The sequence below is a fragment of the Nuphar pumila genome, chromosome 17 (assembly GCF_984573655.1).
Source record: "Nuphar pumila chromosome 17, dmNupPumi1.hap1.1, whole genome shotgun sequence".
In the NCBI taxonomy this organism is placed as follows: Eukaryota; Viridiplantae; Streptophyta; class Magnoliopsida; order Nymphaeales; family Nymphaeaceae; genus Nuphar; species Nuphar pumila.
This window is the reverse complement of record NC_143265.1, coordinates 51,420,436-51,492,524: the sequence shown is the minus strand read 5'-3', so window position 1 is coordinate 51,492,524 and position 72,089 is coordinate 51,420,436. Positions and strand designations below refer to the sequence as shown.

The 72,089-nt window shown below is 36.2% G+C and overlaps 1 protein-coding gene across 1 annotated transcript; it reads left to right on the top strand.

The window, feature by feature from the left end:
- Positions 1 to 22,356: 22,356 nt before the first annotated feature.
- LOC149811953 (NAP1-related protein 2-like) lies at positions 22,357 to 46,821 on the top strand. Its single transcript, XM_089993724.1, has 10 exons — positions 22,357 to 22,662; positions 31,562 to 31,684; positions 31,832 to 31,882; positions 32,046 to 32,117; positions 32,333 to 32,446; positions 32,586 to 32,647; positions 37,245 to 37,308; positions 37,571 to 37,627; positions 37,711 to 37,764; positions 46,384 to 46,821. The coding sequence occupies exons 1-10, from the start codon at positions 22,534 to 22,536 to the stop codon at positions 46,444 to 46,446; spliced, it is 789 nt and encodes a 262-aa protein (XP_089849850.1). The 5' UTR covers positions 22,357 to 22,533; the 3' UTR covers positions 46,447 to 46,821.
- The last annotated feature ends 25,268 nt before the right edge of the window (positions 46,822 to 72,089 follow it).

The window sequence follows — 72,089 nt, the reverse complement described above, 5'->3', positions numbered from 1 at the left end:
GGTACCCCGGATAAACATCCACACATGTTCTTGTAATAAGATACTTATAGGGTCATTAACCTATAATATAAACAACATGTATACACATCCCTTCTTGTTTCCTTGATATTACCAGTTTGAAAATGACCATAACTAGAATCTGTAGGATTTCACATCCCAATGCATCACATAATATAAAATATACATCAATGCACAAAATGGGTTCCTATTGGACCACCCATATGAAATTCCACTAGAGGGGGGGTGAATAGTGAAATACGATGCAGATCGATAAAATAAAATAATCAGACAATAAGGCACAACACATAAAACACAGAAGTTATACTGGTTCGGTCAAAACCCAGACCTACATCCAGTCCCCAAGCAAACCACTTGAGCTTTCCACTATAACATCCGAGTCACCGGATAAATAGTACAACACCCTCTTCCTCAGAGGTCTTCTTCTCTCAACAGAGAAGGAGCACACCCTCTTCCACAGAGGTCTTCTTCTCTCAACAGAGAAGGACAACACCCTCTTTCACAGAGGTCTTCTTCTCTCAACAGAGAAGGGCAACACCCTCTTTCACAGAGGTCTACTTCTTTCAACAAAGAAGGAAAATAGTGAATAACAGAGTTACAATACTTCTTATAGAACTTTCAGAATGATATGAATGCACGAATGAAGGATTCTTCGAATGTTCTGTTTGTCACTCAGAGGATACTCTTTGTCAAAGAGTTGGACTTGACTTTTTCTCTTTTCTTTCTTTTCTTTTTCTCTTTTTTTTTCAAGGCTCTCTTTTCAAATATCGAATAGGAATTTTTCTCGTTGTAAGCTCACATGTCCATTCCATGTTGAATAGTTTATTTGAGTGTGTTTATATAGCTTTTAAAAAAGTAGTCGTTACTTTTTGAAATCGTAGCTTTTTGAGATGTGAAATGTTATGTTATTTCAAAAACATCTTTAGAGAAATTCGAGAAAGTCTTATTTCCATAAAAGTAAAATGTAGGGTACACTAGTCGTTGTAATATTTGAAGTAATACATATTTTATGTAAAAAGTCTATTTCTTACAATAGTACATTGAACGTTGGATTGTAGGCTATTATGTAGTTTTGTCTTTATTCTAATTAATGATTTGAGGTACATAAGTACTTCTTTACTTTAAATGAGTGTAAGTACAATGAGTGCTTTGAGATATTTATTTGTACATAGTCATGTCAAGTGTTTTCTTTATGTTGTGTTTTTCAAAGTCTTCAGAGAGAATGAAGACTACAAGAAAGTCGACATTCTTGAGAAGGATATTTAACAAGGATTTCTTACAGGAGGTATTTAATGCTATACAAAGAGAATGATGACTTCAAGTAAGTCGACATTCTATGGGTTTGTAAAAAGGTAACTAGAGTCTTTTCAAAACCTTTATTATATTTGTTTTCTTTGTGTAGCCGATTTTCATGTTGTCTTTTTCCTATATTTGAAATCATTTCTTTAAAGAAGGTAACTAGAGTCTTTTCAAAATATATTATATTTGTTTTTCTTTGTGTAGCCGATTTCATGTTTTTGTCTTTTTCCTATATTTAAAAACATTACTTTTCAAGTTGTCTTGTATATGATATAAGGTACAATTATTACATTTTGAAATCATGTCAAAATACCTTTTTCATAAATGGTTGTAAGAAGGTACAATTATTAGTTTTCAAAAAGGAGCTTTTTGAAACTATCGTATACTTTTATGATATAGCTTTTATGAATGAGTATGTAATATGCAATATGCATGTTCCTGAAGGTTCTGTTACATATGACTCTAAAGAAGAAAAAAAAATCTTCATCTTGAGGTAGCCGATCTCTTCAGTTGATCTTTAGGAATGCATGGCTCATCAAGCTTTTTCTTCAAGGAGTATGATTGCACCATAGTTGTACTTGAACAGGAAGTCTCCATCCTTTTTGGGTGAGATATCCTTGCATCAAATACTCGTTAGATTTATGGCAAAACATATTCAGTCATAATATAACATTTTTCAAGAGAACATATTATCATATCATATAAAATCAAATCCGACAGTGTATCATATTATGTGACATCAAAACAGAGTTTCTCAACATTCTCTCCCTTTTTTATGATGACAAAATATGCTCCCTTTTTCAAAAAGACATTATGCATAGAAATAATAATTTTATAAAATATTGAGAAATGTTTAAAGAGAGTATTTCTCCAATAATGGAGACAGGTTTTCTCCCCTTTTGTCATAGACAAAAATGAAGGGATCAGAGTAAGAGAGTTATTACAGACCAATAATAAATATTACAGTAAAAAAAATAAGTTTATTCCGAAGGTGGAGTAGGTTGATGTGTTCGGTTGACTTGATCCGGCTGGAGGGTCTGTAGAGCTTGCTACAACGAGGCTTGACAACGAAGAATACGATCCTGAGAACGCTGGACATCCATCAGTGCAGAGAAGTAATCAAAGTTGGATGTTGGATCTTCTTCATCAGAGTTGGGAAGGTGCAGGGACCTTAGATTGAAGGAAGTAGCATCGAGGACCTGAGAGGGATGGAGGATAACTTCGTTTTGAAGGGGTACTTTGAAGTATTTTAGAATGGGAGTTATAAAACACCCGAAAAGAAGAGGCTGGAATTTTTGATAACGAATAAAAAGGTCGAAAAGAATGTTGGACCAGTTTATCGGAGTAGAAGAAAAAATTGCGTAGAGAAGGAGAGAGATTTTTCTTGGTACTAATCCCTTGCGTGGAGGCTTGGGATAGATATTGTGGAGAAGAATCTGGGCAAACAGTTGAGCATGAGGTTGGAGATTCCTCATGTGCCAGGGAAGTTGTAAGCAGTTGGTGCAGAGAAGATTTTTTCGAAGTACCGACCGTTCGAGTGGTACTATGTTGTTGAGGTTTGTGCCGGTGGAAGGAAGGTTTAGAATTCTACCTAGGTCGGAAGCATCGAAGAACATCAGGCGTCCGCGTACTTTGGTGGTGATGGTAGTTTGTTCATGATCAGAAGAAAAATTTGTGTAGAATAGTCGAACGAGTTCAGGATAGTAGGCAGCTTGGGATGAAGATCCTAGTAGGTGTTTGAGTTCGGGGAGAGATCTGTCTAGGTCAAATAACATGAAGTCTTCGTAGTTAACCAATCTACCTTCATGAATTGGTCGAGAGCAAAGGGAGTTGTAGAAGTGAAATAGATCGGGATACCTTAGGTCGGCGGTAGTGATAGCAGTGTTGGAGGAGGAAGCCATGGCAAGAGCTTAGAAAGAACAAGGAAGAGAAAAAGACTTGGAAAGAGTAAGGGTTTGTAAGAGAATAGAGAAAATCGTGGGAATGAGATATGAATCAATCTAATAAATAGAAGAAGAAAAATAATGGTGATAAGAAATGAATGACAATGGAAGTGAATGATTTTTGGATTGTAGTTTGAATAAGGAAATTCGTGAGTTGTAAGTTAAGGGGCTTGTGAATGACAAATCAAATCAATGGTGGAAGATAGTGTATTATATTGGTATGTATGTTAAGAAGGACATAGTTTTGAACAAATATACTATGGGAGAGTTTATCGAGTAGTGAGAGGTGTCATGAATTGAGTATGGAGTGCCATATCGAAGAGAGTGAAATAAAATAATGGCCTAATAAAACAAACAACTTTTTCTACAAGATATTACTTTATGTGGAAGCATTCCAAATTCGTGAAGAGTGATTTTGGAATAAGACAAACAAAGATAAGTGAGTGAGAGGCAATAATTTGTTATTTAAGAAGTATATATTTTGATATGCGTGGAAGAAGAATGAATAGACATAAAGAAGGGTGATACGGATATGTAGTTTGAAAGATATGACATTTTTGAAAGAAAAGAATGACTTAAAAAAAAGTATCATGATTAATGTGTCTTCACATTTGTAATTTTTATGAGTATACGTAAAGATGAGAATGACATACTTTGACTATGAATAGTGGTAAGAGAGATGATGAGACAAAAAGAGAAAGAGTAAAATATATATATATATATATTTTAAAAAAAAAATAAGAATTGATAAATGATAGATTTAAAGAATGAGAATAGACATGGAGGAGTCGGATTCAAAAACCAAAAAAAATGTAATCGAGAGATGAAATGAGGAGACAAAAGATATTCATGAGTGAAAAGTAATAATTGCTTATATAAGAATTATTTTTGTGGATATGCGTGGGAGGAGTGAGAGTAGTCATAGAAAGAAGTGAGATGACATATATGGATTTTCGAGTAGGATAGGAATAATAAAAAATTCATGATTGATATGAGACAAAAGACATAAAATAAAGTTATGATTGACATGAATTAATGTTTATTTGATAAACATATTTTTAAAGAAACTCGATTGGAGGAAGTTCATAGTTTTTAGAGAATAAAGTTAAGTTTTAAACTAGTAAAGGAGTCAAAAACACGGATTGACAAGAATGGAGGCTCAATTCGTATGAGAGAGAGAAAGTACTAAAGGTACTAATGAGAATAAAAAAATGAAGGACAAGGTTTTAATGAGTCTCGATTGGAGAGAGATATAAAATATATGAGAGAGTCATGGTCACGGATGAAAAAGAACTTCGTATAATGTAGAGAGAGAGAGAGAGAGATAAAAAGGTGATACAAAACGTACCAATGAGTGGAGTACAAGTGTTTTGAAAAGAGAATTTTACAATACTTTTTGTAAAAGATGTAATGCATGAAGAGATGATAATAGATTGTTCTTAGGCTATGATATAAAAGATGATATAGTAAAAATTTACGTGAGATATAATAGAGTGTACGTAATATATGATATATCAAATGATATAGTAAAAATTTACGTGAGAACATAGCAACTAGATCTTTAGAAGAAGGTAAAAGAACCAAAAAAAAATAATCATTCGATTTTGACTAACAATTTGAAAAGCAAGATTTCTCATAAACTAATATGTTATCATGTTGAAGGTGAATCAACTTTATCGTAAGAGAAGTTTTCACAAAAGGACAAAAACAATAAAGGAGTTATGAGATGAGTGATGTGAACAATGTCATGATAGCTTTTAATATAATTAGTTTTTATGGATATGAGTGAAAGGAGATAGGACAAGGAGTCATAATGGATGTGTACTTGAAAGACATAAAGAATGTGTCTTATAAGAGTTTAGAGTATACGTGAATATGGAAACCTAGTTTGACTAACAAAAATCGATAAGAGGAAAAAACTTTTAAAATAAGATTTTAACAAAACTTATAAGAAGTATTATAATAAGTGTGATTAATTTATAAGTCACTTAGTTTTCATATTCCTAGTTCTCTTCTAATTCGTGTAAAGTCTTCATGTTTCAATGGTTTAGTGAATGTCTGCTAACTGTTGATTAGTGGGTATGAATTCGAGTTTAATTATGTTGTTTAAGACTTGTTCTCTTAAGAAGTGGTGTCTTATTTGAATGTGCTTAGTTCGTGAGTGTAAAATAGGATTCTTAGATAAGTTTATAGCACTAGTATTATCACAGAAAATAGTTGTATTTTCAAAATTTAAACCAAAATCTTTTAAGGTTTGTTTCATCCAGATAACTTGTGTGCAAGCTAGGCTAGCAGCAATGTATTCAGCTTCAGTAGTTGATAAGGATACACAGTTTTGTTTCTTACTGAACCATGATACTAGTGAGTGCCCTAGCATATGACATGTTCCACTTGTGCTTTTTCTGTCAGACTTACTTCCAGCAAAGTTAGCATCGCTGTATGAGATTAAATCAAATGTAGAGGATTTTGAATAGAATAATCCAAAATCAACTGTGTCTTTTAAATATCTCATTATTCTTTTTACAGCCTTAAGATGTTATTCTTTTGGATTTGACTGAAATCTAGCACACAAGCAAACACTGAACATAATATCTAGACGGCTAGCAGTTAAATAGAGAAGTGATCCTATCATACCTCGGTATACCTTTGTATCAACAGACTTACCATCTTCATCTTTGTCCAAAACAGTAGTAGTGCTCATAGGAGTAGATTTTGAAGCAGTTGAGTTCATGTTGAACCTCTTCAGAAGTTCACGAGCATACTTAGACTGATTAATGAAAACTCCATCCTTGGTTTGCTTAATATGCAGTCCAAGAAAGTAGGTGAGTTCTCCCATCATACTCATTTCAAATTCTTTCTGCATAGACTTAGAAAATTCTTCACAAAGAGTGTTGTTAGAAGATCCAAAGATGATATCGTCCACATATATTTGAACAATTAGGGTATGATTATTCACTATTTTCACAAATAAAGTAGAGTCTGCTTTGCCTACAGAAAAACCAGTTTTTAATAAAAAGGTTTTAAGTTTATCATACCAAGCACGAGGTGCTTGTTTTAATCCATACAAAGCACGTTTGAGTTTGAAAACATGATCTGGATATTGTTCATTTTCAAATCCTGGAGGTTGTTTTACATAAACTTCTTCATTTATAAAACCATTTAAAAATGCACTTTTAACATCCATTTGATATAATTTGAAATCCATATAGCTTGCATATGCTAAAAACATTCTAATAGATTCAAGTCTAGCAACAGGAGCAAATGTTTCAGCAAAATCAATACCTTTCTCTTGGTTGTATCCTTGAGCTACTAGTCTTGCTTTGTTTCTTATAACATTACCTGTTTCATCTAACTTGTTTCTGAAGATCCATCTTGTCCCAATGATCTGATGATCCTTTGGTCTTGGTACAAGATCCCAAACTTCATTCCTTTGGAATTGATTCAGTTCTTCAGTCATGGCTAGCATCCAGAACTCATCAATGATGGCTTCATCAATCTTCTTTGGTTCAAGTTGAGAAATGAAAGTCATGTTTGCAATCCGTTCTAGTTGAGCTCTAGTTTGAACCCCCTTTGTCAGTTCTCCCAAAATCTGCTTTTGAGGATGATCTTTGATATCGACAAATGTTCTTTGATGATCATCTTCATTAGACTTAGCTGTGTTATCTAAAAATAAATCTGTACTTTCAACATCATCATCGTTAGTTTGCTTATGAACAGATTGATCAATAGATTCACAGAAACTAACATGCATAGATTCTTCAATAGACTTAGAACACTTATTGAAAACCCTGTATGCTTTACTATGACTTGAATATCCTAAAAATATGCCTTCAATAGATTTAGCATCAAATTTATCTAGGCTATCTTTTGTGTTTAGGATAAAGCATTTACAACCAAAGACTTTGAAATAGTCTATTCTTGGAGTTCTGTCATAGAATAGTTCATAGGGAGTTTTATTTAATAAGGGTCTAATGAGAACTCTATTTGTTATGTAGCATGCAGTATTAATAGCTTCTGCCCAAAAAGATTTAGCAAGATTATTGTGTTGGAGCATAGTTCTAGCAGATTCCTGAAGGGTTCTATTCTTTCTTTCTACTACACCATTTTGAGGTGCAGCTCTAAGAAAGGCAAAGTTATGAGAAATATCATGCAAGTTACAAAAATTTTCAAAAAGTTCATTTTCAAATTCTCCTCCATGGTCACTACGGATTTTAACAATAGAACAAGATTTTTCATTTTGTAATTTTTTACATAAAATTTCAAATTGACAGAACGTATCACTTTTGTTTTTCAAAAATATCACCCAAGTAAATATTGAGTAGTCATCTACAATGACAAAAATGTATTTATTGTGATTATGACTAGCTACCCTAGAAGGACAAAAAAGATTCAGGTGGAGAAGCTCTAAAGGTCTTTTGCTTGAAATGATATTTTTTGATTTGAAAGATGATTTTGACAGTTTTCCTAATTGACATGCATCACAAAAATAATCCTTTCTAAAAGATATTTTGGGTAACCCACGTACTAACTTATCTTTAGCTAATTTAGACATGTATTTAGAATTGACATGACCCATTCTCATGTGCCATAGATGTTGAGAGTCATTATTAGCTATGAGGCAATGTTCTGTGATGTTTTCTAGGTATAGTTCATATATATTATTTTTTCTTATACCTTTTAAGATAATATTTTCGTTGGTGTCTGCTATAAGACAAGCATTATGATTAAAGCTAACATTATAACATGTATCACACATTTGACTAATACTTAGAAGGTTATGTTTTAAGCCTTTAACCAGGAGAACGCCTTTGATAAGAGGTTTATCTATATTTCCAATATTACCAATACCTATTATCAAACCTTTGTTGTTATCTCCAAAGGTGACGGTTCCTCCTTCCTTTTTATGAAGAACAGCAAAGAGGTCTGAATGTCCAGTCATGTGTTTTGAACATCCACTGTCTAGAATCCATCTGTTCTTCTTGTTTGGAGCCTGCAAATCATTAAGTAAAATTTCTTTTTGGTACCCAATCGGGTCCCTTTTTGTTAGATTTTGGAACCCATATCCATTTGGATTTGGGTTTGTCTACAACCTTAGAGGAGTTAAAAAAATTAAAATTATAATACTCCTTATTTGGTTCAGACGAACTTTTCACAAAAGTGGTCTTTTGATTCGTACAAGAAGGCTTGTTGAAATGAGAGTAGCCAATACCATTCTTGTAGAAAGAGACTTTTTGAGAAGATAGGAGTTTATCCAAGTTCTCTTTTCCTTTAGTAAACTTGAAAACCGTTTTCATAAGGTTTTCAGTTTTACTTTTTAATTCTGAAATTTCTACTTGCAGATTTTTAGTCTTGAAGTTAGTAGATGAGATTTCAGAAGTAATAAGAAGATTTTTCTTTTTCAACTCAGAGTTTTCACTGCTGAGTTTTTCATTTTTCTGGGAAAGCTCTAAATTTTCAGATTTTAAAGTTTTATTTTTGAAGCTTAATTTTCTAGATTCTTCAAATAGTTCTTGAAAAGCATCTAGAAGTTCTTCAAAGGAAAAATCAGAAATTTCACTTACAGAACTTTCGTTTGCCATGAAGCACATGTTTGCAGTTTCGGCTTCATCATCACTTGACTCTTCACTGGTGGATGGTTCTGAGTCATCCCATTGAGCATGCAGAGCCTTTTTCTTGAAGAACCTCTTCTTTGGTTCCTTGGTCTTGGACTTTCTTTTGAGAAGGGGACAGTCACGCCTCAAGTGACCTGGCTTATTACACTGATAGCACATGGGATCTTCCTTAGGATCTTTTCTTTCCTTGTGCTTGTTTGGAAGCCGGTTCCTTCTCATGAAGCGCTGGAATTTTCTGGTTAGTAGCATAATTTCGGATTCTTTATCTGAGTCTTCATTCTCAGATAGAGCTGGGAAAGCTAGAGTTTTCTTTATCAATTGTTCTTCTTCCCTTCTTTTTTTCATGTGGACTTCATAGGCCATAAGATTGCCTATTAAGTCGTCCAGAGTAAGCTTAGATAAATCTTGAGCTTCTTTAATAGCTGTAGTCTTTTTCTCCCAATCAGTTGTGAGAGATCTCAAGATTTTCTTCACCTTTTCTGTCTGAAAATATGTTACACCTAGAGATTTCAGATCGTTGGTGATGTTGGTGAATCTGGTAAACATCTCTGTGATGGGTTCATCTTTGTTCATTTTGAACAACTCATATTTTCTGACAAGAGATGAGATTTTGGCTTCTTTCACTTTGTTGGTTCCTTCATGAATAACCTCTAAAGAATGCCAAATATCATATGCAGATTCACATATAGATATTCTATTGAATTCGTTCTCATTAATGGCGCAATATAAGGCATTCATAGCCTTTGCATTTAGGTTTGCCATTTTCTTTTCTTCATCAGACCATAAGTTATAGTCTGCAGATGGAGATGTGTATGGATGCTCAACAATTTTCCATACAGCAAAATCTATGAATTTGAGAAATATAGCCATTCTGCACTTCCAGTATCCATAGTTGGAGCCGTTGAAGAAAGGAGGACGAGATGCGTGTTGACCTTCAATATCACGAGCATAAGAGGTAGATGTCATTTGTGCTGAAAGACTTGTTATGTCGAAACCAGCAAACCTGCTCTGATACCAAATGAAATTCCACTGGAGGGGGTGAATAGTGAAATACGATGCAGATCGGTAAAATAAAATAATCAGACAATAAGGCACAACACATAAAACATAGAAGTTATACTGGTTCGGTCAAAACTCAGACCTACATCCAGTCCCCAAGCAAACCACTTGAGCTTTCCACTATAACATCCGAGTCACCGGATAAATAGTACAACACCCTCTTCCTCAGAGGTCTTCTTCTCTCAACAGAGAAGGAGCACACCCTCTTCCACAGAGGTCTTCTTCTCTCAACAGAGAAGGACAACACCCTCTTTCACAGAGGTCTTCTTCTCTCAACAGAGAAGGGCAACACCCTCTTTCACAGAGGTCTACTTCTTTCAACAAAGAAGGAAAACAGTGAATAACAGAGTTACAATACTTCCTATAGAATCTTCAGAATGATATGAATGCACGAATGAAGGATTCTCAGAATGTTCTGTTTGTCACTCAGAGGATACTCTTTGTCAAAGAGCTGGACTTGACTTTTTCTATTTTCTTTCTTTTCTTTTTCTCTTTCTTTTTCAAGGCTCTCTTTTCAAATATCGAATAAGAATTTTTCTCGTTGTAAGCTCACATGTTCATTCCATGTTGAATAGTTTATTTGAGTGTGTTTATATAGCTTTTAAAAAAGTAGTCGTTACTTTTTAAAATCGTAGCTTTTTGAGATGTGAAATGTTATGTCATTTCAAAAACATCTTTAGAGAAATTCGAGAAAGTCTTCTTTCCATAAAAGTAAAATGTAGGGTACACTAGTTGTTGTAATATTTGAGGTAATACATATTTTATGTAAAAAGTCTATTTCTTACAATAGTACATTGAACGTTGGATTGTAGGCTATTATGTAGTTTTGTCTTTATTCTAATTAATGATTTAAGGTACATAAGTACTTCTTTACTTTAAATGAGTGTAAGTACAATGAGTGCTTTGAGATATTTATTTGTACATAGTCATGTCAAGTGTTTTCTTTATGTTGTGTTTTTCAAAGTCTTCAGAGAGAATGAAGACTACAAGAAAGTCGACATTCTTGAGAAGGATATTTAACAAGGATTTCTTACAGGAGGTATTTAATGCTATACAAAGAGAATGATGACTTCAAGTAAGTCGACATTCTATGGGTTTGTAAAAAGGTAACTAGAGTCTTTTCAAAACCTTTATTATATTTGTTTTCTTTGTGTAGCCGATTTTCATGTTGTCTTTTTCCTATATTTGAAATCATTTCTTTAAAGAAGGTAACTAGAGTCTTTTCAAAACATATTATATTTGTTTTTCTTTGTGTAGCCGATTTCATGTTTTTGTCTTTTTCTTATATTTGAAAACATTACTTTTCAAGTTGTCTTGTATATGATATAAGGTACAATTATTACATTTTGAAATCATGTCAAAATACCTTTTTCATAAATGGTTGTAAGAAGGTACAATTATTAGTTTTCAAAAAGGAGCTTTTTGAAACTATCGTATACTTTTATGTTATAGCTTTTATGAATGAGTATGTAATATGCAATATGCATGTTCCTGAAGGTTCTGTTACATATGACTCTAAAGAAGAAAAAAAAATCTTCATCTTGAGGTAGCCGATCTCTTCAGTTGATCTTTAGGAATGCATGGCTCATCAAGCTTTTTCTTCAAGGAGTATGATTGCACCATAGTTGTACTTGAACAGGAAGTCTCCATCCTTTTTGGGTGAGATATCCTTGCATCAAATACTCGTTAGATTTATGGCAAAACATATCCAGTCATAATATAACATTTTTCAAGAGGACATATTATCATATCATATAAAATCAAATCCGACAGTGTATAATATTATGTGACATCAAAACAGTGTTTCTCAACACCATACTCATATCAGTGCCACATTGTACAAAAGCTCCAAAACACTAAATATTGGTATTGCAGTCCATATTTTAGACTGATTCATCAAACCCCAGGAGGCCATATTCAAAGTTGAAACGCCAAGAAAACCATATTTTAGGTGTCTCAGAAGTCAACCTTCATATTTATGGTTGACTCCCCAACTACAGGGGGTCGACTCTTTTTAAAACAAGGGTCGACCCTAGCACTCCCAAGAGTCGACTCTCTTAATATAGGGGTCAACCCTCTGTCCCCAAAAACACCCAACAGAGTTTTAAAAATGAGGTGTCGATCATTGATTTGCAAGGGTTGACCCTCGAGGACAGAACATAAAGCAAATTCATGAAAGAGTCGTTCCTAAACACGGCCAAACAGAAAATTCTAGCTCCAAAACAGAAAATTTTAACAAAAAATCATGGATTCTCATTCTAAACTATGAGATAACCTTTCTAACATGCATTTCTACAAGAAAACATGATCAAAATTACATTACGTCTTATACCCACTGAAACACATACATGCATGCATTTAAAAACACCATTTTTTAAGTATACAACAAACATAGGCATGTACATTTTTGAAAAACTCAAACTAAAACATGGTTTGACTTCATAGCATACCACAAAATTTTCTGCAAAAATATTTAAGATGCACACACTAGAGCACTTCCCAAACATGCCAAAAATTCATCTAAACTACCATGGTTTCAAACACAACTCCATCTATATGCTTACAAGCCCCTAGACTTTCATGGAGTAAGAAAACCACACCTTGTTAATTGCAAGAATAACAAAAAAATCCACCAATAGCAGCTCCTCACCCATAAGGAATCAAACACCCGCGAGAAGAAATCACTATACAAGAGCCTCCAAAACTAATTCTATGGTGTGCAGTCCCTCCTCCTCCACTACAATGTGATGGGTGTGGGAAAATAGGTTGCAAGTCTGAGAGAGATTATGTGTGTGTGGTTTGACGAGGGAGACGAGCAAACATGTGAGGAGATGAGAGAGGGAAAAAGATATGCGTAGAGAGAGAGAGAATTATATTTAGTTTTAATTAAAAGCTATTTAATTAAATTATAACCCTCTTAATATCTGTCAAGACAACCCAGCCGATGGGGGCTGAGCTGTATAATTTTTTGACAACTATTCCTACTATAATTACCATAATACCCTTATAAGTATTTTAAATTTTCAACTTACCCTTTCTATACCAGAATTGCCCTTAACTCTAAACCTTTTTACCAAAAAACCATTATCCAAAAAACCCAAACTCTTTTAAGAAAATTCCTAACATATCGCTTAACAATTTAATCCTCCACCTTTTTTGAAAATTTCAAATACGTCCCTTGCCAAAAAATTATGATTCTACTTCTGGATCAAATCGAATATGATCCAAACCCGATTTTGATGATTTCAAGGTCCATCTCTTCTGAAATGTAATATACGATAATATAGATTATGAATTATGCATAAAAAGTCACTTTAATATATTAAAACATGGAAACTTTCGGGTTACAGGAAATATGATGTTCTATTTTACCCCATTAAAAAAATCATCCTCGAAATTTAGTCATACATGATCAACAAAAATATAGGGGTGTCTTTCTCACATATCGACCTCGGGTTCTCAGGTGCACTACTCAAAGTCATGATGTTGCCATTTGACTTTGACTAATGGCACCACCTTGTTCCTCAACACCTTCTCACAACAGGCAATTACATAAACCGGTTGTTTATCCATAGTCCAGACCTCTCACACCTCGACGTCCTCATACTGGATAATGTGCGAAGGATCCTCGATGTACTTTCTCAGCATTGATATGTGAAACACATTATGCACCTACACAAACTGAGGTGGTAGGGCAATCCGATAAGTTGTCGATCTGACCTTCTCAAAAATCTTGAAGGGACCAATATATCTAGGGTTTAGCTTGCCCTTATTATCAAATCAAAATACACATCAAGTTGGTGAAATTCTCATAAATATGTGGTTACCAACTTCGAACTAAAGCTTATGATTTCTCTTGATGGAATATGTCTTTTGCATGCTCTGGGACACCAACAAATGATGTCATATAATCTTCACCTAGTCTGTATAATATTGTATAATCAAGGGTAGCTCCAAAGTTCTATCACCCACATCGTACCAACAAGTAGGGGATCTACAAAGTCTCATGTGCAGAGCTTCAAATGGCATCTCAATACTGGGGTGATAACTATTATCATAAGAAAATTTGGTCAACTTCACCTGCTTATCCCATTCACCACACCATTCCAAAACACAAGATCTAAGCAAATCTTTCGAAGTCTGGATAGTCCTCTCTGATTGCTCATCTGTTTATGGGTGAAATGCAATACTAAATCTCAGGCTCGTCACAAGGGCCATTTGTAATTGCCTCAAAAAATGGGATGTAAATCGAGGATCATGGTCATATATTATAGATAGTGGCATGCCTTGCAGTCTGACGATCACCACAACGCAAAGATCAACCAATCTCTTCAAAGTAGCATTCCTTTTAATAGGTAAAAAATATGCAAACTTCGTGAGTTTGTCAACAATTGCCCATATGAAATCATTTTGCCTACGGATTCTTGGCAATCCAAGAATGAAATCCATAGATACCTTATCCTATTTTCACTCTAGAATGTCCAAGGGTCTTAGCAAACCACCATGACTCTGGTGCTCAATCTTCACTCTCTAATAGGTGAGACATCTAGACACGTACTTGACAATATCATTCATCATACCATGCCACAAAAACTTTCTCCAAAGGTCTCTGAACATCTTCATACTCCCTGGATGAATGAAATACCTAGACCGATGTACTTCTATAAGCAACTCTTCTCTAAGAGCCTTATCATCAAAAGTCCACCACCTTACCATTTTTTATAATCTTTTTTTTTCATCACAAGTAAACTAAGATCATGTCTTATGTGTATCTGCTAAGTACTTATCATAATTAGGGCTCAACTTTTGTGATTGGGTGGTTTTATCTAAAATCTCTAGCCTTACAACTATACTCGAACACCAAATGTATCTAGAGTCTCCTACAGTCGGCTGCCAATTAATGAAATTCTTCACTAGATCCATACTCTGCTCAATCAAATAGGATATTGACGCTTTCATGTGCAAGGCATTTGCGACAACGTTCACCTTTCCAGGGTGATAGAAAATAGAGAAATTATAATATTCTAGAAACTCTATCTTCTCTGTCTAAGATTCAATTTTTTCTACAAAAAGATATACTTGAGGCTCTTGTGATCTGAGAATACTTCAAAGTTTTTTCCATATAGATAATGCCGCCAAATCTTTAGAGCGAAGATGATTGCTACTCTTTTAAAATTACATGTAGGATAGTTTCGCTCATGAATTTTTAATTGCTTAGAGGCATACGCAATCACTCTTTTGTGCGGCTTCAGAACACAACCCAAACCAATGCTTGAGGCATCCCTATACACAATGAAGCCTCTTGAACCACTCATCAAGGTTAGCATTGAGGCTGAAGACAATTTCTCCTTCAACACCCGAAAACTCTCTTCACATACTTGGCTCTCTTCTTCAACAGTTTCATCATTGGAGCCGCAATCTTGAAAAAATCTTAAATGAATCACCTATAGTATCAAGCAAGTCCCAAGAAACATTGAATCTCCATAATATTCTTGGGTTGTTTCCAAGCCATCACAACTTCAACCTTGGTCATGTCCACTTCTATACTATTTCCAAAAATTATGTGCCCCAAAAACATGATGCAATCAAGCCAGAACTCACACTTTAAAAACTTTGTGTATAGCGTATGTTTCCTCAGTGTTTTCAGCACAATGCGAAGATGCACTTTGTGTTGCTCCTCATCCTCAGAGTAAATCAAAATATCATCTATAAACATTATTATGAACAAATCCAAATAAGTCATGAATATATAATTCATCAAATCTATAAAAGAAGTTAGGGTATTCGTCAAACCAAATGGCATTACCAAAAATTTGTAATGGCCATATGTGTTCTTGAAGGTTGTTTTTTGTATATCATCAGCCTTGATACACAGTTGATGGTAACCATACCTCAGATCGATCATCAAAAATACTTTGTTCAACCTCAACTAGTCAAACAAGTCTTCAATCCTGGACATTGGATACTTGTTCTTAATTGTCATCTGATTCAACATACGATAGTCGATATATTGTCTTAATGATTCATCCTTCTTCTTCACAAATAACACTGGAGCTCCCCAGGTGACACCTTGGGCCTAATAAATCCTTGATTCATCAACTCCTGCAGTTATTTCTTTAACTTTGTTAGCTCTGCTAGAGCCATTTGATATAATGCCTTAGAAATTGTAACAGTTTCAGGCACTAAATCGATGGCGAACTCAATCTCTCTGTTAGGAGGTAAATCAATCAATTCCTCTGATAATACATCTTCGAAATCTTAAACCACCTCCACCTTCTCTATCATTGTCACCTCGTGATTTAATGTCGTAACACTTGCAAGGAATAACTGACTTCCTTGTTGAGCGTACTTCTACTTCTAAACCTTCAATGTAGGGATCAACCTCTCACTTATAGAAGGGCTCACCGCACTAAACTCGATCATGGGATGATCAAACCTCTCCAATAAGACCTTTCGGCTACGACATTGCAAACTCACAAAATGTTCGTAAAGCAAATCCATGCTGAGAATTACATCGTATCTGGATATCTCAAGAAGAATAAGATTTGTTGGGAACCCTTGCCCCTCAATCGCTACCTCGATACTCGGGTGAAACTAAATACAATTTGACTTCACTCCCAAGGGATTGACTACCTCTAGACACATGTCTAACTCCCTCGTCGGTAGACCAAGGAGTCTCACAAAATCAAAAGAAATGAAGGAATGAGTGGCACTGTAGTCAAACAACACACGTGCAAAGAAACCTTTAATGGTTAGAATACCTTCAATAACCTTATTACTCAAGCCTGCCTCCTTTATGGTGGTCATGTATGCTCGTTCAACTGGCCGCCTTTGTTGCTGGTTTTACGGAAGTGGCTAGCATTGTGACTGTGATTGCTGGTGTTGTCATCCCTAAAGTTGTGGTAGTATTGTCCTCTTCGAGCACTCCCTAAAGAAGTGCCCTAACTCTCCACACCCCAAACACGCTCCAGTCTCCAACGAACATGGATGACCACTATGTTATCTATGACATCTCTGGCAAACCTTGGTTGTGGTCGACCTCTATCTATGACCTCCTCTCTGAGTATGCCACCTCTTATACAGTCCTGTTCTACCTCTGTTCTTCAGGAATGGCTTTCTGCAACCCCCTCCTGATCTTGATGCCTCTTAGCACTTCCAGCCTTTCCTCAAGCACACCCAATCTTCCTCCATGACAATGGTCACTTCAATGGCTTTCAATGGCCTCACTCAATATCTGGGGACCACGAGTCAACACCTTGGTCTTGAGTCTATCAGTCAATTATTTCATGAACTCCATCACTCAAGCATGTTTGATCGTATAAGCATTTAAACAGTAATACTCAAGGTGATGAAATATACTCCTATACTCAAACTGTGCCATATCATTTTGTCATAGCTCTAGGAACTCTTGCATCTTACGTTATCAAACATCTACTGAGAAATAGGTATCGAAAAATGCCTCCTTGAAATCTTTCCAGGTGATCACTGTTGCTTCTACGAATGTAACCACTTGGATGGTCTTCCACCACCTTTCAGCATCATCCTTGAGTCTATATGACCCAAAGAGAGTTCTGTTTTCCTCAGGGATGTCAAGGATCTAAAAAATACGTTCAATCCCTCTGATGCAATACTTTGCCTTCTCAGGGTTCGATCTTCCCATGAATGCAAGCAGATATAAATCCATAAAACATGTATATGCCACTCCTTGCGGTTATGCCTGCTGCGATTGAATGGATTGGGTCAACGTATTAAGAGCCTCCATTATGAAGTCTCTCTGTTTGGTCCAATGCTGAGGTTGATGAGTCCTCTGCTGACTACAATACAGAAATGTGCGAGACATCTATCGACGAAAAGGAAAGAACTAAGCATAAATCCTTAACTAAGCTGGATTTTCCCGCAATCAAATCAAATCACATACATAAAAATTACAGCTTAATTATCTCAAGTCAAACATAAACCTCACTCACATATGGCGAAACATCAACAGAACATAGAGCTCAAACTTATAGACTGGATCTAGACTGCTCTGATACCAAGAATACCAAGAATGTAAACCTATATGAATATTTAATGTGAATTTTTTACAATTTTCTTTTTTCTTAATTATTTTTTCTTTTTGAAAACACAACTGAAGACTATTCTTGTTTTAAAACTACCTTTTGAATGCATGTTTTCAAACTAGGATCCAAAATTCATAAGACAATTTACATACTTATGCAAAACTAAGAGTCATTCATTTAACAAAATGTTTATCTTTATTTACATCTATATACAAGGTTCCAAAAACAGCAAAAGTAGTTTAAGGTCCACATCTCTGAATGTCCACGAGTTGTACATGTATCCTCTGCTGCCACATCCTCCTATTGTTGGAAACCTGAAAATAGGAACAATTGAAGGGGTGAGACAACACACATCTCAGTGTGATCCAACTACTCAACACGAGCGTCACAAGGTAGTAGCAAGAGATCAAGTCAGTTTGAAAAGTCACTTGGCCAAAACTCTAATTTTCAAACAAGAACAGTCAATTCTTAATTCATCAAGTGTCAACCTTTAGGAGAACTCACACTGTGAAAGGGTCTCAAGAAGTGTCGACCCTACTGAACCAAAGGTTGACCCTCAACTGGGTTAAGTCTCTTTAAAAGTACAAGGAGTCTACTCTCCCAACCTAAGAGTGGACCCTTAAAACATACATAACCCAAACCCGAAAGATGAGCCAACTTTCCCAATCTATGGGTCAACTCTTGACTCAAAAGAACCACCAAACTAATGCAAAGAAGGAGTTGACCCACCCAAACACAGGGATCAGATTTAAGAACAGATCATAATGCCAAAACTAAAAAGGAGTCGACTATCCTAACTTGAGAGTTGACCCTCAGGTATATAGTGCATCGAATACACAAACACACGCCATGTCTAACTACATGCATGAATATTTTATTAAATCTTTTCATTTGATTGTTGTTGCATTACATGATATGCATTTATTGTTATGATCTTATTTACACCAAAATAGGCACCACTCTCATAAAAAATGTAGGTATCTTTAGCCTATCCAAGGGTGTTCATTCATACATTTCCTTGTGTATTTTAACCCTTGAAGGATACCGAAAAACTTTTACCAGAGTCCGAGATCCTTCCTTCGTCAAGGTGTTCCTCTTCTTAAGACCTAGAGTCTGAGACCTTATCCCTCTCCCTATAGTCAACATAGTGCACTACTAGGCATACTGTAGCAGCTCCACCTCCATCTCGAGTGTCGGAGTCCAATGTCTCCTAAGCCTCATGGTCGAAGATGAATCTCCTAGATCCACATAACAGGGGCTTGCTCAACTATCCAAAAAATTCTCCCACAAGGTTGGTGTGGGCTTGTTTACATCTACAAGCTAGCTCAAGCCACACTGACGAGCACATCTCACCCTTTATGACAACATACAATGTATCTTGTTTTAATTTACAGTGTTCTTTTGCATCACTTTTAGTACCATGATTAACATCCACACATGTTCTTGTAATAATATACTTTTAGGGTCATTACCTTAAAATATAAATTTTATAAATACACATCCCCTTGTATTTCTTTGATATTACCAGCTTAAAATGCCCATAACTGAAATCCGCAAGATTTAACATCTCAATGCATCAAACAATATGCAATATGCATCAATGCATAAAATTTGTTTCTATTAGACCACCCATACTCATATCAGTGCCTCACTGTACAAAAGTAGCTCCAAAAAATATTAAATATTAGTATTGCAGTCCATACACAACTAATTTTAGATTGATTCATCAAACCCCATGCCTAACAACTCATACTTGAAATCGAAACACCGAGAAAACCACATTTCAGGTGTCTCAAGAGTCGACTCTCCTGAGACCAAGGATCGACCCATCTATTTAGGAGTCAACTCATTATGTTCCTGAGCCAACTCTTCACATCTATGGGTTGACTCTCCAACTACAGGGGGTCAACTCTTTTTAAAACAAGGGTGGACCCTGGCACTCCCAAGTGTCTACTCTCAAAATATAGGGGTCAACCCTCTATCCCCCAAAACACCCAATAGAGTTTTGAAAATTAGGTGTCGACCCTTGATCTGCAGGGGTCAACCCTTGGAGACAAAGCATAATGTAAATCCATAAAGGAGTTGACTCCTGACCAAATCGAAAATCCCAACTCGAAAATAGAAATTTTCAATAGAAATTCATTGATTCTCATTCTAAAATATGAGTTGAACCTTTCTAACATGCATTTCTACATGAAAACATAATCAAGATTGCATTAAACCTCGTACCCACTGAAACACACAAATGTATGCTTTTGAAAACACCATTTTCTAAGCATACAATAGACATGGGGATATACATTTTCGAAAAACTCAAACTAAAACACGGTTTGACAACTTCATAGCATACCACAAATTTCTCAGTAGAAATATTCAGGATGTACACAATAAACCACTTCCCAAACATGCCAAAAATTCATCTAAACTAGCATGGTTTCAAACACAACTCCATCTACATGCATACAAGCCCCTAAAATTTCATGGAGTAAGAGAATCACACTTTGTTAATCGCAAGAATAACGGAAAAATCTACCAATAACAGCTCCTCACTCGTAAGGAATTGAACACCGGCGAGACGAAATCGCTATACGAGAGCCCCCAAAACCGATTATATGATGTGCAACCCCTCCTCCTCCACTACAATGTGTTGGGCGTGAGGAAATATGGTGAAAGTTCGAGAGAGAGTGTGTGTGTGCGCAGTTTGGTGAAGGAGAAGAGCAAACGAGTGGAAAGAGAGAGAGGGAAGAAGATATGTGTAAAGAGAGAGAAGATTAGATTATGTTTTAATTAAAAACTATTTAATTAAATTATAACCCTCTTAATACCTATCAAGACAACCCAGTCTAGGGGGTTGAGTTGTACGACAGCTGCCCCTATTATAATTATCATAATACACTTGTAGTTGTTTTAAATTCTCTACTTACCCTTCCTATACCAAAACTTCTCTTAACTGTAAACCTATTTACCAAACAACCATTATCCAATAAAACCAAAATCTTTCAAAAAAATTCTTAACATAGCCCTTGGCAATTTAATCCTTCACATTTTTCTGAAATTTTTGTCCCAAAAATTATGATTATGCCCTTGGGTCAATTTAAATTCTATCCAAACCCGTTTTGATGATTTTAGGGTCCATCTCTCCCGAAATCTAATATAAGATAATGTAGATTATGAATTACGTGCAAAAAATCACTTTAATGTATTAAAACATGAAAAATTTTGAGTTACAGGAAACATGATGTTATAGAGAGAACTTGTCGGTGGTCTCACCCCCAGTCGTTGCTCGTCGCCGGTGACCTCACTACCTGGCTGCAAGAGAGAGAGCATTGGGGGGATCCATTCCCCCGACTTTTTTTTAAGTCCTGTCCTGTCCTGTCCTGCTCTCACCGTAATAGGGGTGAAAAAGTAAAAAGTGTTCCACGGATGCTGACACACGTTGCACGCATCTGTCACGTCCATTGTTTGTTTGGACGAGCATGATTTGCTGCTGCACCATTCCAAAATCACGACTGTCACACGGCATCAAACGTGCCCCAAAGTAACAAAAGATTAGGAACATGAGTTAAGTTAAATGTATCGCAACTCAATCCAGCAACCTTGTGTTATCTGAAACTAAGACCAAACCTTACCATTGCACTTTCATTTGATTGAGAGGTTGAAGGGTAAAAAAATCATTGTAAAAAAGTGAAAAATTACTTATATCCTACGTGAAGGGTTGGGATGGATATCCGGTAGGTCAGGCCTGGCTTGGCTTGACTCAATGCCCGTTAAGACACGATAAGCCGGTCCTAGACCTTGACCAGCCAAAAGCCCAACCCTGGTTCTTGTCGGTTTGGGCTCGGCTCGAGATTATGGTGCTGAGACTGAACCTTTTAAACCGATCAGCAGGGCCGAGCTTCATTGCAATGGTATTTCAGCCCTGCCCAAAATCTGATTTTTATTGGGCTCCAGGCTACACAAACCAGCCCAAACCTTAGTCATCTCAGGTTAGGTAGGGATGTAAACGGTTCGGATTCAGATGAGGTGTATCCAATACCATATATGACATAGGATGTCGGCTAAAAGAATTTGGATTTGGATTTAGGTGGTGAAAGGCTCATACCAAATCCTCTTTTTACGTATAAATGGATTCGGATATCTTCCAAATTCAGAAAATTCAGATTCAATAGCAAAAAATCAAAACCATATCTGCATCCAATTATAACAGTATATGGTTTTGGCTTGCCAAATGCAACTAAAAGGAATCTAATTCGGTCTTATATCCGGTAACACACGATTCATTGACATCCCTATCGGTGGGAACCTGACCAGAGATGGGTAGCTAGGGCTGAAACACTTAAAAAGGGGTAATTTTAAGAAGCCGCATGAGCATCGGCCAGGGAGGGTTGATTAAAGTAAGGTAATAAGGTAATCCTCCCCGCCCATCTTGGCCGGAGAGAGAGAGAGAGAGAGAGAGAGAGAGAGGGTACACTTTCCCTTTTTTCCGTCCGCTCTTTGAGAGAAGTTAGGGTTTAGTGGGCGGTAAGGGAGGGGTATAGGAGGATGGTTACGGACAAGAGCAAGCGGTCCAAGGCCTCTGAACCAACCGAGGAGGATGGCCACGAGCACATTGACAAGGAGCTGGTCCTCTCCATCGAGAAGCTGCAGGAGATACAAGACGAGTTGGAGAAGGCAACCTCTCTCCCTCTTTCTCCCTCTTTCTCTCTCTCCTTTACTGTTGATAAACGTATGTGACCATTACCGGTAGTTGTTTTTTCTCATTCATTGGGTTGGGTAGTCGGTAATTAACATATTGGTCGATCACCCACAGGACAAAAATCGCAATTGTTTGTTTGTACTTGGCTTTTCATGTTTCTGAAGTGCCTACATAAGTTTCTTTGTTCGTTTGGCACTTTGATGATCAAATGGCTAGAAGAAAAAGAGAATGAGTATTTGGTAATTTTGGGCTTGTTTTGGGGAATTTCTGCATTATTTGTGGAGGAAATCAATTCGGATGTTATGGGTTTTTACATAGGATGATTATGTTCAATGCGTATTTGCTGATGGTAATTCTTCCTCCTATTGTTGTTTGGACAAATGATTATTTTGGTGTCATTTTGTTCGGTTTGTTCTGTTCCTGAATGCCCGCAGAAATGGGATGGAACCCTTCTAATTCGTCCTCTTTGTGAATGCCGGTCGTATCTTAGTTTGGTGCTCCATTGTGTTAAATTTGAGAAGGTGGTGTATTATTGGTTGCATGCATGCACACTGCGTAATTCATGGCCTAATTGTATATGGAGTGCATATTACATCTTCTCTGGCCCATTTTATTTTATTGGATGGTCACATGAAAATGCTCCATAATTTTGTTTATCCTTCACGCATTGTGCTCCTTGATATCATAAAATTCATGAACCAGTATTTACAGAAGTACATGCATACATCATTGCGTATCTAGTGCCTGTTTCTTGCTAATATCATTTACCTGTTATTTATTTTGTTTTTCTCTCCCAAGTATGCAAACAACCGTGGCCAAGGTCGAGAAGTTCTTCATTTAGCGTATGGATTGTATCTTAATTTTGTTCCTTGTGTTTTAGCAAAATTGCACTATACATGTAAAGTTCTTGGTGCAAAGCATGCAAAACATGCAAAACATGGAAATTGAAAAATCAATATAGCATGTGCATATGTTGCACTTTCTTACGATTCCCTAAATTGCATTTTGTTTAAAAACAAGTTTTTCTGTACTTTTAAGTGTTCCACCTCGGTTCTCATAATAAGGTGTTGAAAATGAAGTTTCTCCATGTAACTTTATATGTGTGATCTACCTTCCTCTCTCTTTTAACACATGTGCATGCTTCCATCTCTGTATTATTCTATAGTTCAAGATTGTAGTTCAATGATATTGTTTTTATTTCCAGTTATTTGGGTGCTTTGTTAGATTGAGTTGTGAGTGCAGCTACTTTGCTGTACTCTGTATTTTTTTATGCCTGGCTATTCTGCGTGGCATTACTGGATATAAAAATCATTGTAAACAGGGACTATGGGCTCATGATTTTCAAATGGAAAAGGGCACAATTTGTTTGTTATGTTTGGGCAATTTTATTTGTAATCTACTTCGTTTATAAGGGTACAGGGACTTATTTTTTAGATTGTTATCTAAGAAAGTGTTATTGCTTCATTGTTGAAAATGTGGATCAACAACTGCACTAGAATTTGTGTAGTTTTCATTAAAGAAAAAGGAAAGTACAATGTTTTTATCTCTAACCTCAAGTCCTCCACCATGCATTGGTCAACGTTCAAACTATATGCAAGACCATCTGAGTAGCTTGTGATTGCTTTCACAATATTCTATTTTACCAGCAAATTAAGGTGCAGCATTATACACTTATATATCATTGAACTCTAATCTTGTCGACAGAACAACATCCCATTACAATGTCTGTGATTAGTTAGTCATGGTGGAAAATCCAATGTTTAGCAAGTAGTAATCTCCTTTTCAAGAAAAGAAAGTAAGGAAAAAAGAAGAAAAAGAAAGAAAATAACAAACATTGTTTAGCAATTGTGCATGTTATAAATATGTTGCCCATGAAGCTTCTAAATTACAAGTCTCCTTATTATGCACTGTTTGGAAAGCATCCTAGCTTATGGGTGCATTTGTTATATGTCCATATAGATAAATTCTAGAGAAATAAATTTGAACCCCTCGCTCGTGTTTGTAAATTTGATAGTTATAAAGGGTTTAGATACTATGACATAAAAAATAGATGTATTCGTATTCCAGAAATGTAGTTTTTGACGAAAATTCTTTTGAGTATGATTATGCTACAGAATAGGTCCATAACAAAAGAGGGCAACATTGAATATTACCAACTATGGTGAAGAGTTGTTTTCAGGACCCAAAGAAAGTTCTATATCACAAGGAGCTCTAGAAAATCACAAGCAGGAACAAATAGTTTCTACCTTCTCTGAAGAAAATAAAGCTATGAATGGGAGATATAAAGGGCATACATACACCAGAAGAAGAAGAAGAAAGACATGCACAACTAGTTTTGAAGCTGAGACACAAAGGGGAGTTGATAATAAAGCAGGACAAGAACCAGGAAACGTGGACAATCATGAGAATTTCATCACCTCGTGTGATGAAATGTTAATACAACCAAAGTTTAGAAGATCAAACAGAGTTCAACACCCTATTCACAGATAGATAAGTTATGAAAATTTTAGCACATATCAGGGTACTTTTCTTATGCAAATAGAAAAGCAAGAAGAACCAGTTTATTCTCAAGCTATTCGAAATAAGAAATGGGTTGAAGCCATGAACAAAAAAAAAATGAAAGCATTACATGAATGCTATGTCACAGGGATTCGGCTAGCAGGGTGCCGCACCCGCGTCGACGCGACTCGACGCAGGTGTGGGTGCGGCACCGGGTGCGGTCAACCCGACTCTGGGTGCGTTGACCGCACCCAGGGTCATTTTGGTTCATTTTTTTTTTGTTTTTAAATGTTTCCCTATGAAATGGGCTGCGAAATTTAAAAAAAATTATGGTATTGAGTCCTCACATCTGGGTACCAACCAAGAAGAATGCCGAAACAAAAACACAAAAAGGATGAAGAAAAGTTTTGGACCAACGAGTGATGTGTTTCTTATCCTTCTTTGTTATTGTTAGGTAGGTAGAAGGGAAGAAGAAATACCTGCAGAGAGGCGAACCGCATCTCGTGGCGATGCGAGTCGAGGGGCTTTTGCAAGGGGCAAAAAGCTCTGGTCTTCTTCGACGTGGGATTTCCATTGCGGGTGCTGTTGCTGCTCATGATGGCTTTGAGGAGCCTCCATTTAACATCTGCTCCCTCTGTTAACCTGATTTTTCTTCTGAACGCACATACGAAATGGGCAGAGAGAGAGAGAGAGGCGTCTACTGTTTCCTATCGGTCTAGGCTTGTCCTGCAGTGTGTATGCGATGAACCCGAAAAGTGTGCCGACTGTTGAATTATTAAAAGACGAAGTTGTCGATTTAGCTTTCTTATCTTATTCGTTTATTCTGCACACTGTTTGAAGCTTTTGAGTGTCAAGATTAGGGGTATCAACGGGTCGGGTTTACCTGGACCCGACCCGTACCAAGCCTTATAAGGTCAGGTATGGTGATAAATAAGAAGACTTGATTAAGATTCAGGTTCAGACCTGAAGATTCGATTAATCCCAGTATAGTTTGTGAAATTTTATGTCAGACCCAGACCCGACCTGCGTTTCGATTAAGACTCGCAATTTCTCAATGTAAATATGATAAAAAATAGTAGTTTATCCGGTATGGCCTGAGTCTGATTCATGTAGTTTTTATCGAGTCTGAGTATGGTTTTTCTTATGATGAATCTGCCTGGACCCCCACCCGCTGACCGCGCAGCGGGACCCGCGCCGGGGGGAACCTCCGAACCCCCCTTTTATATATATATATATTTTACATTTTTGCCCCTGCTGCACCCCCGCACCCGGGTTTTTTGGAAGTGCCGAATCCTCCCACCCGCACCCGCACCCATGTGACATAGCATGAATGTCAAACATGAGAAGTTGTTAACACCCCCCCCCCCCCCCAAGATAAAAATGTGACTGTCTAAGTGGGTTTATAAGATTAAATATAAACTTGATGAGACTATTGAAAGGTATAAAGCTCGACTTGTAAAAGGGTTTCACACAAGAGTATGACATGGATTATGATGAGACTTTCATCCCTATGGTTAAAATGAGGACAATGCATATCATCTTGTCTCTAACAGTGGATCATGGTTGGGTGTTGAACCAATTTAATGTTAAGAATGCATTTTTACATGGAGACTTGAAAGAAGAGGTTTATATGGAACAACCACAAGGGTACACTAAAAATGATCCAGTTGAATATGTTTGTAAGCCTAAGAGGGCTATATATGGCCTAAAGCAAGCTTCTCATTCCTGGTTCGAAAGTTTTTCCTTGAAAATATAGAGACATGGCTTTTGCAGATCTTCACTTGATCATTTCTTGTTTGTCCACAAAGGTAAGGGATATATGGCTGTTTTGCTAATATACGTGGAAGACATCATTGTTATCGGGAGTTCAAATAAACATATTCAAGAAACAAATGAAGTGTTCAACAAACATTTTAAAATAAAGGATCTTGGTTGGTTGAAATACTTCTTGGGAGTTGAAGTCATGGTTGGCATTCTCGGGACTCGATATCAGATTGGCCACGTACAACTCAGTGACTTGAGAGAGTCAACTCGGCAACTTGGGCGGGTCAAGAATTTTTATTTAATTTATTAAAAATAAATAATATATAATTTATGATACAAAAATAAAAAATAACATATTAGGTGTGATTTATTATATATAATAATAAACATAACTTCAAAATATATATATATATAATATTTTTAAAATACTAAAAAAATACATTTTCACTATTTGAAATTGAAAAATAGTGTGTTATTTGCAAAATATCATAATGTACTGGATAAAACATAGGTATCACATTTTAATCATAATATTTTATATTCTAAATATAAAATTTTCAAAAAATATAGATAATTGCATGAGTTAATTAGATGCATTAAAATCGTGTCTTTTTTATAAAATGCCTATTTGTTATCATTATTTTTGTATTAAATATTATCATTTAATTCTCTCTCTCTCTCTTGAATGCTAATAAATTCTCATCCACGAGTACCAACACCAAATGCAACTTACCAAAACATGGTTAATGCTTTGGAAAATTGAAAGCTTTTAATGCTTTGGGAAATGTTTTAAATTTTCAAATTAATGTAGCTTCTAATTCTCATCCACCGAGTTGTCTCTCTCTCTCTATATATATATTTCAAATCTAACTTTGGAAAATTGAATGCTTTTAATGTTTTTAGTTAATGTTTTGAATTTTTAGCAAAACATGTTTAATGATTTTACCAAAACATGCTTTTAGTTAATGCCGTTTCATTCACATGCTACATTACATGGGTATGGGTATGAGTGCAGGTATGAAGGGTACAATACGACAAGGTCGAAAATTGTGGGTATGGGGACAAGGCTATATATATATATCACTGTGTGTGTGTATTTTTTTTGGGGGGTAACATTTTTAAATGAAAGAAAAGAAACATTTTAAATGTAAAAAAGAAACAAGAGGTAAAATGATTTTTTTTAAATAAGGGGTTGTTTGAATCTTTTAACTTTTATTTTTAAGGGAAGGGGGTACTTTGTAACCCCCATTTTCATTCCCACCCCCTCTCTCTCTCAATCTCGATGCGAAGAAGAAGAACGAGGAGGAGGAGGAACCCCATACCCGCTCTTGTTGCTCTCTCTCTCTCTCTGCGAAGAAGAAGAATGAGGAGTTGGAACGAGCAAGAGAAGAAGACGAGGAAGCAAGGAGGAGGTAGGTAACTCTCTCCCTCTAATTTCTTTCTCTTCTCTTCTCCTGCTCTTGGTCCTCTTCTTCTTCCTCTTTATCCTTCCCTTCTTCTCTCATTGGCTAGGGTGGAGACAAGGGAAACAAAATAACAAAGAGAGCGAGAGCGAGAGAGATAAAGATAGAGATAGAGAGTTGGGGTTCGGGTTGGGTCCCAGTTAGACCCGACTCGACCGAGATAGAGAGAGAGAGTTGTAGCAGTTATGTGAGGATACAAAAGAAATTAGATATACTGTCCTAAAGAAGGACCAATAATAAACATCAAATAAAAGGAAAAGAAAATTTGTTTTATTTTTGATGAAGGTGGATGTGTGCATTTGAAATCACTTAATGGTTTGAAGTCAACCTTCTTTCTTTTTCCTCCTGATCACTTAAAGGAGCTTATAGTTCACTGAACCATTGTCACATATCATTCTTGGGAATTTCTCAGCAAGGGAAAATCTTGAGAGATTTTGAAAAAAAGGTTATTTTTCTTAGAAAAATCTTGATAAATTCAAAACTTGTTAAAAAATGATAAAAATTAAAGAAAATGAAATAACTCGCCAAGAAGAGAGAAGGGTAGAATATATATAAATTAAGTAAAGAATGTCAAAATTGGAAACTTTATTCATTGTCTAAATCAAATAGAAGTAAAACCTACTTTCCACTCTCCATGTAGGAAATGAATGTTGAACTACTAAATAAACACGCATCATTGAGAGAGAGAGAGAGAGAGAGAGAGAGAGAGAGAGAGAGAGAGAGAGAGAGAGAGAGAGAGAGAGAGAGAGAGAGAGAGAGAGAGAGAGCTTAAGTCATATCACCCATTCTATTGCTTTGATCTCATCTTTACCCTCTTGTTAATTTTTTAGGAAATTATAATGAAAGCAATGGATTTTTACTTGAGGAAAAACATCAAATTGCCATAGGCAGAGCTAGATTCTTCAAGAACCAAGGAAAAAAGAAGAGCTAAGCATCTACAAATAAATTTGTAGTTAGTTACCGTCACCTGGCTATGCTAACTTTGATCAAATATGGTATCATGGCATAGGCAAAGTTGGAACTTGGAAGTAAGACAACTAACCTTCCGATCTAGAAGTAGAGAAGTCCTCAAGCCTTCATATAAAGTAACAACTAATACAATGGCAGCATCAAATAGCACGTTATAACAATTAACGATATTCATCATACACAAATCAAGGGCATAAGAAAGAATAGCAGGACATATCTCTAATGAATTTGAGTGCTTCCTCAATTTTAGAATTCCTTGGCTTGTTTTGCAAAGTGCTTGAAGGACCACAAAGAGAATTAGGGGAAAAAAGGGAAAGAAGAAAGGGATTGGGGAATCAAAGAGCAATCCAAAGAGTAGTCAAGACCATTGCTTGGGGCATCTAATCGAAGCAAGAGTTGCACAGAGAGCTTGGGAGAGATGTAGAGGTGGCCCTTCAGCTCTTCACAAGTTGCTTCTTTGAGGGTTTCGTTCTGCCTTTACTGTTGCTTTGAGTAAAAAACTAAAGAGGAAAATAAATGAAATAATGGCTCTACCAAGACACTTCATTCAAATGCTATGAGTTTTATTCATATGGGTGTATGAATAATCTCATATCGACCAAGCATCGAAAGTGACCCTCCTTCCATGTCTTTAAAACCCTCCCCAATGCCCAATGTTGTTTCATGCTAAAAGCCTCATGACTATTAAAGGAGAAATTTGAGTTTTTGGGGGCATTTTTATCAATGTCTTATTGACCAAGCTTTTAAAAATTTGAGTTTTTTGGGGCATTTTTATCAACACCTTAATGAAAAATTTGCGAAAAAATCACGAGAAATTGAATGCAGAAGTTTTATTTAAAATAACACATTCAAAACCTGAAAAATTCTGGCATTATAAAATTTTGCTCTTTTTTCAAGAGAAATTGGAATTTTTTTCAAGAATTGTGACTATGAATTGAATAGTGGGGATTGTTACTGGTAGGAAGTCGTTCTAGTGGGGAAGTTATCTGCCGCTTCTGTTTGTTGCTCGCTTCTCCATTATTTATTTTTCATTGAGTTTATTTCTTATCTATATCACTGGTTTTGTCCCCTCAATCTTATCTTGCTGACACACCAGCCTTACTCTTCCATTTTTGGCTGGTAATATCCCCATTCAAACACTGCTTGGGTTTCAAAAACGTATCCTTTGATACTCTTGTATGTTTGCTGTGACACAGTTGATTTCAAATCTTTTTAGCTTACCCAATCTGGTGTTTGTCCCTCATACTTTCATTTAAGAGATAAATGGGGTGTGTTGTTGATGCATATAGTCAGGGGAAAAAGCCAAATTATTTTGAATTTAGCCTTGGTTCATGTGCACTGATATCACTATTAAAAAGATGTTAAATAATAGTGAATGTTTGCTTTTGTATTCACTCCTCCCTTCTTTTGCTGATAATTTCGTGGTTAATTTTTTGCCTGGCTCTCTGAAAAAGTGATGCACACAGTCTGCATTTAGAGTATTGGTGTGATGATATGATTTCTTTATATATTTTGAACTTAGATTTTTCATCTAACCTCTGATATTCATTATTATAGGACTTTGGTTGTCCTTGTTTCAGATGCCATTATTCACAGGAAACATCATGATATTTTGGTGATGTCAGGATGTACTTGTGTGTTCCCATGTAATGAGAAATATCTGGAGGTTTTTTAAGTATCGTGGATTATGTAACATGTTTTGTTCTAGGTCAGAGGTTCATCATATTTGGATGCATTTGTTGTTCTCTTGCATAAGGGCATCTGTATGGAATCTGTTTTATTATTACAGTTCTAGCTCCTAGAAATAATCTCTTCTTTGTTTGCAGTGGACGTAATTGTGTTGCCTAGTTTTCAAACATTACTATAAACCAAATATAACTTTGTAATCTTGAACCTTATTTGTTGGAGTTAAAGGTGTTTTCTTTACATGTGTGTCTTTTTTGTGCAATTAATTCTTTTCTTAGTTAATTATTCTAATATTCCTGTTTTATTGAAGTTCTTCCCAGTTCAAGATTTGCAATGTTCTGCACCATAATCTCTCTCTCTCTCAAAAAAAGAGTACAACAGTTAAAAGGATTCTATGTTTATCTAATCATTGATCTCTCTCCACTTGTTAAGTGTGTAATGACAAACTTTTCTCCATACTCTCTATTAATATACTTTGTATTTGTCTTGATAGGTCAATGAGGAAGCTAGTGAAAAAGTGTTGGAAGTTGAGCAGAAGTACAATGAAATACGCCAGCCTGTTTATATCAGACGGAATGAGATAATTCAAACTATATCTGACTTTTGGCTGACTGCAGTTCGTGATTCTTTATTCCTAAATTTATCTGTTCACTTCTTTTTCTGTTTGTGTTTCTTTAGGATTCAACTTAGAATCATTTTCGTGATTAGATATCAGATGTTGCTACTTCATACAATAAAATAGCTTTGAAATTACAACTTGCAGTTTATGAGCCACCCTGCGCTTTGTGATCTCTTAAATGAAGAGGACCAGAAGGTCTGCTCTCTTATGCACTTGATGTTTGTTTTGTGTCATTCTCATAATTTCCTTTTTTTTTGTACCCAGTAAGCTTTCCTATATTTTATTTCTTAATCATTTCAAAATATTGATATACTGCCTACATATGGATCTATTAATGCTTATTTCTTGATTGACCTAGATTTTCAAATACTTGAAGTCATTAGATGTTGATGATTGCAAAGATCTAAAGTCAGGCTACACCATCACATTTGTGAGACTCTCTTTTCCATTTTCAGTGTAGAAAATTTAGCTTTTTATAATTGTTTCTATATAGAGATATGATAAACAAGTAAGAAATTAAATACTGGTTTCTAGTTCTATTATTTAGGCCTTTTTAATTATTTATACTCTCGAGGGATAATATAACTAAGAAATACCAAATGCTGCTTTTCTACTCTGTGTAACTCTGTAATTGGATTGTTGCAGAACTTTTCACCTAACCCTTACTTTGAAGATAAAAAGCTTACTAAAACATATTCCTTTGATGAAGAAGGAATGCCAAAAATCACTGGTACAACCATCAAATGGAAAGATGGAATGGTGAGGATACTTTAGCTTGGATTCATTTTATCTTTCTGTGATACTTCTGACGGTTTTATAAGATTCCTCTGATGTCTCTTTTTTTGTATGTTTTTTTATTTATATTTTCCTCTTTCTTATTATGCTTTAACTTTCAAAGGATATTGCTAATGGTGTTGGTAATGAGAAGAAAGGGAACAAGCGCCCATTTACTGAGGACAGGTAGGTCTTGAGGTCACTTTCTTTTATTTCTTCTGTACTCAGGTGTGTGTATATATTGTGACTCACAATTCCTGAGATACCTTTGACTTTTGATCACATCACCAATTGTATGTGCTGTCTAATATTGATTCTAACCGATTGAATAACTCATAACTGGGAACAGTTGCAGGGAATTTCCATAGTTCTAATAGATTTAAAAAGCTTTATGGATGGGCCTAATTAATGATCACGGCCATTTAGTATTTGCCTTTTCTTTTCCCTGTCTGAAATTTGTTAATGATTAACCAATGACTGGAATGCTTTGAAGTCTATAGTTTCATGATCAACTTTTTGAATGGTTGGCCAAGCAAAATCATTGAAGAAGGAACATCCATTATAACCATACCCTAATTGATGCAACTAGCCTTTGGTTTCAAATAGTCATTTTGTTTTTAGTAATTGTGCAACATGTCATTTGTCTTCTGCACATGTGATCCATGTACAAAGGCTAAAGTTTAGGTCTGTCTAAATATGAATGCTGTTAATTTGTAGGCCTAAGGTGAATTCTTACTGATTATCAGTAGGTCGTTACTTGAAAATTTTGCTAAGCTACTTTATAATTAGTCTGCTAGAACTTAGTTATGGTATTTCCTTCTATGTCTTGATGTGACCTGTTTGTGGTAAATTTTACAAATGGGGTTTCTCCATTTGGTTGGCTTTAGCTGATGCCTGACAAAATATGGATATGATGAATTAGGTCAACTTGGGCCTTTATTTACGCCAGGTTACTAATCTTTCCATAGACCTTTAGTTTAAGACAAGGTTGCCAAACTAGGAAGCGGAAGCAAGAAACGATGCGGGAAGCGGAAGCGAGAAGTGAAGCATTTTAAAATTTATAGGAAGCAGGAAGCGAAGTATCAATTTAAAAGCAAAATATTAAAAAAAATGAAGCAATATGGTAATTGAATAGGAATCAAACAAGAAACAAATAAAAACTAAAATAAAATTGATCATTCTTATATTTCATGATTTTCAGTAAAAGGGTTAAATTTTTGTTAAAATCTAACAATGATGGTTACTAATTTAAAGAAAGTATATGGAAAGCGAGGGAAAGCATGAGAGAAAATACACGAAAAACATGAAAAGAAACGTGAGAAAGGCATATAAGAAGCATAGACCATGTGTGTGGGAAGCATAGAAGAAGCATGGGGAATCAAGATTCCCATGAAGTTTCGGAAGCGAGGAGTATCGCGCTTCCGAAGCGAGTTTTCAGGAACTGAGCTTCTCACCTACCTAAGAAGCTTCCAGTAACTCTGGTTTAAGATGACAACCTCAACTTACTTGAGCAACCTGATATTACATAAGTTTGCTTGTTTGGCTTGGTCACATTATTACCCTTAGCTCAATGTTGTCAAATATCGGTTTTGGATCCGATTCAAATCGATTAAGAAATCAGCTGATTCAGACTTGAACCAAATTGAGCTGAATTGGTCACTTTTACTTGTTTCATTAAAAAAGCACTAAAAATTAAAAGAAATTCAGATATTAAAATAAGGGTTGACCCAACCCTGATTCAGCCCTGACCAGGCTGATTCTGCCCGATTTGAGGTGAATCGGGATTGAATTGGCTAATTTGATGCATATCTGCCCATTCAGGCTGATTCGCATCACTACTGACAACATTGCCTTGGCTTATCACCAGTCATTGCAATTGTAGTAACCTGCTCATACAAATCCATGCCAACTTATCATGCAATGCTATTCTCCCAAGGGCCATTCTTTTTTATACGTCATCGTGTGTAGGGATGGGAAATGAGACCAGCAGCTTGCCATTCGGCTTGGCTCAGCTTAGAAATTAGGCTTGGCAAGCCGAGCTATGAGCCAACTCATTTTGGTAAATGAGCCAAGCCTGAACATGGCAAGCTCACTCGTGTAGGCTTGTTTTACATATTATATATTTATATATTATATATGGGAAATGTTACAATGCACAACCCTTTGTGCATCCTAATAACATGCACAATTGGTTTTGGGACATTATATGCCCCTCAAAATGGTTTACTTGTAATTCTTTTGTCGGACTTTCTTGTCATTTGCTTGAAAATATTTTTAAAACCTGAAAACCTAATGACAAGTTTACCCTTACTTCAAGACGTCTGCCCTTTCCCTGACCTCTCTCCAAAACCTCTGCCCTTTCCCTAACCTCTCTCTCCTTCATTCAATGGCTGCCCACCCATGATTCTATACCCACCAGAAAATCATGGGGACACAATCTGGCGTGATACCTTCTACCGTCCGACCTGGTTCAACAGCTCCTCTCTTCCGCAAATGATTTACTGCAAAGGATGTGCTTTTGTGAGAATGTTTTGAAGTTGCCCCTGAAACTTCGATCAAAATCAGAGTAACTCATCATTTCAAAAATCAGCAACAATGTGGCTGGTGTGAGTGCGACGATATTTTAGGTATCTATCCAATACGATATAATTGTTAAGGACTGAATGACCTGCCATAGTTTTAATCTTATGGTAGGTGTGCTTGCTGTATCTGGTAACATGAAGCATGATTGACTATATGAACTCTGGTTTCTCTTCTGCTACTAGAAAATTGTTCACGGCCACAACAGAAACTTTGTAGGCTATTGACCTATGTTTCAGGTGATGAGAAAGTTGCCACAAATGATGAGATCAGAATGAAGGTTAAGATGATGTCTTTTCACATTTTTCTGTGCATGAAAATGGGTAGAAAAGGATGCAACTTGTACTTGATCTGTGGCTTCTGCTCCCACACTGCCTCTGGCATGTTTGCTGGATTTAGTTGGCTGTTTGGCAATGATAGAAATGAAAAAAATTGTTCATTCTAAAGGTGATCTATATCTCAAAGTATAAAAGTAGTACCAGGGAACTCTTTAAATTTCTGCTGTTTGTCAGACAAATAGTTGGTTTAGTTTGAATCTTAAAACGTTTGGGATGGAATTAGCGTTTTGCTTTTGCAGTCTACAAGTTCAATACAATATAAACAGCCAATTTTCAGAAGGATGGTGGGGTGATACAGGGCACATGCAATCATTCACACACTGGGAGAAACAGGGGATGGTAAACTTTGAGCTGTCAAACTCCAGAAGATAGAGCTCCCTGTTTTTAAGTTTTAACCACCAAGGAAGCTCTTACACGTATGCCATAGATTGGTTTTGAAGCATGACAAAGGCCCACCATGTGCTCCAATCTAGCCTATCTAATCCACCTGTAGGCACTTTTCTTTCAGGGTCTCTAGGAGAAAAAAGAAATGACATGTTGAATTGATATGTGCTATATGATTAATTCAACACACTATTTTGCAACCCAGCTACTCATGAATTATGACACAGTGAGACCGAGCCTTCGATTTTATGCAAGTTCTTGATTGCAACCTGCAATTTCTATTCCATACTTTGGAACTGAATGCTCGTGAATTATGGCACACTGATACAAAGAGCCTTTTGAGTTTCTGCAAGTTCTTTGTTGCAAGTTACAGTTCAATTCAGTACTTTGGAACCTACTGTTCTTGAATTATGACACAGTGGATCCGAAAATCTTGGGTTTATTGAGGTTACTTATCCATCTTATTCTGATAATTGTTCATCAAGCATCAACGACTAACATGGTTACATACATACATCCAAAGCCAAGCAATTGTATCTGTTTTTAATCCACTCGTGCACGTTCCTGCAATGTAAAACAATGTTGCATTGAAAATGGCCAACTAAAATATGCATTTGTATGCTTATTTAGTATTCATCATTGCATGTTGTGCTTCCTTGTATTCTAAAAGATTGAAACACACACACATACATGTATGTCTGTATATGGTTAGGTGTTTCTATCGTCACACTCACACCAGCCACATTGTTGCTGGTTTTTGAAATGGAGTCACTCTGATTTTGATCGAAGTTCCATGGGCAACTTCAGAACATTCCTCACAAAAGCACATCCTTTGCGGTAAATCACTTGCTGCAGAGACTGAACCAGGTTGGACGGTAGAAGGTATCATGCTGGATCGTGTTCCGGTGATTTTCTGGTGGGTATAGAATCATGGGTGAACAGCCATTGAATGAAGGGGAGAGAGGTTAGGGAAAGGGCAGAGGTTTTGGAGAGTGGTCAGAGAAAGGGCAGACGTCTTGAAGGAAGGGTAAACTTGTTATTAGGTTTTCAGGTTTTAAAAATATTTTCAAGCAAAAGACAAGCTGGTCCAACAAAAGAATTACAAGTAAACCATTTTGAGGGGCATATAATGTCCCAAAACCAATGTACATGTTATTAGGATGCACAAACGGTTGTGCATTGTAACATTTCCCTTTATATATTTTTCACATATATCATATATATTACTCAAAAATAATTATTCATTACCATATTGTGTTTACATAACCTTTCTATGATTCATGAGTTAATATAGTGTTGTAGACACAATTTCCAGCTGATTCACTATTTAGCATAGTTCTAATTTCTGTCCTGAAGCAAAAATATCAGTACGGGTTGGTTTATCCTATGCATTTCAACCAGGAGGCCTTGAACCCTCTGTAAAGATAAGGACCAGAACACTAGGAGATATTTTCTAATTTATGGTTCTCTTGTTGATGCAGCTTTTTTACATGGTTTAATGAAACTCAACAAAAGGATGATATTACAGAGGGGATTCACGATGAGGTAATTTTTACCTTTATTACCAGTTTCTGGCTGATCTAAGAAACAGTCTCTGGTGCATCAAGCATGATGCTGATAGTGGCATCTATGTTGTGAGTTGCATCATGCCAATGTGACTTATATTGTGTTCCTATATAAAAGTGGAAGATAACTCTCATCTGCTTACAGATCATGGCTGCGGAACAGAGCAAAACCCAAAATATCTTTGCCTAGCACCATTAAGTTCATGTTGCGGTTTACAATCTGTACCCTTCTGCTTTTTCAGGTGGCAGAGATAATCAAGGAGGATTTGTGGCCCAACCCTCTAAAGTACTTTAACAATGTAAGTGAATTCTCTGTCTTGCTAATTCTTCTCTTTATGCTCAGTGTCATGTCTTTTTATATCTAACTTTCTTGCCAATGTAGGAGGCTGATGAAGAGGAGTTTGATTCTGATGAAGAAGAAGATGATGATGAACTTGTAAGATTTCTTCACAGTTAAACATCAAATACTACATTTTTGCCTATTGCTTTTTCACCTTTTTCATGCAGTATTTTGGTTTGGCATAAGATTTTGTCGGACATGTGAAGCTATTGTAAGGAAACGGCTTTGAATACATTAGGTTCAATAATGAACCCACACACATGCACATGAAGTGCGGATATACCCACTAAAGGGAAAAACACAAGCCCATAATGTGCTAACACATGAACCCACGAAAGGGGCAAAAATGCCCATAAGGCATAAGTTAATATTATTGAAGAGAAGAAGAGTGTAACGCCCATTACAATGGAGCAAAAGCTCCTCAAAGAAGTAAAAAATACAAGGGGGTAAGCCCCTATTTATAAGCCTTTGAGGAGCCACATAGGGGGCTCCCAAAGGAGTCGTTGGGAGCCCCCAACGACTCTTTTGGGGAGTCCTCCAATGTGGCGCAAACCATAAAAAACATAATTTTAGAAATAAAAAAGAAAAACAAAAATAAAAGAGAAAATACAATCATATTCCAAAATGGAATATGCGTAAAATGACTAAACTACCCCTACGACTAATATAGAAAAATATATTATATATATATAATTAGGAAGATACATATACATATATACCATATATATATATATGTATCATCTTTTATATATATATAATATATCTAATTATAATAATTGATGAGTACATTTTAACACCCCCTTTCAAACTTTGTGTGAGGAAATGAAAAGATTGAAAAAAGTCGCAAGACTCCAAGAAGCTTCGGTAAGGATGTCATTGAAATTTGCAAATGCCTTCCTCCAATTGTCTTCTAATGGTGAACACATTTCCCGATCTATCCAGGGTACTTCTTTTTATCCCATCTCCAAGATCCTGTGGAATAACAACAAAGAACAAGTAAAAAATATCTTTGCACTTTACTCAAATGGAACATTCCTAACAAGATTAATCAAAACCATATCAGATGACTCACCCACAACACAATGGTGCAAAAATATAACTTATGCATAGAAATCTGAAGCACATGATAGGATAATTACTTTAGCATGAAAAGAAAATTTCAAAATCATATATCATGTCAAAGAGGAAACGAATTACAATAATGCTTTCACAAGCTCTAAAAATGGACAAAACACAACCCCACAATGGGGAATAAAGCAATGGTCCGCCATGGGACCCCATAAGAGGCTTATAATGAAGTGCCAAACAAGAGAGACGAAATCTCCAAGAGTAAGCACGGAAGCACGCATATACACAAGAAGCCACTAATGGGCAAAATAAACCACAAAAGTGGTCAAACATATATAAAGAGGTATGAATTAATGGGTTTTATTCATTTTACAATGCATACACATTTCTCTATTTTAGTAGGGAACCTTACACATTTAGGAACATCTCACTCAAATGATTGCAATTATAAAAATTCATTTTGCATATTAAATACAAAGGTGGCAAAAACCATAAGCACTTAATATGTAGATTAAATGCCAAATTTTTTTTATTTTAAAATATGCATATTAATGATATGATTCTCTTGTATCTTTAAAGGACAAAATACGAATGGAATTTTACAAATTTCAACAATAGTTCATCTACTACAAGCAATTACCTCTTTAGTTCTCCAAAACCCACAAATCAAGTGTATAAGCTACTAGAACAAGAACATAACTATAATGCCATTAAAGGCTAAAAGACACACACAAAGGTGTGTAAAAATACCTCTTGTCTACATGTAATAGTACTTGAAATGAGTGTATCAACGACAAGAACAAGAGAATACACGCCAACATGGACTAAAAATTATCTCTTGTCTACATAAAAAGACACTAAAAAATAAGTATGTTCAGCTACTAGAACAAGAGTATCAAGTCAACCATGGGCTAAAACACAATACATCTCTTGTCTACATAAAATGACACTTGAATTGAGTGAAAGGACCCAACCATGGACATACATTTCAACGACTAGAACAAAGACACAAATGCCAACATGGACTAAAATCACACACTATGGTGTGAATCAACGTGCCTTGTCTACATATAAAAACACTCATGACAAGTGTGTTCAGCTACTAGACCAAGAGAACAAAGCCAACAAAGGGCTACCAACACACAAAGGTGTAATAAAAAATCTTGTCTACATATGATGACACTTAGATAAGAGGTATAAAATGAGAAGACTTTTGAAGCAATAAAACTTGTAATGACAAACATATAGATAAAACCTTGAATATAACCAATAGAACAATATTTTTGAAAATAAATACGTGCAGATACGCACAACAAGAACACTTGAAACACTTGTGCACAAAAAGCACAAAAAACGAACTCATAAATGTGCAAATGTACTCATAAGATTCATAAACAACAAAAGGCTGGTTAATAGTCCCAAAACCCTTGATTTTAATATACCTTAAAACATTTAAGGTTTCAAATACCATATATCCATCACATTTATATATAAATAAGAGCATCCATAAGATCAATGGCAAAAAAGGAAAAACTAGTGACACACTCATAATTAGAGATCATATAACAAATCATTTTAGAGTCGCAAGGTGCCCATAACTCACCTCAACAATCATCTTTAATATGGCAAGTGAACAATCTAAAATGACATAACACAAGGTGCCCATAACTTACCTTAACAATCATCTCTAATATCACAATAATAAGGCCATATAAATGATGCATTAAATAACAACCTGTGATGGATAAATATAAATGCCATAAAAAGGCAATCAATTTCCAAATAGGTGATTTTATAAAGAGGGCCGATTTGAAAAAATCAAATCAAAGGTCCAATATAATCAATCACAACAATATGCTTTATAACAACGATTATGCATTATCATGATCAATTCTCCAAAGAAGTTATTTATACCAAAAAGGTTTATTATACAACAAATACTACATGAAATATTAAGCAACATCATGTGCAAGAACTGATTTGGAATAATCCAAGAGTCAAATCAAACCTTAACTACTCATGTAAAAGTATCTTCAATAAGATACCAAGAACAATATTACAATATTCTTGGAAACAAATGTGAGAACACATGCACAAAAAGAACACTTGTGCACAAGGAGCACAATACAAACTCGCAAATGCGAACCCAAAAGTCATCAGTTTTACTAACAGAGCTTGGGTTATAATCCCACAAGCTTTAACCATAATAGATATAAAGTGCAATTATATGCACACCAAATGATAATAGATGCAATTTTTATGTAATATAAGATGTCGAATGACAATATAACAAATTTAGTTTAATATGTGCATTCTTTAATAGATGCGGTAAAATTTGAAAAAACTCATGCGGAAAAAATTCACAAAAAGAACAAGTTTGTAAAACTTGCAATATTAGTAGAAAATAAAAAACTAAATGACCAAGCTTGTATAAAGAATTGGACTTCTACAATTAGACCTTCAAATGCCCACAACGAAACTTCCCAAAAGAATAATCCTTTTAAGACTGAAACTTTGAAGGATTTTCACAAGAAAAAACACTTTTCTTACAAGAACTGTGGAAGTCTCACACATAGTATTCACCAATAAGAACCACACAACACTAAAAAATGAGTATGTAAAGCAAAGAAAAACTTAACTCCAAATGGAAGAAAACCATACTTCAAGAGTTACTAGAGGTATTCATACATCACTACATGAGAAATCTTTAATTACAAAAAAATGCACTAAGACACATGATTTGAAATCATTTTTGAGATTCTTAAAAAATATCACTATATGAGAAATCTCTAATAAACATCACTACTCATAATATATGATAGCAAGTGTGTAGAAAAGAATGTGCACAAACTTTTATATGTTAAAGAATTTCAATCTCAACTCAACTTTTCTTTAAAAAAACTTCTCACACATATATAATTCATGCTTTTAAGCAAACATGCAAGAGATAACTTCAAAGTACCGAAGTTATTTGATAAAAATTTAAATTCAAGGAGTCAAAGATGTCCATCAATACAAAGCTTTTAAATCATACGTAGGATTTGAAAAACAACAATAAGATCACAAAGACTCTTAAAACCATACACACGAGTTCAAGATTGACATCAACTTATGCTTGAAAGATAAGCACGATTAACGACCCTATTAAAGGAAGTTTTAGCAATGACAAACAAGTTCACCGATTTAACTAATTATCTTTTAAGAGATTTTAAAAATGTAATATACACAAAAGCAAAGGCTCAATGAAGAACCGAATAACACAAGTACTAAAAAACAAAAAACACATACATATAGATTATTATTAAGGGAGTAGATATTCCTTTATAATGCATGATACTAAACGAAAAAGAATACATACCAAATAACTTTAAGAAAGAAAAGAGAGAGAACAAGAAAACTTCACCATTTTTCTTAATATTTCTTGAATAACACGCTTTCCGATGCACCAAAAAGCAACTCGGTCACAACCTTGCTCTGATACCATGTAAGGAAACAACTTTGAATACATTAGGTTCAATAATGAACCCACACACATGCACATGAAGTGCGGATATACCCACTAAAGGGGAAAACACAAGCACATAATGTGTTAACACATAAATCCACGAAAGGGGAAAAAATGCCCATAAGACATAAGTTAATATTATTGAAGAGAAGAAGAGTGTAACACCCATTACAATGGAGCAAAAGCTCCTCAAAGAAGTAAAAAATACAAGGGGGTAAGCCCCTATTTATAAGCCTTTGAGGAGCCACATAGGGGGCTCCCAAAGGAGTCGTTGGGAGCCCCCAACGGTCACATTTGTGACCGTTGGGGGCTCCCCAACGACTCTTTTGGGGAGTCCTCTAATGTGGCGCAAACCATAAAAAAACATAATTTTAGAAATAAAAGAGAAAATATAATCATATTCCAAAATGGAATATGCGTAAAATGACTAAACTACCCCTACGGCTAATATAGAAAAATATATTATATATATATAATTAGGAAGATACATATACATATATACCATATATATGTATATGTATAATCTTTTATATATATATAATATATCTAATTACAATAATTGATGAGTACATTTTAACAGCTATTTGGTACAACAGATCTTAGTTTCATACTTGATATGACTAATTGATGGAACTTCATGTTCGGTTAATGATGTTCAATGAATTGAGTAGTGTCACGAACCAATGCATATGCTTTAGTGAGCCACTTATGGGCAATAAAACACTTTGAGAATGTGACCTTTTATGGGTCAATAAAAGAACACAAGGATAAGCTACTTATGGGCTGAAACACACAAAAAAGTATCTTGTATTATGGAAATTCCCTTGAGAAAAGAATACATGGAGATTGGAGAGGGGGGATTACTCCCTATATATATCATGGTTGCCAGTTGAGGAAGCCGGAGCGGGAAGCGAGGCATTTTCAAATTTTTAGGAAGCGGGAAGCATTGGACCGCTTAGGAGCGAATCAGGAATCGTCTCGGAAGCGAACCGGAAGTGACCTAGGAAGCGAGGGGAAGCAAAAAAAATATAAAAAAATACAAAAAAAATTTGAAAAAATGGGGGAAGCACGTTTCTCATTAAAAAATTGCGCTTCCCCACGCATTTAGGACTTTTGAAGCGCGCTTCCCCACTTACCTAGGCGCTTCCGGTAACTCTGATATATATACACCTTGAGAGGGCTCTATAAAGCAGTTGGGAGCTACCCAACCACTAGAAACACAACCATTGTGTAGGGTCCAATGACTCTGTGGAGTATTCCCCAAAAGCCCTCGAGGCTGGGAATATTTAAAAAAATAAATTAAAGGAAAGAAAAGAAAAGAAAAAGATACACTTATTGTGTTCTTATATGTGAAAAGACCAAAATACCCCTAAACTATAAATATACAGAAATGAATATGTAAACATATATATATATATATGTTTACATTTATTACATTTAACACTTCCCATCAAACTGACGGGGGAATTGCCGAAAGTTTGTCTAATAAGAGATAAAACCTTGGAGAAGGCAAGGCTTTTATGAAAAAGTCTGCAAACTGATATCCTGAAGTTACATACGGTAGTGAATTAGTCTTTTTCAAAAATTCTTCACGGACATAATGACAATCCATCTCAATATGTTTAGTGTACTCATGAAAAGTGTGATTTCCAGCAATGTAGATGGCACTTTTGTTATCACACCATAGTCTTGATAGCTCTGTCACAATTACTCCCATATCCTTGAGAAGACGCCTCAACCATACAATTTCAGTTGTGGTAGTTGCCATAATTCGATATTTGGCTTTTATGGAGGATAAAGATACTTTCTGTTGCTTCTTGCATTTCTATGATATCAAAGAATATCTTACAAAAACACATAAACCAGTAGTTTAACATTGGTCATTTGGGTATCAGAGTCATAATAAACAATTAAATTAAGGGGAGAAGACGAAGATAAAAATAATCCTTTAAAAGCAGAATTTTTTGAATATATAATGATATGCATCACAACACGTGTACAAAGATAGTTGAGTGCTGAAATTGACTGGCTGTGTGAATTGCATGTGCTATGTCTGATATGGTAATAGTCAAGTATGTCAACGCTCCAATTATCTGTCGATATGGTGTAGGATCTTCCAGAGGACGTCCATCATCAATTTTCATCTTTTCATTTATCACTTCAGGAGTATCTACTCTTTTTTTTATCAATAATTTCATACCTATAAATAATTTCATTTGCAAAGGGAATATGCAACTTCAATCTTTAAGAAAAATCTAAGAAAACTAAGGGCAGCCATTTCAAAACTTTGCTTGAGAATAAATTTAAGTTGATCTACTCCCTGCTTCAGTTATGATCATTATCAACTTAAAGTAATAAAATAACAATACATGCAGTGAAATTATTAACAAACAAAGCAATGTCAGTTTACGTCACATAGGTGCAGGTACGAGTGCAGATGCGGCGATGCGGCACGTTAAAAAAAACTTGGGTGCGGGGAGGGTATATATATATATAATTTTTAACAGTTTTAAGGTAACATTACATGTATGTGTGTGCATTTATATATTTATATATATATATATATTAAAGATAAAAATAGACTTGCTTAGGGTTAAATGAATTTATTTTTCGATAGAAATTGGACCTCAGTGTGGTTGACTTCACCTAACATAAAGGAAGTTATGTCAAGTATCGCACCTGCCTGGGTGCGGTACCCTGTTAGAAGAGTCCGTGTCACATAGATGTCAGTATAACAGGAAGTATATCCAAGCTTAAGCATAACAGAACTAAAGCGATCATACTAAGCTTTTGGAGCTTGTTTATGTTAAAATATGTATTTATATATATTCTTAAATATAAAAGAATATATATAATGCCCAACAAGGGTATTATGGTCATTTCACATTATGTAATTAGGTTAGTTCTATAGGAATATGCTAGTTAGATGGTTTTTTACTTTTTTAAATAAATGTTTCTTATATAGCTCATAGAGGCATACGTGTGATTTTATGGTGTATTTTGTGCAATTCATCATTGTTTCATGTGTTATGATTTTTTTAGATTTTTTTTTTTCTCATTTTTTCTGATATTGTTTTGATTTTTTTAGTTTTATTGGAAAATTTTTATTAAAAATTTACGATATGATACAGTGTTACTTTTGGCCCGACCAGTATGGGTAATGATAGGATACTTACAACCTTCTATGGAACTATTGAATTTCTGATTCTGCGATGGTCTTTAGGAATTGAATAAAAATTCTAGCCTTCACATTCACGGTGAGTGGTGACATTTTCCAAATTTCTAGAATGGAGTTCAAGTTCATAAGCAAATTCATTCAAATGTATTTCATGCACCTCATCCCTTGGAATCTCTGATTGCTTACTGGAACCGTACCATCTTCTTGGATGAGTATTTAAAGTTCATGAGCACTCCAAAAATCAAAGTCGTGTCAGGGTTTTAAAATTTTCCTGGGAGGTGGATCGGTTTCATGAGGATATATATAATGATACATTTGAAATGAAATACTCAGACAGTTTCAAGTACCAGAAATTCCTTGTTTAACAAATGCTAAGTGGTGTTGGTCATCGAAGGATATTGGTTTGTCAAAATCACAAAAAAAACAAACATGCTTCTACCATTTTTTGTCCATGACAAGGCCAGAATTTTCCTTGGGCTTGTTGAATGCTGACAATCTAATTTTGATTTCACCCTCTTTGTGACTTGGGCCCTCTCTTGTGTGTGTGCATGTGTCTATGTGTGTCGACCTCTCTTTATGGTCATATCATGTCTGTGCATCACTTGGCCTACAACATGAAGTTCTGCCCTCTGAGATCATGAATTGGTAGTGATTGTGTCATTGGATGTTTGCTGATCCTGAAAAGCCTGTTTCAAGCGTGGGTTTTAGTGTGGTTGTGTATGTGGATGCCATAAAATGTTTGTAAGTAAATGCTCTCCTAGGTTTGCAAACTTGGTTCTACTGATGACTACCAATTCGGATCAGTTTCTACCACTTCTTGTAGGACCTAACTGTTGAGTTTCCTATAAGATGGACCTGATATCTAACTGTTATTAATGTTTACTTAGGGTTTGTTCATATATTTAATCATTTCTACACAAAGTTTAAACACTTCATGAGCCATGACCCCTTGTCTCATTATCAGGGTAAAAGCACTGATGGCCATGATGACGAAGGACAGGAAGAGGATGAGGATGATGACAGTTGAGCGGTTGGTTTAGGCCATCATTTTGTGGCCCTCTAGCGGCAGCGGTAGTTGTAGCTCATGCGAAGTGGTGTAGCTATAGAAGTGCCTAGAATACCCCAAGGGGGTTTTGTTCTAATTCCTTTTTCCTACTTTTGCTGCTCTATTATTTTAATTATTAATGAAATGTCGTTCTGGTGGGGTTTAATTTTTAGCACAGTACAGGGTATCATATTGAGACTTTGGGTTTTCATGCGGACTCAGGGCTATCTATGAGTTGTGATTGTCACATCCATTCATGTTTTTCGCTCTCAATTGCATTTGGAAAAATGACGCCATCTTTTTGCAATTCATTTATATAGGATGCTCAGAGAATTATGAAGGGAATTTTGCAAGGCTTTTTACGTTTATCATCATCAAGAAACTTATTTATCTACTGTATGACCTTAAGTTTGTTCACCACGTAGAGAATACAAGTCAATGCTGTAGCTGTGAGGCCCATGTTATTACAACCAGAGGGCGTGCTCCTCTCTTGCAGCCCACCTTGTCCAATGATGTCTTTCTCTATCTCTAAGGGTGCATGAAAAAGCCTGTAGTATTTTTATGTTTCTTATTATGGATTGTCGAAATCCCAATCCTAGGGTATTAGCAGTATTCAAGGTTTTCATTTTTTTGCATATAATCAAATTAGCCTCATGGGCATCAAGATGCAATCTAACCAAGGTGCTTGCAGCTTCACATGGTCTAGTTATGTTTGGATGAGTCCAACTGCTCTCCATGCTTTTGGTGTGTTTCTTAACCAACTTTTCACTTCTTATGTTCGTAACAATCTATTCTTACTATTCTTGCGAGAATACCACTTTGAGAATTGCTTGACTGGTGTGATGCGTCTTCATTGGAACTTGTGCCTGCATTTATGCTTTATCTTGCTGCATGGGTTTGTGCTTTATTACTCATGCATGCTTACATAGTTTCAGATGCTAAACCTAGCAATCTAATTCACGATTGTTTCATCTTGGAGTACGCCCTTTCGGACCTTCTTGAGCCACCCACCCATGGAACCTTGGGCATCCTTTCCTTTTCAATCCTAGGTCTGTTCTTACCCATCTCCCACTGCCCTCCTCTCCGTCTCTTGAGCCAGTTTATAACTTTAATGAATATAATCCCTCTATCCCCCTCCAACTGGCATTATCTTCTTTCTTGGAGTCTATCTAGGAACTTTTTTTGTCTCACTTTTCTACTGTAATATTTCCTGGTTTCAGCCAACCCCACAAAAATGAAAAAGCAGAGTCTGCCCACGATCACCCACCAACAGAAAATTCTTGCTCCATCTCTAGGAGAACTTGTACCTCTATTTCTGAGCTTAGCAAGGAATGTGTAGAGTCCCTTAGTCATGAATTTACTGTTGCGTTTACTTCAATGTCTCCTATCAAGCTGGTGTGATATAGTCTGAAGCAACAACATAGGCCTACGTGGATTGAAACAACGTATTAAACTTCAACCTTCGGTATAACTTGTTCATTTGTTAGTGATATGGGGTCTATGATATTTTACCTTTCCATGTCAATGGTGTGATTGTTCACCTCTTGTTATCTTAACAAGATTGTCTTTCTCAAGAAAAAAAATATAGTTATCTAAACCTAAGCTCGGTACCTTTAGCCAATACATTGAAGCTCAACATCTTGCCCTGATGGGCGTTACATTCAAATCCATTTGTATGTGGGTCAGGTTTGGGCATGGGATTTTAGATTTTAGTTCATTACTTTACACATCCAATTTACCTGGTCTCTGCTTGAGAACCGATAGTTGAGAGTGTTTCAGAAGCTCCTGTTTGGTAAGAAATTCTGACGAGGGGAGGCATTTAGAGAGAGCGCTCAAAAGGTGGCTCATTTGCTTTTTCTTTTTGTAGAATGGAGTTAGCAAATACCCTCTACTAGGATGAGTTAATTATCAATTTCAAGAATTGGATACTTTCATTTTTTTAAACCCTCCAACTCCTTCTGATGCCTTGCTTCCAAACAGAAATTTAATTCTGGTACCCAATAATAGTGAGGGGGAGCTTGTGTTAACATCATAGCCACAAATTTCGCCAACATTTTTGGTAACGCTGTGATATTTTTAAAGGGAAATATCGTGTGGGGAACGATGTGATATTTTAAAAAAGATTACCTTTTTTAAAAATATTGCAATATTAACACAATAAAGACACCTTTTGCCTAGTTTTTGTATTATTTTTTATTTATATATTTTATATAAACTGATATTTGTTCAAGATTCTGTTGAAAAAAAGTGCTTTCTAAAAGTATCACAAGATTTTAACAATTTGCTTTGCACCTGCCTTTTTATCTGGTGGGCAATCGCTGCCATTGCCTTTGACCATATCTGGTAGCTATATGCCCCCATCTTTCAGTTGCCTAGTTCCAAAGCGAGTAGTTGCTTCGGTAGAGCTATGCAGTGGAAGGGAAGGAGCCTAGCCCTGACCCCCCTTATTTCTTTCTTTGTTTTATTCAAAGAAAAAAAGCCCTCAGAGTATATTTTCCTAACAGCAGGATCTTTATACTATGGTTAACATCTTGAGCAGTCATGCTACGCTCTGCTCTCAAGTTCAGTTGGGACTGGGTTTGAGCATCGACCTTGTGCATGTCAAGCTATGTATTGTAGTTCTGGAATGTTTGCCATATATACTCGATGCCTCGGTCCCATTGATTGGAGAAACCTGAACCATTTTGCCCATAGTTCTGCAATGTTAAGGCAGGTTGTTTCAAAATCCAGGCCAGTTAGATTCGGTCTTGCCCTTTTAAGTCCACTTTATGTGAGTCGTGTTTCTGAGCATCAAGTTATGTGTCCTCATTACTAGCGCATAATGCACTCATCTTGTTTTTGCATGGAGATATTGATTTTATAATCAAGGTCTGTTTTACCCAAATTCAGTCTAACCTGCATAAAATCCAATCTCAACCTGCTGAAATCTGTGATGTTCATTTCTTAAGGTGTCTAAAATTATTCCTTAATTTTTGAAAATTTTCTATCATACCAATTGGGCATACCAGATTTTTTTTACTAAAACCTATCAAAACAAGCCTACCCTGTCACCCGAATTAACTTTTTGTCTTGACCCTGAACCTAACCTAGCCTGCCTAATCCCTTAATCCTAACCTAGGCCCACCAAAATGCGTCAAAGTGGTATCAGAGCAACGATCTTATGCCTCTTAGAAAGCCTCTAAACTGAACCTCTCAATTGACCCTTGAAACCTTCAACTAATTCACTAAAGACACCAACTCCAAACTTGGAGCTGTTGAATCCCAAATGACTACCTTAGAGAATGGCGTAGCCAACCTTACCTAAATGATCCAACAACTCCACTTCTTTAGAAATGATTACATATCTTGGATTACATTTATTCAAAATCTCTAACGAATTAATTGTTGGTAAAATATATCTCAATTGTTTGCAACAAATATGTTCTTATTTATTATATCATGACACATAAGGTGAACTTACTATTTATCAATGGCATTCAAGTCTTCACTGCTTCATAATCATTGTTTTTTTAATGTCGCATGTATATTTTTGTCTTGTCCTTAACATATATATTATGATATCCATTCCCTTGTGACTCCCATTGATACCCCACTGTTCCTCTAAAACCCATTTACTTCCCAAACTATTAGAACATTGTTTCTCTGTTGCATCCCACTTCCCAAATCCTCTTACTTTTAATACTACGAATCCTCATTTTAACTACCACTCTTACTTCTAGTTGTGGAGCCATGATTTTTTCAACTAAGAAATATTATTAGTTAGTTGGATTGAATGTTGCCAGACTAAGAAGTGAAAGCAGGAAACGAAGAGAGAAGCTAGAAGCATTTTAAAATTTGTAGGAAGCAAGTGAAGTATCAATTTGAAAGTGAAACATGAATAAAAAAGAAAGCAATATGAGAACTGAATAGGAATCTAACAAGAAGCAAATAAAAACTAAAACAAAATTGATTATTCTTATATTTCATGATTTTTCAATAAAAGAATTACATTTTTGTTAAAATTTAATGATGATGGTTACCAATTTAAAGAAAGCACATGAGAAGTGAGTGGAAGCATGAGAAGTGAGTGAAAATGTGAGAGGAAGCACATGAAAAACATGAAAAGAAACTTGAGAAAAGCATATAGGAAGTGTGAACAATGTGTGTGGGAAGCATAAAAGAAGCGTGGGGCAATCGAGATCCCCATGAAGTTTCAGAAGTGAAGAGTATCACACTTCCAAATCTAGTTTTTGAGAAGCATGCACAGGTAACTCTGGTTGGATCTACTGATAGTTGTGTGAGAGAGAGAGGTAGGTTTCTAACATGATTTATAATCTATTAGTTGAACTTGTCTACCTTAATTGCATACCATAAACGATAACCAGCTAGACAGTAAACTGGTAAATGTCCAAAACTTACATACTTGAAACCTAATAACTTTTATGTTTCCATATTTTATCGGCACCAAAGTATCTATGCTGGTTTTTCTTTTCACTTTTATTGATAACGAAGGAAACCACCCATGAGGGAGAGTTGTGGATGGGCTCATCCGGCCCATCGCCAACGCCACCTCCTAGGTCTAAAACATCTAGGTAGCCCCTCACTGCCCAACAAGAAAGTCTCCCCATCGCTTCTGCTTGCAGCAAAGGACACACATCCAAACTTATATCATCCTTCAACTTGAATGCCTTAAGCCAACCCACCTAGCCAGGTGTGTGGAGCCCTTGTGGGCTATCCATATGCTGTATTTTGGTTTGTAACTTGAAGTTGTCATTTGTTATATATACTCATGTTCATGCACAAGTACATGTACATGTCGATAATAACATAACTACAACTCAAAAGAAAATGCCAAAAATGATTCAAACCTGTCTAGGAGATTTTTCCAAAAGTAAATGGGAAAAATGTAAACAAACAATACTGCTGGGAATAATAAGCCTATAGTATACTTGCTCCAATATGTTAATCCAAACCCATGTTACTATTGTTCAAATATCTGGCGATTCAACCCAATAACTTGTTCAAACCGACTATATTAGTACATGCAAGGTCATGGGTCGACTCAACCGAGTCCAAGTCAAGCATGCCCAGGTCGAGTCTTGAGACAATGGTTTTCAAACCTTGCATGATGCACATAGGGCATTAGGCTTGCTTGCATGGCACGTACCTAAATATTAAATGCATAGATATAGGGTTACCAAATCAAGAATGACTTACACCCTGTACAGGATATTCCCAAATACATTTAAAGGAGAATCTAGAATCAACAACATGAGAAAACTATACACAAGCAACTTTAAGAAACAGATAGCCTGAACACATACACAGACACATTTACACATTCCATATATGTATGTGTATGCACCTTTACATGTGCTCACAAACACACACACATACACACATGTCGTACATGCATGTGTGAACACCTATATATACATACATACACCCAAGAACATACACAAACTATGGACGCTATCACTTCGTCCTTTTTCCTTCTCATTCAGAAAATGTTGCCCAGGTAAGATTAGGTGTGACAATCCTTTATTAATCATTAAGAAAATAAGGATCCTTTATTGTGTCTGGAAAAAATAAGATAGCAATGTTTTCCACCTGCTAGTTTCATGAAAGGTAAATAAGTACTTATGATCTTTTCATATTTCCGCATAATGATTTATAAATGTAAGGATATGCAAGGCTATTATAACTTACAAGTCCATTTTATTATACTGCAGCACAGTTATTTTCTTTCCTTATTCTTTCTTTTTTCCTCTTAGTTTTGGAAAAGGAGGTTACTACTTACTAAACATTGGACTTTCCACCATGACTAACAATTCACAGCCACTGTAATGAGATGTTCTCTCAACAAGATTAGAGTTCACTGATATAACTGTATATGATGCATGTTAATTTGTTGGTGAAATAGAATATATATTGTGAAATCAATCACAAGCTACTCAGATGGACTTGCCCAAAGTTTCAACAACACATGGTTGAGGTTAGAGATAAAAACATTGTGTTTTCGTTTTTCTTTTATAAAAACAGAAAATCCAGCTAACACAAAATTCCAGTGCAATTGTTGATCCACATTTTCATCAATGAAGCCATAACACTTTCTTAGATAACAAGCTAAAAAATCAGTTCTTGTACCCTTATAATAGAAGTAGATTATGAATTAAATTCCCAGAACAGAACGAACAAACTGTGCCCTTTTTCCATTGAAAATCATGAGTCATAGCAAAGGCGGAGCTGGGGGGGCAGGACTGGGCTTGTAGCCCAGTCCTGCCTCCCAGCCCAGTTAATTTTTTTTTAAAGCCCAGCCCTGATTCCCGGGTCGGATCCAGAACTTGGCAAAAGCGGGCACCCACCCGTGCTGGATCCGACTGGTTTCTATGGCCACTACAATTTTTATTAATAATTGTAGCCATTTTTTATTTTATCTAAAAAAAAATCGCCCCAGACTATCACACCATTTTTTTTTTGCTACACCCCTGTTTGCCCCCCCCCCCCCCCCCCCCCTCACATGAATCCTAGCTACGCCCCTGAGCCATAGTCCCTGTTTACAATGATTTTGATATCCAGTAATGCCGCACAGAATAGCCAGGCATAAAAATATACAGACTACAGCAAAGTAGCTGCAATAAATAACTCAATGTAACTAAGCACCCAAACAACTGTAACATAAAAATAATATCATTGAACTACAATCTTGAATCATAGAATAATACAGAGATGGAAGCATGCACGTGTGTAAAGAGAAAGGAGACAGATCATACATATAAAGACTTGGAGAAAATTCATTTTCAACACGTGATTATGAGACAGAGGTGGAACACTTAAAAGTATAGAAAAGCAACAGCCTCTAGATAAGCTATGATGTATGCAGATGCTTCTGTAAATAGAGATTCTTGAATTTCATTGAAACCAAGGACCACCATGCGTAAAGGATAAACAAAATTATGGAACCAGGAACATTTTGAGCAGTTTCATGTGACCATCCAATAAAATAAAATGGGCTAGAGAAGAAGTATCATGCACTCCATATGCAATTAGGCGATGAATTACACTGTGTGAATGCATGCAACCAATAATACGCCAACTTCTCAAATTTTACACAATGGAGCACCACACTAAGAATCGACTTGCATTCACAAAGAGGAGGACGAATTAGAAGGGTTCAATCCCGTTCCTGTGGGCATTCAGAAACGGAACAAAATGACACCGAAAGAATCGGTTTGTCCAAACAACAACAGGAGGACGAATTACAATTAGCAAATACGCATTGCACATAATCATCCTATGTAAAAACCCATAACGTCCGAATTGATTTCCTCCACAAATAATGCAGAAATTCTCCAAAACAAGCCCAAAAATTACCAAATACTCATTCTCTTTTTCTTCTGGGCATTTGATCATCAAAGTGCCAAACGAATAAAGAAACTTATGTACACACTTCAGAAACATGCAAAGTCAAGTACAAACAAACAATTGCGATCTTTGTCCTGTGGATAATCGACCAATATGTCAATTACCGATGACCCAACGCAACAGCAACCGGCAATGGCCACATACATTTATCACCAGTAAGGGAGAGAGAGAGGTTGCCTTCTCCAACTCATCTTTATCTCCTATAGCTTCTCGATGGAGAAGATAAGCTCCTTGTCAATGTGCTCGTGGACATCTTCCTCGACTGGTTCAGAGACCTTGGACCACTTTCCCTTGTCCGTAACCAGTGTTGTGAGAGGCGTACGCCTCAGTACCTGAAGCGTACGCTTCAGAGGCGAAGCACACACTCAAGGTACTGAAGCGCTGTAGTGAAGCGTTTGCAGGTTCGAAGTGCACACATCACATGAGTGAAGCGTGCGCCTCGCTTCGAGGCCCGCTTCGATTATAAGGCGTACGCATCATGTACAACCCACGAAAATATAAAACACGGAAGGGGAGAGGGGGGGGGGGGGTTTCTCAGCCTGCACCTCCCTCCTCCTCTCCTCTCCTCGTCTCTCGCTCCCAGCGCCAACGACCTTGCATCCGACGCCTCTCAGGGGAGCCAACGTCGCCTCTCAGGGGAGCCGACACCGCCTCCTCCCTCGTGTTCCGATCAACACCATCGGCGACCTCTAAGGTACACACCCTCTCTACCTCTGTCTACTTCTCCTTCTCCCCCCTTTCTTTTATGTTTGTCGGGAGGCCGACATCCCCCTGCCGCGCCTCCCCTCTCTCTCTCTGATTGGGTGTTAAATATTTCTCTCTGTTTTGTCAAGGTGGGTCAGTTTTTGTTAGATGGTGATCGAGTTCTTGAGTTTTCTGTTCTTTTGTTTTTGATATTTCTAATTCTTTCAAGTAATGTTTGATGAAAGGAGAGAGACCTATGTGATATTTTCTCAGCAATAGTTCTGTTATTTTGAATTATCTTATGGTTTTCAAGGATAATTGGGTGCGAAAAGTTTCAATAATCTTTCCCATTTTAATGGGTGTATAGAATCTTAGATGATTGATAATCTTATGGTAAAACTTGTACCGGTCTTTTTGTCTTGTTTCTTTTAAAATTTCTTACCATAAGAAAGGCTTTGTCATCCTCAGAATTTGTGTACATGACCATGCTTTCCTCATCAGAGCTATTATCATATGAGTGGATGTATAAAAGGTCTTTGAAACTCTTTCCTATAACCTATATTCAGTCATCTGTCAGCAATAAATTCATGGTTGCAGATGGGAATAACATGATCACAAGAAAAATTAAACAAAAAACATGAAAATTTTGAAGAAATATGAGCAAATAGTAGCGATGATAGTACCATCTGACCAAAAGATGATCAACTTGAAAACCATAAACCATAAGATAATTCAACAGGAAAACATGAAGATGTCTGTAGTGCTGTAAGTTTTAAAAGAGAGAGTGTTTCTATCTTTTCAGTAAAATCTATAATGAACAAATAAAAGTAGGACATCCAAACACAGTGATTTTTTTTTTTAAATAAATATAAATGAAAATTGCATATTTATAGATACATCCAAATGCTACCTGAGTTGGCAAAGAAACAGAATACCTGTCGAATCAACTTTAGTTGATGAGAGGTGAACCCATTCAATAAAAGAGATGGCCGCTTCTTAAAGAAAATAGTTTTCAGTTGTGTTTTGTGGTCACCAGAACCTTCTCCAAGCTGATCTGACCAAACTTGGGAAGCTAGAAAACTGTCACACCATTCACTAAATCTAAGCCTCATTCTCTTGGTGAAAAGAACATCGGTGGTTCTTATTAATGGTATATCTTTGACTTCTTTAGGACAATCACCAGATAGATAATCATCTATGAGCTTGAAATGCTGTAGACCATCAACCTCTTGTGCTCTTGATAAATATGCTATTTCTGTGGTCAACAAAGCCAGTGGAAACATTTTAAGTGCTCGACCATAAAGTTTCAAGATCCAGTTAATGAACTTTAAAACATCAGATATCATTCAATGCTATTGAACAAGGAATGAACAGAAAGAAGCATACCCCGATGAGTGTGCACAACATAAATTTTTCTGGGAACCAACACTAGTAATGAAGACATAAATTCATGAACAGAAAGAAAATGCCCCTAACCAACTATTTATAAAGAAACAACAAACACCTAGCACCTTCCCTTATCTCCTAACCATTCGAACCACATAAAAGGAACATGGTTGCAGGTATTTTTTGCTTAATACTACTAGACGTGTCTCTCATTGCTTATTTATTAAAAAACATAGTTCAGATCAAATCAATTTAACTAGAAAATTTGATTTTTTTCACCACTCTATCATATTTGCCGTAATCCCACATCAATAGCAAACTCTACTTTTCAGAGTTTATTGCAACTTGATGATAATCAGGAATTTCTTTTTGGGTATACCTACTTTTCACTCCATTGATGGAAGCAATTCAAAACCACGGTTCTTTATTTTCCCTTTTTTGTTCCATTCATAATTGTTGATGCTCTGTATTTTGTGGACTGATGGAACGTAATGATTAGCCTTAATTTTGTTTTTTAACATTATTAATTTTTTTTTGAGATTCTGGGAGCTATTATATTGCTGTTTTTATTTATTGTCCAAAAGAAACTGAGAAACACAATTCTGTTTCCAAGTTTTTCATTTTTTGATGCTTTAAAATTTAGCGGATAGTATCTATCCATTTTCATGATTTATTTGATATTTCAAAACTTAAACATGCAGTATCTTGAGGATGGTGCTTTAATCTTGAAAATGGATAGGTTACACGACAATCATGGCCTTTACTTTTATACAGATTCTGTTTCTCATATCTTAATGATAATTTTCTAATGAGTTCTGGTTGCAGATGAGATCTTGACAAATTCTCAGAGTAAAATCAGTATTTGACCATATTTTTTTGGCCTATGTGGCATTTTTTCCTAGGCAAGCTTCCAACATGTGTTGTTCTTTGGGAACCAGAATATACTTTTATTAGTTAGTTATTTGTTAATTGGTAATCTTTCACCTATCATATTTGGTTTGTAGCCAGATTTCTCTAGGTTATTCCATTGGATTAATTCACCAACTATCACTAATATTTTCACCATAATGCCACCTCATTGTTCATATATACATTTTTTTCTTGATGAGTATTGTGCTTTAAATGTCAAGATAAATCCTTTGCATTTCCATATAATCTAGGTAAATATGGAACCTTTTACTTTGGTGTGATAGCATTTTCAGTCTTCCACATTTTGTGTTCTTCTATCAGAGCTTTCTCTGTAAGGCTAAACATTATTGTTGTTGATCACTTATGCCATTTCAACTACACTCCTGGGCTTTTGACAATAATCGTCGTTATTCTTTATGAAGTTCGATATCAGTTGCCTAATAAAATAAATTTATGGTAGGACTGAATTGGAACTTGAATATCTGATTGTAGGATTATTGGTATTATCATCATATCATCTAGATAGGAGTAGAGTCTGATGCTTCTATTAGCATTTTTCAATGACATTTAACCCTAATGACTTAACTCCTTCCAAATGGCCGAAGATTATGGCCAATGATCTGTATGTGTAAGGTTTGATTGAACCCCTAATACATGACTAAGAGAGAAAATGCATTGTATTTTGAACATTACTTTTGGGTTTATATTTTCGTGCATCACCTGCTTTTTAGTGTCACTACATATGCATGATAGAGGCTGATTGCTCATTACACACTTTCAAATCTGTGACAACTTGAAACAGTAAATCACAACCTCTCTCTCTCTCTCATCTCTCAACTATGATGTATACTCATTTTGTAATTGTATGCATAACTGATTTTCACTCCTTATTTCACTAGTTTATTAATATTATATATTTTATTATTTTGATTATGAAGCTTATGCATCAACGCCTCAAAGCTTACGCCTCGCTTCATAACAGGCTCAATGCCTCGCTTCGCCTCATTGCATTTAACAACCTTGTCCGTAACCATCCTCTAAACCCCAACCTTACCCCCACTAAACCCTAGCTCATGTCAAGCGCAGATGGAAAGAAGGGAAAGAGTGCCCTAAGCCCCACGTCTCTCTCTCTCTGGAGCAAGACGGGCTCCACTTTCCCACTTATATTTATAAGGGAGGATTACGATCGGTCAGAACTGATCCTAATTGGGGCGATGGAGGACATGAATTGAAACGGGAAAGGAAAGGTGAAAATAAAAACCCGTGAAGAGATGAAGGCGGGGTGGACTCTCTTTTTTTCATGCCGTCCGGCTCACTATCTCCGTTATTAAAATTATTGATATACTATTAATATTTTTTTAAGATGATATTTAAATCTTATATATATATATATATAAAAACAAATATAAATATATATAGAGAGAAAGAAAAAGCGATAGGTGCACAACTACCTGCACAATTGCACTGACTGACCATCACCAGGTTTGGTGGATGGCCTGCGTAAAAAACCCTAAAAACATTTGGTTTTTTTACCGTCGCTAAAGGTCTCAGTTTTCATTGAGACCTTTAGGCCTAAGTGAAAATTGGGACCTTTAGCGATAGTTTTTTTTACCATTCTAAAGGCCTTAGTTTTTGTTGGGACCTGTGGTAAAAAACCGTGGCTAAATGGTAAAAAATACACAAATAATACATTTTTGCCTTTTTTCAAGTTTTTTTGTGGCTGTCCATCATGCCTTTTGTTCAGCGCAATTGCACAGTAGCCACTCACTATATATATATATATATATATATATATATATATATATATATATATATATATATATTTATTTCATAACTTCAAGTTTCCAACTAAGTCACTGTGACCGTCTCCCTATTCCATAACCCCTTTTTCTTCTCTTCTTCTAACGAGTCTAACCCAGTAACGATAGCAGCCAAAGTGGACGAAAAGCGGTGAAATCACTGAATCCTAGTGATGACTGGAACCTAGGTGGTTAAGAGGTACACCCGTGCCTGCAAAAACTCCTACTACCATTGGGCTCATTCTCACCTGCCACATTAATCGGGAAGCAGATCAGGGGTCATGCTGAACATGAGCATTTTTGCTCACCCCGAAAATGGGGTTTCTGAAAATTACTCCTTTTAGGCATTGTTTGGTTAGCACCAAATATCTAGATATATAAGATATTTGAAAAATAAAAAATAGGATTTACTTGTTTTTACTATTTGGATAGCTAAATGACATTTGCTAAAATAGGATTTTTTTTTAAACAAGAAAAAAGTTAATCCAATGGATATCTGGATTAATGAAACCTGAAAAAGGTAGGTTACATATTATTGCAAAACGCGGGCCTTAGCCCCCGACCCAAACCCTCGACTCACTTCACCGTCTCTCTCTCTCTCTCTCTCTCTCTCTCTCTCTCTGCAAACTCCAGCCCAAGCTTAGTCGGTTTCTGAAACTTGAACTTGATTTGCACCTAAACCTGGTTTTTGATTGACTGCTTATTTACGACTCTAATTGTCTATCTCAAGAAAAACAACATTATAAGAGTTGCAGTTATGTCTAATGTCATTTTCATACGTGTTTTAATCTTGTCTATCTATTGGCAACTGACTGTTTCTGCTTCATTATTGAGTTTGGCTTGCTTAAAGTTTGGAATTTGACTTGTAAAGAGCTATCACCTCGATAATTCAATATATTTCACATCTATGGATTTTCCTTGATCCTCTAAAATTTCTTTCATCTGGTATTATGTAGGGGTGTCAACGGGTCGGGTTTACCTCAGCCCGACCCGTACCAAACCCCTATAGGGTCCCGGTAATGTGATAAATAAGAAGACCTGATTAAGACCCGAGTCCAGACTTGAATATCCGATTAATACATGGATTCGGGTTTAGTTTATAAAATTTTATACCATGACCCGAGTTCCGATTAAAACCCGCAATTTTTCAATGTAAAAATGATAAAAAATAATATTTTACCAGGTATGGCCTGGGTCTGGTTCATGCAGTTCTTATCGGGTCCAGGTATGGTTTCTTTTATGGTGGGTTTGATTAGACCCGACTTTCGATCCGATACCACACTCGAAAATCGGGGTCAGTTCTGGTTCCACCTGAGTCCGAACAACACCCAACCCGTTGACACTACTATTATGTTGAGGAGTATCAACATATCGAGTCTTATTTGAGGTATATGGATGGTGGTTGATATTGTTGCTAGCTATGGGCATGGTGGTGATATAGAGGGTACAACTTGATAATTTTTAAAAGTATGGATATGTGGGGATCTCTCTCGCAGGCGCGATGGGTTTTTGGAATCAATTCTATGCATTGAGAGGAAGCCACCGTTTTTTGTTTGATGGGTGGTGTATTGCGTACAAACCAGTGTTTAAAAACTGGCCGAGCTCGGATAGCTCATTTACTGGGTCAAACCAATGGGCAGACTAGACTAGAGCAAAAACTCATCAAGATTCAAGGCACGATTGACTCTTTTAGAGTAAAATTATTTTAGATCTTGAAGTTCAATTCAATTTCTTATTAGTAAATGACTAGTTGCGGCTTAGATGTAACTTAACACGATGTTTTTTTTATTTAGTGATTTTAGAAGTAATAAAGGCTTTTTGTAAATTTTTTGTATTTATTTGATTAATATATATTATTTTTATATAAAATCAAAAGTTAACAAAACCTGGACGAGTCGTCGTGTTGACCTGCCCAAGGCACAAGTCACTATTGGAAAAGCCGATTCCATAGTCACTGGGTTTTTGAACCATGGTACAAATAGTGGATTTTGGTGTGCTTGTATCTACCTTATTGGTGATTTGAAGGCAAACCTAAAACCACCATTTCATGAGTTATGATGATGAGATGAAGTGAGTGGAGTGGCTTTTGTAACAGTCGGTGGCATAAAATCGGTTGCATGAGGAGTTTTCTTGTGTTATATGCGACCCATAAACTGTTGTTGCGTACGAGGATTCTTGTTTTGTGACTTCCTGGTTATTTTCATTCTTATTTATAATGAAATTGGTATAAAAAAATCAATGTTCATATTGTTATCTCTTGTTTAAGCCAATTTTATTATGATCTTACTGTTGGTATGGCCATTTTGGTGGGTGCTCTAATGTTTGGATCATTGTTGATATTGTCAACTTCAAAAAGTTAATTTGGGTAACAGAGTACGTTTGCGGATGGGGTTTGGCAAAAAATTTGGTACACCCAATTGGTGTAGCAAAAAGTTTTCAAAAATTAGAGGATGATTCTAGACACTTAAGGAATGAACTTACTAAATTTCAAGGTCCTGGGTTTGGGTAAAATAGATCTAGATTGTAAAATCAATCTATATACAAATATAAGATAAAAATCTTGATTTTTGAAAGATCTAATATAGATATCTGAAGTGTGTTTGGGTCCAAGTTTCAGGTCCAAATGATTAATGATTTGGGCTAGGCAACTTCTACAAGTCTAACAAAAATTCAATTTCTTCATAAAATATATTATAGACCAGTATGGATGCAGGAGAGGTTAAGGCTTGAGAGAGGTTTAGGAAAAGGGTTCCAATGACTTACACATTTTAGGTTGAGTGTCCTAAGGCTGAGAAAAGGTTTGGTATATCTGGGGTTGGTCAATGTTCGTCGTACAGAGCTGGGTTGGGTCGGTTTCTCCACGTTGATGCAGTCTACATGAACACCAAGTAAAAACGGTTATACTCAATACTTAGGCAATTTCAAACCTAGACAAGGTCGGTACCACTTTAGTTGAACATGGATGAGCCCTTAGCGAAGGCTAAACAAGTCAGGAGGATAGAGACTCACAAAGGTATAAAAAAAAGAGATGGAGGCATCCACTAGAAAGGGGGGACGTTAACTAGAGTAAAAAAAGAGAAGAGTGAGGCATTTTTTAGAGAGAAAATCTAATTCATTTCATGATATTCAACATCCAAAATGAGTCCCTTTTAAGGGAACTTGCATCAAAGCATTACAAATTTTCAAACATAATTAAAATGATAAGCCCTACTTAAGTACTACCTATTTTCTTACTTAGGAAATACCTAAGTCACTTAAGAAGGGCCTAAATCTCAAGAGACTCATGGGCTTCTAAGGCTCATTAAGAAGGAACCCCAAAGGGCTACACAACTTCCCTTGGGATGACTCGAAGGCTCTTGAGTGGCACCAATTGGTGGGGCCCACACGTTTTCCATGGTGGCTTCTAGAGGGGACGTCCCTTGTGGGTCCCGCTTGCATGCAATAAATTAGGGGGAACTCAATGGAGGGACCCACATGACTAATGTAGCTGATGGTTGAGGTGGCTTGCATCAAATGAAGCTCGTGTAACTAACCTAGGTTAACTTGGTTTGAACCTGTTTGCATAATGTGGACTTTAAGAGTTGGATTGGTCTCACCCAAGACCCAGTTCCCATCATCTCCTCCCTCTTGAGATTTGCCTAGTCCTTTAGGCAAAAATCTTGATGAGCATAATGTGTTGCTTCATGATGTACTTCAAACTTGTGTGGTCGGTGAAGACTATGAAGGGACTACCAAGGAGGTAGGGCCTCCATTTTTTGAGGGCTAGGATGATTAAGAGCATTTTTTTCTCAAAAGTTGGTAGTGCCTTGGCTCTATTTGTGAGACTCTTGCTAAGGAAAGCCAAGGGTTGGGCCTTGTGCATCAACACCGCTCCAATTTTGATGTCGCACGTATTAGTTTATACTATGAATTTCTTTGAAAAGTCAGGAAGAGCAAGAACCGGGGGTTCACACATGACTTGCTTAAGCTTCTTGAAGGCAAGCTCGACACCGCTCGACCATGAGAGGACATTCTTCAACATTGTGTCAATGGAGCAGCAATGATCCCATATCTCCACATGAACCTCCTATAGTAGTCAGTAAGACTAAGAAACCCTCTCAAAGCCTTAATGGAAGCGGGTTTAGGCCAAGAGATCATGGTTTTAATCTTTTCGGGGTTCACGCTAACTCCATTCTCATCCACGATGTAACCAAGGTAGGACACATGGGGTTGTCCAAAGTTTCACTTGGTTCGTTTGGCCATGAATTGATGCTCCTTTAAGGTATGTAAGATGACCCTAATATGCTCTCAGTGTTTCTCCCAAGTGTGGCTATAGACAAGTATGTCGTCGAAGAATACGAGGATAAGCTTTCTAAACATTGACTGAAAGACATCATTCATCACCCTTTGAAAGGTGACTGGAACATTTGTCAATTTAAAAGACATTACTAGGAACTCGAATTGGCCGTCATGAGTCCTAAACATTGTTTTTGATATATCTTCTTCCCCCATTCAGATTTGATGATATTTGGTTCTTAGACTGATCTTTATGAACACTCATGCCCCCATGAAATTCGTCTAATAACTCATTGATAACTGGTATAAGGTGTTTATCCTTCAAGGTTACCTTATTAAGAATGCAGTAAACGATAGAAAACTACCAAGTATGATCTTTCTTTCTTACCAACAAGATCAGTGAGCAGTAGGGGTTAGAACTTGATCAAATTACCCCACTATCGAGCATTTTCTGGATTAATCTTTCTATCTCCTCCTTTTGTGAGTAAGTATACTGGTAAGGTCTAACGCTCGCGGGTCTCACACCCAAAATTAGAGTGTTATGATGATCTTGGTACCGCTCAAGTGGTAAAGATATAGATTTTGTGAACATGTTCTCAAACTCTGTCAAAACTTCCTTGAGTTTGGGGGGACTTCTACCTCTTCATTTTTTGCTTGCTCGAACATTTGCACCATGCACAACAAGGGTATATGAGTTGCTATAAAAATTTTAAGAGCCTCCACCCAACGTACCTCGTCACTTCCCTTGGGCCTATGGGCCTTGAGGTGCATACTTCTTTCGTACTTCTCGAAATTCATCTCCATATTGCTTAAGTTTCAATGGATTTCTTCTAGCAATTAAAGCCAACTCGTCACTAGGACCATGTCAACCCCTTCGATAGAAAGCAAGTATAGGTCAATATTGAACTTAGGTCTTTGCATCTCGAGATCCACATTTAGCCACACACTGATGCATTGAAATCAATTTTCATACCCTACTACAACATTGAGCATAGGTTGTTCTTTCACATCATATCCAAGGCATGGTACGAGATATTCCCTCACAAAGTTGGGGGTAGATCTGGTGTCAACCAACACCTCTACTTGCAGCTGTCCACATCTGGAGAGGGCATGGAAAGAAATTCTATGACCTTGATTTGTTTCCTCCTTTGATTCATCAAAAGTGTGTACCGGTTCATCCTCACTTATATTCTCCACACATTCACAAACAATATACATTTTGAGTACCTTGCACCTATGCCATGGGCTTCACTTCTCACTACAATTATAGCATAACCCCTTGTTGTGTTGATCTTCCATTTGGGATCTACTAACAAACTCAATATTGATACAACAACAAACAACAACAACAACAACAACAACAACAACAACTACGCCTTCATCCCAAAACAATTGGGGTCAGCGATATGAACCAAAAAAGAAATTCATTTTGGGTCTTCCACATGAATCCTTTTCCTCCAATCATTTCTATCCAACGCCATGTCCTCGGTGAGGTTCAAAGCATTCATATCCTTTCCTATCATCTCCATCCAAGTCTTCCTAGGCCTACCCCTACCTCTTTTAACTAATATATTTTCCCATTTCTCCAACCTTCTAACTGGAGCATCATTAGGCCTTCGCCGAATATGTCCAAACCACCGTAAACGATTCTCTCGCATCTTATTCTCAATGGGTGCAACACCTACCTTCTTACGTATCTCTTCGTTCCGAATCTTATCTTTTATTGTATTTCCACACATCCATCTAAGCATCCGCATCTCAGCTACACTCATTTTTTGAATATGATGTCTCTTGGCAGCCCAACATTCCGTACCATATAGTAAAGCGGGTCTAATAGTCGTCCTATAAAACTTTCCCTTCAACCGCAATGGCATTCTACGATCGCACAGCACTCCAGTAGCACTTTTCCATTTCATCCACCCAACCTTTATCCTATGATTTACATCTCCATCAATTTCTCCATACTTTTGAATGATGGATCCCAAATATTTGAAATAATCATTCACCGGTATATCTTGCTCACCAAGCTTCACTACACTCCCATCACTACTTCGTTGCTTACTAAACCGACATTCCATATATTCAGTCTTACTCTTACTCAACTTAAAACCTCTAGCTTCCAATGTCTGTCTCCATAATTCTAACTTAGCATTAACCCCAGCTCTAGACTCATCAATCAAAACAATATCATCAGCAAACAACATACACCACGGTACATTTTCTTGAATTGATCTCGTAAGCTCATCCATCACTATCGCAAATAGGAAAGGGCTTAAAGCAGATCCTTGATGTAACCCAACCGTTATCGGAAAATTGGTTGTCACCCCTCCACAAGTGCGGACATTGGTTACTACTCCTTCATACATATCTTTAATTATACTAATGTACTTGAGAGAAACACCTTTCTTCATCATTGTCCACCAGAGAACGTCCCTAGGTACTCTATCGTATGCCTTCTCTAAATCAATAAAAACCATATGCAAATCTTTGTTCCTCTCTCTATATCTTTCAATAAGTTGTCTAAGAAGATGTATAGCTTCCATAGTTGATCTTCCAGGCATAAAACCAAATTGATTCTCCGATATCATGACAACCTTCCTCAACCTAGACTCAATCACCCTCTCCCAAAGTTTCATAGTATGACTCATGAGTTTTATACCACGATAGTTTGTGCAATCTTGTATATCACCCTTATTCTTATATAAAGGCACCAAAGTACTCTTCCTCCACTCATTAGGCATCTTATTTGTTCGCCAAATCAAGTTAAAAAGATTTGTCAACCATTCTAAACCTTTCTCTCCCAAGCATTTCCAAGCCTCGATAGGTATACCATCTGGGCCAACTGCCCTTCTTGACTTCATTTTCTTCAAAGCCTCTGCAATTTCTTTCTTTTGAATCTTGCGCATGAAGTCACGATTTATCTCATGAAAAGGAATGGAGAAGTCTCCAAGATCTTGAGCATGACTATCATTAAATAGCTTATCAAAATAATCTTTCCATCTCTCCTTAATCTCCTCATCTTTGACTAAAACCCTTTGCGTTTCATCTTTGATACATCTAACCATACCCAAATCCTTCGATTTCCTATCTCTCATCTTTGCAAGCCTATAAATATCCTTCTCGCCTTCTTTGGTATCCAACTTGTCATAAACCTCCTTATATACCTTAGCCCTCGCGTTTCGAACAACTTTTTTAGCTTCCTTCTTTGCTATCATATACTTCTCCAAATTCTCATTATCACGACTCTTACTTAGATTTCTATAACACTCTCTTTTAACCTTAATAGCTAATTTGACATCCTCGTTCCACCATGATGTATCCTTACCTAGTGGTGCACCGCCTTTAGACTCACCCAATACCTCCTTAGCTACTTTTCTCATACCACCCGCTATCTTATTCCACATTGATTCTGAATCCTCCTCGAGACACCAATCAACTTCCTTAACTACCTGCTCTACAAACATTCCTTGTTTAGCTCCTTTCAGTGCCCACCACTTAATTCTAGGATCTATCCTATGTCTATCCCTTTTGCGGCATTGTCTAATTCTAAGATCTAAAATTAAGACTCTATGTTGTGTAGCTACACTTTCTCCTGGTATAACCTTACAATCGATGCAACAACCCCTATCTCTCTTTCTAAGTAGGAAAAAATCTATCTGACTCGTATTAACCCCACTTTTAAATGTTACTAGGTGAGACTCCCTCTTCCTAAACCAAGTGTTTGCTAAGATCATATCATAGGACAAACAAAAATCTAAAATCCTTTCTCCACTTTCATTTCTTTCTCCTATACCATAGCCTCCATGGATATTCTCAAATCCATCCCTACTAATGCCTACATGTCCATTAAGGTCACCGCCGATGAAAAGCTTTTCTCCATAAGATGTCTCTTGTACTACTCCATCTAAATCTTCCCAAAATTGATGCTTAATGGAATCATCTAAACCTACTTGAGGTGCATAAACACTAATAATATTAATAATATCCGTACCTAATACTAATTTAATAAGTAAAATTCTATCACCCTTCCTACGGACCTCAACTACATTATCTATAAACTGACGACTCATAACAATCCCTACTCCATTCCTATTCCTATTTATTCCTGTATACCAAATCTTATATCCCCAAGGTTCTATCACTTTAGCTTTCTCACCTACCCATTTGGTCTCTTGAAGACATAAAATATCAATCTTTCTCCTACACATAACATCTACTAACTCTACCAACTTACCAGTTAAAGACCCTATGTTCCAAGTGGCTAACCTAATTTTATGGTCTTGGACTAACTTCTTTACCCCCACCCGTCCAACAAAGTGAGGGAACCCTTGCCTATTTGACACCACACCCGGGCGCCGGTGTGACGTGTCGCTTCTGGGCGACGACCCTTACGTTCTTCAAAATGTTTTGCACTAAAAAATGGTAAAATAGTGGAAATATGTATTTTAGATTCCTCTTGCTTGTTTTGAAATCACATGTGCTTTGTCCAGGAAGCATGATATTCTTTCATAAGAAAAGATTGTTCTTGAAAACAGGAGTCATGCTTGGGCTATGGAATTGCGATTCTTGGGTGTAGGGCACTGCAATTTTTTATAACTTGAATCTTGATTCCTTAGCAGTCTCTACACGTTTAAGTTGCAGGCAATTTCCCTCTTCCACTTCCCACAATGTATAAGTGCTTCCAGCAAAAGTGGCTGTTTTACAGGATGTATCTCCTTTGTTTTAATGCGTTCAGGAACTCCTTTATCCACTATTGGTTTGCAGGCTGGAAATTAGCTGCAAAATGTTTTGCTTGCATCACTTTGCTTTTGTAAGTATCATACTTTATTGTATGATATGGTATGATACATACCGTTATTTTGAGAAAAAACAATATGATATACACTCGTATCTCAATACAAGTATGTATCATAGCTGTATATGATGTATCGTATGATACACTCCCTGTGTCTTATGTTATGATATGAAATATATCATTTTTTTTGTTTATGTAATATGAAAGTATGAGCCTTTTGACATTGTTCTTGTGAGATATGAATGCAATATTATCTATGATTCTATATTAGCTGATATTTGATGATGTCTTATGTAGCTCATAGAGATATAACTGTGATTTTGTGGTTGTAATTTGTGCAATTCATCATTGTTTCATATGATGATTTTTTTTTAAAATTTGCTAATACTTTCTGTTTTTTTTATTAAAAATTTACTATACATTTATGATAGGATACGGTATTACTTGAGGCCCAACCCATACGAGTAATGATGGATACAACCTTGGTTGAACCTGTTTTATCCATCTTGATCTAACTCTATGTATCATCCTTTTCACAAGTGATCTTGAATTTTTTTACTAATATTTAGACTTTTCCTGTAGAAGTAGTTCCTCAGTTCTTGAGTATTATTTGTAGTAACATATGTAAGTATAATTAAATAAGTTTGGTGACTATATAACAGTTGCATGTCTCCCTCTGCTTGACATTTTAGGTGGCTTATGAATTCCAGAGGGTGTTGTGTGTTCTCCCCCGAAGATGCACTATTTGTTACAGTGCGTGTTCGGGGGTCCGAATGAGCGCCACGTATACAAGCACGTGGGGCTCGTATCCCCTTGTGTGTCAACATCACTTAGCATCGGAGTCCAGTGTGGTTGCAAAGACTTAAGTACCCTTTCCTGCTATTCTCGCCACAAAACGATGGTTCGAGAAAAAGACAAAAATGTCCTCCATCCAAACAAGGAAACAACTGTTCGAGAAAAGGACAAAAATGTCCTCTATCCAGAAAGTCAAGGATGATGTTAACTCTTCAAAGTCCAAACATTCCGCTTGCACCATCTGCTGTAACAGGAGCTCCCTTTGACGACACACGCTTTACTGTCGTCTGCTGTTGCTGGTGCACCCTTTGTTGTCGTCTCGAGTCCAGGTTCTCGCCTTGGTTTTCAGCTTGTGTTACAACACATTGTCGCCTTCTCGTTCCTGTCTTGTGTTACAAAACATTTCCGGGTTCATTCGTACCTCATGGAGATAACTATAAATTGATCGACTCATTCGATCATTGGTGTGCATCATAGAGGCATTTGTCGGCCATCTCTTTTTACAGTCTTCTCTCCTTTTTCATTTTCGTTAGGTAGCATGAAAAAAAGCAATGACGCACAAGCATTCCAACAAGTGCTATTAAGGTGTCGTAAGTATTTTTTCATGTCATCATGCTATTGTTGAAGAACGTATGCCATCGTGAGTGCCATTAAGGTGTTGTTTTGTTATTGCAGGTGGATCTTGTCTTTTTGACGGTTGAAAAATTAAAGATATTTGTACGTTGGGACCTGTTGACAAGAATACTTGTTTACAGATATGAGGAAGGGCCTCTACCCCATTCGGTATCGTCCATTCACTCAGTATATACAATGTATCACAAATCGCGATTGTAGTAACATACTACCGATTTGTAAGATATTGTTTTGTTTGTTAATATCGATTTGTAAGCTATTATGCTGAATTTCTGTATCAATTTGTAATATATTTTGCGATATGTATATCAATTTGTAAGATATTATGTGTTTTGTAGTGTCGATTTGTAAGTTATTATGCTGAATTTTTGTATCGATTTATAATATAATTTATGATATGTATATCGATTTGTAAGATATTATGTGTTTTATAGTGTCGATTTGTAAACTATTATGCTGAATTTCTGTATCGATTTATAATATAATTTGCGATATGTAAATCAATTTGTAAGATATTATGTGTTTTGCAGTATCGATTTGTAAGCTATTATACTGAATTGCCGTATTGATTTATAATATATTATGCGATATGTATATCGATTTGTAAGATATTATGTGTTTTCTAGTATCAATTTGTAAGATATTTGTAGAAAGAATTTTAAAACGTGTGCATGCGAAAATACATTGTTGCGGGCTTGCGATGACAATTTTCATATTTAAATCGCTGCTTATTTAGCGATTTCTATTGAAATCGCTTCACAATGTCGTAGATATAATTAAATCGTTGTCACGTGAATTGCTATCGTCAACACACATATACGACAAATCATTTCTTTCATTGGCATGGTAAGTAACAACTTGATACATAGTATAAGCAAATAACAATTCGTTGTTGCTTTTATACTATAATTCGTTGAATCATTTCTATGACTTGCTTAACCTTATCAGGATCCATTGTTATATGCATCTTGAATAAATCGTAGTAAACATATGCGCTGGCTAACGCAAAATGTTATCTTGCTTATGACATGCGCTGGCTAACGCAAAATGTTATCTTGCTTATGACAGTGGTGTGCTTATCATCTGGTTGCAATGAAGTTAATCCATCTTAATCATTGGAAAGTTATAGAGAAGTGAACATCTCTACTAATGACGCACCTGAAGAAATGAACATGTGCACTAATTATGCACATGATAAGGAGGGTGCAGGCATTGGATTCACTATTGACTTAGATGTTCCAGCAGAAGAAATGCAATTCGATAATGAGGTAGACGATCATGACAGTACACTTGATAAAGATGCAAGCACTGAGATTGTACATGATAGTACACTTGACTATGTTCCCGTAGAAGGAATGTCGTTTAATAATGAGGAAGCTGCATACAAATTTTATAATGATTATGCCTTAAAACTTGGCTTCAGTGTTAGAAGGTATTCTTGGTCAAAAAATGTATAGGGTGTCATGGTGAGAAAGACATATGTTTGTTCTAAGAAAGGTTGGAAGAAGTCAAGTGAAAATCCAATAAGAAGCAAGCCAGATTCAAGATATGGATGTCCAACGAGAATGTTGTTAAGAAGACTTTTGAATGGAAAATATATAGTTCGTACTTTAATCAATGATCATAACCATGATTTAGTAGTTTCATTTATAACTCCTATGTTAAGGTCACATCGTAAAGTAACTCAAGCGTATGCTGCAATTACTGAAATAGCTGATAACGTCAGCATTGCACCAAGGAAGACATACAATTTGTACACGCACATAGATGGTGGTCGCAAGAATATGCCATTCACACCTATGGATTTAAGAAACCACTTGAGAAGGAAGATGACAAATAATATGAAGAATGAAAAAATATGTTTTTTGATTGATTACTTACAGAAGAAATCAAGCATTGACCCTGGTTTCTTTAGTGCAATGCAACTGGATGAAGATGGATATGATGTGAATATGTTTTGAGCAGATTCAAAGTCAAGAGCAGATTCAAAGTCAAGAGTAGATTGTGAATGCTTCAATGATGTGCTTATTTTTTATACGACAATGAAGATTAATACTAAACAATGGCCATTTGCGCAGTTTATCAGAGTGAACCATCACTCACAGAGTTGTATATTAGGCGACACTTTTTTGTATGACCAAACTAAAGAAAACTTTGAGTGGTTGTTCAAAGTATTTACACATGCAATGAATGAGAAGCAACCTGAAGCTATACTTACAGATGGTGATCACATAATTACGGTTGCAGTGTCTCATGTATGGCCAGATGCACATCATCGCCTATGTTTGTGGTGCATCTTTCAAAATTGCATTGCACATCGTTTCACCTGCCTTTTACAAAACTAGTCAACGCGATAGGACGTATCAAGCAAATCATGATAGCATGTATCGTTACAGTGAAATCGATTTGCAAGTAAGGCTCGATTTATAGTTTACTAAGTCTAAACATCGTGTCGATTTATTTATTATTTTTCTTGATATATCATTCACATTGACAAAACTCATAACAACAAATCGCGATAGGATAAATCATTTACATTACCAATAAACATCGTGTCGATTTGTTTATTGTTCTTCCTTTTTTTTCGTCTTTTAGCAGTCATTGTGTAAATCGTGATAGGAAAATCGTTAACATAGACAAAGCTCGTCAAAGCAAATCGCGCTAGGATAAATCGTTGCAGTGAAATCGATTTGCAATTGACTTAAATCAGTATAAAGTTGTAAATCGATTTGTATTTATGAAGTAACCTCGATTTTTACTTTATCTATTCTAAACATCGTCTCAATTTTTTTATTGTTTTAGTTTTCCGCCTTTTATTAATCAGTCATGTGTAAATCATGATAGGATATATCATTCATATAAACAAACCTCGTCAACCCTAAACCCTAAACCCTAAAACCCTAAAACCCTAAACGAGTTAACTTCAAAGATACAGACGTCATTGT

What these genes read in the sequence shown, in the direction of transcription:
- LOC149811953 (XM_089993724.1), top strand. Translation starts at nt 22,534, where the DNA reads ATGGTTACGGACAAGAGCAAGCGGTCCAAGGCCTCTGAACCAACCGAG. An exon ending in CAGAGGGGATTCACGATGAG is followed by an intron (nt 37,309 to 37,570) that starts GTAATTTTTACC and finishes CTGCTTTTTCAG; the next exon opens with GTGGCAGAGATAATCAAGGA. An exon ending in CTCTAAAGTACTTTAACAAT is followed by an intron (nt 37,628 to 37,710) that starts GTAAGTGAATTC and finishes TTGCCAATGTAG; the next exon opens with GAGGCTGATGAAGAGGAGTT.